At 45.8% G+C, this 71,805-nt stretch overlaps 1 protein-coding gene across 1 annotated transcript; it reads right to left on the bottom strand.

The window, feature by feature from the left end:
* Positions 1-14,331: 14,331 nt before the first annotated feature.
* Positions 14,332-37,159, bottom strand: Ccnd2 (cyclin D2). The gene is made up of 5 exons (XM_076854038.1): positions 36,701-37,159; positions 34,723-34,938; positions 31,980-32,139; positions 24,516-24,664; positions 14,332-15,908 (listed from the first exon to the last, which is right to left on the bottom strand). Exons 1-5 carry the CDS (start codon positions 36,890-36,892, stop codon positions 15,759-15,761), a joined length of 867 nt encoding a protein of 288 aa, XP_076710153.1. The 5' UTR covers positions 36,893-37,159; the 3' UTR covers positions 14,332-15,758.
* Positions 37,160-71,805: the final 34,646 nt, after the last annotated feature.

Genomic DNA, 71,805 nt, shown 5'->3' with positions numbered 1-71,805 from the left:
CTTTCAAAACATGAGCTTTGGGGACAAGGATAGTTCTACATCCAAACCATAGCAACCCCCATTATCTCTAGTCTGGGTGACTGTGACAGCCTGTTAACACAGTCCTGCTGTCTGTGTTCCGATACTCAGCTGCCAAAATAATGTTACTATAATCTCACATGTATCTCAATCCCTCGCTGGAAAATTCTCTTGTAAGTTCTCCCTGGAATGAGAATAATGTCCCAATACCTCCAAGGGCTCTGTGTCTTAGCACCTCCTGGGGTTTGGTCCCATTTGTCTTCATTCCCATCTTCACCAACCTCCAGCCATGTCTTCTGCCTGTTCCTGGAATATCTCATTCACATGCGTATCTCAGGGTCTTTGCATTTTCTCTTCCTTCTGTTCACTAAGCTCTTCCCCCAAGAAATGTGCATGAAGGACCAGGGCTGTAGCTCAGTGGCAAAGTGCTTGCCTAGTATGTATGAGGCACTGGGTTCTATGCTCAGCCCATAAAAGTAAACAAATAAAATAAAGGCATGCTGTCTACCTACAACTACAAAAAAAAATTTTTTTTAATTAGAAAAAGAAAAAGAAATGTGCATGACTGCCTCCTTCTCAGCCTTTAGGTATCAACTCAGTCATGTCATCAAGGGACCTTCGTAGCCTGCCCAGCCTCTATCATTCCCTTTTATAAAACTTAGATCACGTATTTACTTTTTTACAGGTTCACGGCCTGTCTTGCTCCACTAGGACCTATGTTCCTTGAAGGTAGGGACTATCTCATTCCCTGCTAGTCTCCAGTATCTAGAACAGTTACAGATATACTATAGTAGGCCAATCAAAATTCATTATCATTAGAATTTATGGTAACATTTCCTTATATGTGATTAAGTGAAAAACAAAGTGTATAGGAAAGAAAACTATCAATTTACTCTGATCCTGATTTTTAATAAAACATACATATTATTTTTTAAAAGACAAGAAAAATGCATTTTATTTATGTAAAGGATTTCTCTAGGTGGTAATTATAAAGTTAAAAATGCTTGTTCTGTTTCATTACTAAAGGCTTTGTTTCTGGAAATATATACATATAAATAAACAAGATGTCTTTCAGGAGGAAAATCATCAAGAAAATGGATAAGGGAAAATGCTTATATTTGTCTATGTATGTGGCCACTCATACTAAGGCAAACCAACCTACTCATATTGCAATTTAATAGAGTACAACTTTAAATATTAAAGGAACAGTCTTAGTTGATGGACGTAGGTGTTCTTGTGTTTGTTCTATTTGTTTCTATGTCATTTTATGATTCTAAAATAAAGCTCATGAAGACTCACCAGAATGTGCCGAATTTAAAACATTTGATCTCAAAGAAATGGACAGTAGAATAATGGTTACTAGAGACTGGGAAGGATACAGAGGTTGATCAAGGGGTGCAAGGTTTTGGTTAGATGGGAAGGGAAAGTTCTGGTGTTCTATTGCATAGTAGTCAATATAACACAGTAACACATTCCGTGTCTCCAAATAGCTAGAAGAGAGGATTTTGAGTGTACTCACCATAAAGAAATGGTACAAGTTTAAAGTGATGACTGTACTAGTTCCTCTGATTTGACCATTAGACAAAGTTCATATGAACCAGCCCACCGCAGTGGCACATGCCTGTAATCCCAGCGCTCCAGAGGCTGAGGCGGGAGGATGGCAAATTTAAAGCCAGCCTCAGCAATTTAGTGAGGCCCTAAGTAACTTAGCAAGAATCTGTCTCAAAAAAATGTATATATATAAAGGACTGGGGGTGTGGCTCAGTGGTTAAGTGCCCCTGGGTTCAATCCCTGGTAGCAAAAAGAAAAATACATATGAACCAAAACATTGATTTAAACCCCACATATATGTATAGTTTTGTGTGTTGACTCAAAGATAAATAATTTTTAAATTAAAAGACTCACCAAAATAGAAACAGAAGGATTTTAAGACTAAAAAAAGAAGAGAATTGACATCAGAGTAAAAGCTGAGAATTTTGGAGACCAACCGAGAATGGTTTTGCAATTACCCAAATTATTTCTAACACCACTACTTTGGTTTTTTCCTTCCATCACTTTTAAGTTGGAGATTGTACTGGTTTATGCAGACACAATAAAATAGAAGGCCTTGGACTTTCACTGGCAGGGATTTTCTTGCACCACCCACTGTCATAATTGATTACATGCTGGACCCTGATGGAAGAACAGAATCTCTAGGCCAACGGAAAACCACAAATACATGGTAAACCATCTGCTTTGTCCAGCGACTGAGAAATAATAATGTGACCAATGATCCAAGTGAGAAGGGGCTGCCAGTCCAACTGTGCCCAGTGCTCCATCAGCGTGATGTCTGAAGGTGGAGGGAGATTTGTTTTGGCAGCCGCTCTGCCAACATCTGACATCTGTCACCAATAGCTCCCCATTATTGCTGGCTCCCAAAAATCATATCTGCCAGTCAAACAGCTTTTCTGCTGATGGATAGTCGAAGGATGCCTTCTCAGCCTGACATACTTCTGGGAAACTCCCCTTTATTTGAATAAACATATCCACTAATCCCTTTTCATGCTGTGCCTTTTAGCCTGTCACTTTGTGGGGGGAAAGAACTCTCCCCAAGCTCAAGTTCATTGCTGCTTGGAAGGGTGGCAGCAGAGTGAAGGAGAGATTATGAAAGTTGTAGGTGCTTAGTTTTACTGCTGAGGTTATCAAAGTAGTCTCCTCCATCAGGACCCACAGAAATGCCACCTCCACCCCCACCCCAACCCCTACCTCCACTCACACCCCCACCCACACCCACACCCCCGCCTTTCTGGGAAAATAACATTTGTCTCTATTGTGCCATTAAAAAGAATGAACAGTGTTTGATGTGTTTGCATATGTTCAGATTAGCTGATTCTTGTAGAAGCTTTCTATGTGTTAGGCACTTTATGAACTCATTTAATCTTTTTGATAATCCAGCAAGGTTTTGTATTTTATAAAAGAATAAGTAGAGGCTCAGAGCTCATGCAGTTAATATGTGGCAGCCCTGGAATTCAAACCCAACTTTTCTTGATTAAAGTGAAACCTTTTTTCCCTAGAGCACTCTGGTTTCTCCCTGTCACAATGATGGTGCGTAATAGATAAATATATGATACAGTCAGTAACATTCAGGCAGGTAGTAAGTATTGGGGGATGTCTGTTGGAAAGGCTAAGTCTTTTGCTTTGACCAGATCCCTGAAAGAATGCTAAGGGAAAGAAAAGACTTTTAAACTAAAATGCTGGTTTCCCAGACCTAACATCTAAGAAGATTTTATAGGACAAAGCAAGCAAAACAGTTAAGATGCCACATTAAATTAAGTCTTCTATAATTCCTTCATTTAGAGTTTACAGTGGTATATGGAAAATATGTGATTACTTTAAAAATATACATATCCCTTATCGGAAATGCTTGAAACTCAAAAAAAAAAATGCTTCAAATTTCTGAGTTTTCTGGATTTTGGAATATTTGCATAGGGACTTCTCAGTTGAGCATCTCTCAATCTGAAATCTAAAATGCTCTGAAATCTGAAACTTTTTGAGTTTTGTGTAGGTGCCCCCAATTTTTTTTAAGCATTTTAGATTTTTGGATTTTTAGATTAGAAGTACTCAACTTGTAGTGATCAAAATCCCCAGAGGCTCACTGGGCTGGCTGAGCAATGACTGGAAGTCTGCACAGACTTTTATTCTCTTCTACTTTTATTCCTCCACTGCTGGTGTTTCTAAGCATGACATTCACCCTGAGTAGTAACTCCAATTACTACTTGGGCAATCATACAGACTGCTTAGATACTGCTGTTTGTCTGCTAAGGATCTATGTGTGTGTGCTGCAAATTTTAGCCTAAGACTTTCTTCCATTGTGTGTTGATAGTAAAATTTTAAGGGAGCAGCCAGTGCCCACATACTTTAAACTTTTTAGTAGCTACAAATGTTGGCCCAAAGAATTTAAGAATTATCAATACACAAAAGTTATTTATCTGGGGGTGGGGGGTTCTGCAGGCATAACTGGAGGCTTGAGGCTCACATTCTCACCCTTGGCCTTCCCATCCTGAATGTCACTGCTAAGAAAACCTGAACTGGAAAAGAAGAATAAAATTGTGAATAGTCTGAGAGTCAGATTCTACAGGTGAAAAGTTGAATTTTAGGGGAAAAGAGTTATATACTTGCTGTGATGTTCAGCTTTTCATCGATGTGACCAACATACTGATATGAACAACTTAAACGAGGAAAGATTTATTTTGGCCAACAGTTTCAGTTCGTGATGGACTGGCTTCATTGCTTTGGGCCTTAGGTGAGGCATGACATCATGGCAGAAGGGTGCGGCAGAGGAAAGCTGATTAACTCAAGAGGGGGGCTGCGGGAAAGAGGGGTGGGGCAGTGGAGCCAGGCACAAGAAATTCCCTTCGAGGGCATGTCCCCAGTGATCTACTTCCAGCAACTAAATCCCACCTTCTAATTTCCCTCACCTCCCAATGATCCATTCACATGATTAATCCATCAAATGGATTAATCCATTTCCTTAAAGCCTCACCTCTGAACATTGCTTCACTGGGGACCAAGACTTCTGCACACGGGCCTTAGGGAGACATTTCATATCCAAACCATTGCACTTGCGTAAGATTTCACAAGCTGAGGAGCACAGTTACATGTTGATAAAGAACTTGTACTGGGAGATACCCGAACAGAATTACTGCGAAGGACAACCAAGAGATGAGGCAAAAATGCTGGGGAAAACCAGACTACCTCCCAGTATATACAACTACTATAAACTTCTTCAAATAGGAGGCCTTTTTCTTTCTTCTTGGGCTTTGTCCTCATTAAAGGTGATGTTGACTCTGCTGATGAATTAACGAGCCATGTCATTATCCAGTCACTCCACCATACCAGGTCTCACTCGGTCAGCTCAATTCTCATTCAGCAAAATAGAAATAAATAAAGTTGCCCAGTGCAGTGGAAGATGTGTGATATTTTAAGTCAGCCACATCTGAATTCCAGTCCAAGCCAATTCCCTTCTGCAAGCTGAGACTCCTTGTCCAGAGTTGAACAAACAGTGTGACCTTCACTTCACTTAGCTACAAAGTCAGGAATCACTTTCACCAGAAGGTCATGAGGATTACATGGGAGGCTTGTGCAATCTCCTAAAACTACAAGATGCACTTCACTGCTAATTATCTAAGCCTCCCTTATCTCAGTGTCATAAGTTGGCAAGACGGAGTAGCTAACAGATTAGTACCTGTCTGTAAAATTATTTTTTAAAAAGACTGAATTAAGTGCCTGTCTTGTACTCTGCTTTAGCCCATGACAATAGCTAACACTGATCAAGTACTGGCCATGTGCCAGGCAGGCACTGTTCAAGCTCCAAAGTGAATTAGCTCACTTAATTCTGACAACAATCTTAGAGGAAGTGTGTTAGGGTTCTCAGAGGAGCAGAACCACAGGATATGGATAGGTATGATTATAAAAGGTTTTTTTTTTTTTTTAAATGTACTTATTAAAGCAAAAAGACGGAATTGGGAAGGGGTATATATTCCCCAAAGATAAACTTAAAATAACCCTTTTTACTCTAAACTTTTAAAATTTGGATTCATCAGAGCTTGGTGCTGATAACGCCAAGGTCGCGGGTTCGTTCCCCGTACGGGCCACCAAATGCTGCAGTCTGGCTGGGCACAATTCAGGAGCCACTTGTCAAAAGAAACGAACTTTATTTTTGGCTCCGCCCACGCGACCCAGCCAATCGGCCTCAAGAGGAGGAGGATTGTGGGAGGTGGAGAGGCTGGTGGTTGTGAGAGAGGCTTGTGGGAAGCCAGTGGTGGCAGTTGGGCTCTGAAGGTTTTCCTGAGGAGCTGTTTTGTTTGGCGTGTGTGGTTCTAAAAATAAAGTTCGTTTCTTTTGACAAGTGGCTCCTGAATTGTGCCCAGCCAGACTGCAGCATTGGGGCTTCCATAATCAGAGGCTGGGTAGCCCCATAATGAGAGCCAGAGAAACCAATGGTGCTCAGCCCTAAAAGCTACAGCCTCAGAACATGAGGGACCACTGATGCAGCCCTAGTCCCAAGCTGAAGGACTCAAAGCTCCCTGAAGAGTCACTGGTGAGAGTCTACACAGAAGGGCTGGAGAAGCTGGTGTCCAAGGTCTGCAGGAGATGGCAGCAGCCGAAGATGCACCTGCCCAAGAAGAATGGAGCTTGCATGTGCTGTGCGTGGGCTTTCTCCTTCCATGTTTGTTCCATCTGGGGCCCAAGTCTATCGTACAGTGCCACTCACATTCAGGGCGGGGCTTTCCCCGTTTGTTGTTCTACACTATCAATCATCTCTAGAAACACCCCCAGAGACACATCCAGAAATTTCCTAGGTGTCTCTTCGTCCAATCTAGTGGACCATTAAGATTAACCATTGCAGGAAGGTACTACTATTATTTAACCCCATTTCACAGACAAAGAAACTGATTGTGTTGAATTGCTGGGCAGCCAAGTAACTGTGCCCAAGGTTGCCAAGCTGGTAGATGGACTGGGGATTCCAGAGCAGGTGGCCTTCTAGGGTACTTGTTCGTCTTCACTGCCTTAAGCAGCAAACTGTGACTTCTTGTTTGTCTCTGCCATAAGCTACTGAGATCTATGAATGAAGGAGCCCGGTGACTAGCAAAGTTGGTACTAAAGAAATTTTGTCAATTGAGGTGCTCCATACAAACACCTGTAACCAGCCCTCATCTGTAGAATGAATCTGCAGTGCTCAGGAGCCCCATGTGTGAAAAGAGATGGTAAAGAGTAATGACCTTGAAGGGATGAGTTGATTAAGATAGTGATCTGTACTTTTTCAATGGATACGGAAAGCTCTAAGACATATCTTTTCATGGGGTTCTTATGGTGCCAGGAGAACTAAAAAAATGACTTAAAAACCAAGCAAAAACAGAAAAGGCGGACTTTTAACCCACCCTGGCCTATCTGCAGACCTCGGTGTGGGGCTAAGCACTGCTGAGCTCTGTCCTGGGTTATCCAATGACTGACAGAAACACACACACACACACATGAAGAGATAAAGGAAAAGGGAGAGTTCTAGGGCTGTGTCCATTCTCCAAGATTCCAGATTCCTCCACTTGGGGTTTGCAGAGGTCCTACTTCATAGCCACAGGGTTAAGACAACATCAATTAGGCTGTGGAGAAGTATTTCTGCAGGTTGATGGGGAGCAGAGGAGAGAGAAAAAGGAGTCAGTCAGACTGCTAAGCAATAAGCCTTGTCGCTTTGCAGGCCTGTGGTCTCCAGGACTTAGATTTCCCAAGAGTAGTTAAAACCTGACTTCCATGGGAAAGCCCTCATCTTATATTGGCAAGTAAGTCCAAGACAATTTCAGTCACTGTGGGAGTCAAACCAATTATGTCTGCAGGCTGTGTTTGGTCTGCCCGCTGCCAGTTCCCATCTCCAGATTAGCCACTGAAAAGAATCCGACAAGGTGATGAATTGGAGCACCAGCTACCCCAGATGGAGTCAGAGTGTGGTCTTAAGTGGCCAGAGGACACTGGAGGACGTGCTGCCAGGTGTGCATGGGAAAGTCCTGACATTGGTGCAGCAGGCTGCCCTCCCTCAGGAATGCCATCCCGCAGGTGGGCTGCAGGGGGTGTTCTGGGCACAGCCATCCTCTACCTGGTTGCCTCTGGGTCTCTTTGTAAGTTGGCTTCCTTCTGTGGCACCAGTAGTGTCCCCTAGTGGACTTAGCTGGGAAGCACCGCTAGGAACCTAACTAGAGTGATTTTCCACAATGGTGGGGGCTGAGGGCAACCAGTTGTCGCCAGGGCCAAAGCACATCATCACAAACAAAACCGAAGGTGCATTCTGAATGAGCATACCCTCGCAGCTTCAGTGGGATAATTAGAGTTTGGGAAATAAGTTGAGCTTTGTCTTACTGTTTTCTCAGGCGGCCCAGTTCTGGTTGACTGAGCCTGTGGTCAGAGCTGATGAGATCTGCCCATCTCCAAGGGGAAGGCCCCAAAAGAAGGCCCCCAGACAGAGTGCAAGCCACCAGTTATCTTCTAGAAGTTTCCAGCCTTTTCCGTTAAGCCTCCTGGAAGATTAGGTAGGTGGTATACCCAAATCAATGTCTGTGGCTGGTTTTATCCCATCTCATGGGGGCAACATCTGTTTATAGTGTTTAAAAGCCATTAGATTGCGTGTGCTTTTCAAGCTGCCTATTTGAATATTTTCCCTTCATTTTAAAAATCAACTTTCCATGTCTTTATTTTTGGGGAAAGGTCAAACTCTGCTTCTACTGGTTCCAAACCACATTGCCCTACAAGAACATTGTAACAAGAGTGCTTTCCTAAATATATGTTCCAGGAAACCTGCCCGTCTCCTCAGATAGCGACCCCCTCCCTGAAGAATCGATTCACTCCATATTCATTGACATATTTGCGATTTGCTGATCCACCTCTTTGCCTATATGTTCTGTCTCTTCATGGAAAGTGCTTTTTTTTCCCTTTTTCTTTCTTTCTTCTTCTTCTTTTTTTTTTTTTTTTTTGGTGGTACTGAGGATTGAACTCAGGGCCTTGCACATGCAAGGCAAGCACTCAGCCATGAGCTGATTCCCCAGCCCTAATGGGGCCTGGGCTGTATTTTCACTGCTTTTCCTTGAAGGCCAGGGTAGGCCCTGCAAACGTGTTGGTGCCACGGACACTGGTCTTACCCTCCCACCCTGAACCTGCACACCCACAGCCAATGGCATTTTTGCTGTAGTTATTGCTGGGAGAGTGGGAGAGAAGTAATCTGGTGTCACATTCGGCTTTTAAGGATTTGCTTCATGCCAGAATGTTGAGAACACCACCACCAAGCCAACTGGAAACTCTTACATTCCTCTGCGGACTTTCCAGAGCTCTGGAAAGTTGTTAGAAATACAAAAGCACTCAGAGGGTACCCACGAAAACTTGTCTCAAGTTTGAGGTTTTCCAACTGTCTCATGGAAAGAGCACATACAGGGCAGTGAGATGTGTCGCTGGTCAGCTGTGTGGGCTGCAGCGCTTGCCGTATCTGTTCTTGGCCTACAGGAAGCACCCATTGCTCTGAACAGAGAAGTACAATGGTGTGGCTGGATGGCCTCTGGGAGAGGGAGTGCCATTAACAGACAAAGCACGGACGGTGTAGAGTGAACAGATGAGGAAGAGGTGGGAGAGAGGTGCCCTGCTCTACAGAAGGTCACGCCCAAGAGAATTCCAAGGATGAAGAAGAGTGGCAGTCAAAGGCCCTGGAAGTTCCCAAGAGGCCAACTGACTTCCCTTGGTAGAAATCCACCCCCGGTCATCCAAGAATGGTAGATGTCAACAAGAAATAGGACAAAGGGAATGTCTAGCATCCTTATAACCTTAACAACATATTGCTGTGATTTGAATGAGCTCTCCCAAAGTTCATGTTTCGGAAACCGAATTGGTATCTGGAGGTAGGGCCTTTGGGAGGTAATTAGGATCAGATGAAATCATGAGGGTAGAACCCCCACGATGGCATTAGTAGGTTTTTAAGGAGACCAGAGTTAGCCTGCTTGCTATCTTACCAATGATGCATCCCCACATTATGATGCAAAAAGGAAGCCCTCACCAAAGGTTAAGCAGATGCCAGTACCATACTCTCAGATGTCCCAGTCCTCAAAATCATAACTTTTATTTTAAAAAAACCCTCTGTTCTTTATAAATACCCAGACTCAAGGGTTTTGTTACAGTTATAGAGAATGGGCTGAGACACACATTAAATGAAGTTTCTTGAGTTCGACAGGGAATATCTTAATCTTAACTTCCCCAATGAGCAGTTTGAATCTTACTGCTTACAACTCAGGTTAGAATTAAACTGGAAAACAACCTTTAATAGCTAGAAAGAAAATGAAATTCTATAGTAATATCAAAATGGCTATTCAGCCACTCTCTTCTGAAAACCCAGCACTTGTCCTGGGAAAAAAGCTGGGTTGAGAAACTGAAGTCCACGGCCAGCTGGGACCAGGACCTAGCCATCCCTTTGCCAGGGTGTAACTCACCAGCCTCCACCAAGGGCAGTTGTAGCTCAGGTCTCACATGAGGGATGCAAAGATCAGTAATCAGATGAGAGCCACCAGGGAAGGAGCCACACAATGGGCAGGGGCAGGGGCAGGGACTCCCCAGAATCTGAAAATTAGCATTGCAGGTTTCTGGCATCCAAGCCACTCCCAGCCAAGAGTGAGTTGGCTGGTCATCAGGAGCTATCACCTGAGGCCCAGTGACAACATCAGTGACTCACCCACCTTATCAAGTGGACTGAAGCTACTAGTTTGTAATCTGGTTGCATGGGTAGCTGCCCCCTCCAAAACAAAACGAAACAAAACAAAACAAAACATGTCAACAACTCCTTGTTCTGTAAGGACACAGAATCACATGTAGACTATCTTTCAGTTGCAAGACAGGTATATTCTGATACAAGACAGGTATATTCCATTCTTAGGACTGCTAGCCTATAAATAAGTTGACAATGGCCACAGAATTTATGTCAAGGTGAGTTTATTGTCCAAATAGCATAACCTAATTGCATCCAAAACCAATTTCAAATCCATCTTCAAATCCATCTTTAAACTAGTCAAAAGAACAGGTTATTACTTTTTAAAATCACTTAACACTGAACAGATAAGACTGCTTAAAAGGCAGCTGACTTTTATCATGTCACCATCATAGTCAATACATTTTTTTTCAATACTTCCTAAAACACTTTTTTTTGTTCACACTCATCATGCTACGTTAGCACTTTCTAGCATCCCGACCAAATAAACACCCACACCTCTTATAGAGTACATTGTGAGAGAATAACATTGACTTGATATGGCATCACACTCGTTTTAAAGCAAATTAAAAAAAGAAATAATAATCCAAGACAAGAAACTGTATCAGAGAGAGAGAGAGAGAGAGAGAGAGAGAGAGAGAGAGAGGTCTGAGGTACATGGTACAAGGGTAAATGAACATAATGGAAAAAATCCAATGGCCTGGTGGAGTTGCTGGGGATGTAAGAGTTGGCCAGCAATAAGAACTAAACCAATTAAAAATAAGAAAGAAACTTTTTTTTTTTTTTTCCAAGGACAGGCACCTGTCAAAATATATTGGACACTGTAATGGCTACAGTCAGTAAGGCACTTTTTTCCCCAAAGTGAGCTGCAGGCAAAGGATGCACCCTGCAGCTACAGTGTAGCTGTATACATCTGCTGATGGCTTCTTAAAACCTGAGCCAAGAACAGGGTTGACAGCCCAGCCAAGTTCAAAAGCAGAGACGCACAAGTGTAGGAGGATAGCTCTGGCTGAAGTGACTATTCTGGGTTGTTTAGAATCCAGAATCATCAAGAGTCACGGGGTCTGGGGAAGTCATAAACATCCTCTCAGATCTTCCTACCCTATTTTGTACAAATGGATGACTGCACCACAGCTCTTGAAAACTGCTCCAAGTCCGCACCAGTGAAAGCTGTGCTCAATCTATACCTAGAGAGGGTTTGTTGGCTGACGGGGACTTCACTGTCTCAGCATCCATTTCCCTTTTAAAGCTATTCCCAAGGATGGACTGTCTCAAAGATAAACAAAGAGGAATCCTTTTGGCTTAGAAGTTAACCTGCTTACTCAGACTTCCTCCTACCTCCCGTTTCCACACTACCAATATTACCTGCTTGAACTAGAAAATTAATATTTACAGGACATAAGGTGCAAGTCTATCTCTTCTCCCAGCGCTGTCCTCTGTGGCCCATGGAGAGAAAATTCCCCTGCCCTCTTTGAGACACTCATCCAATCCTGCCCTAATTGGAAAGTCATCCAGCTCATCTGTCAGTCCCATAGCTCCCAAGGCTCAGCCTGGAGAGATGTGGGAAAGCCCCAGAGCTCCCCAGAGATATCACCTATCCTGCTAGCACAGGGATGCAGAGTGAGGCAGGCTGCGGAAGCTCCACGGACGACCCTGCCCTGGCTGACAGAGGCAAGATGGACCCTCCAGTAGAAAGCACGCAGACCAAGGGTGCTCATGACTATAAGACACGTTGTGCTCTTCATGGGGTCCTGGGACAGTTCAAAATGAAGCAACCTCTAAGAACAGCCCCTCTGGAAGGAGTTCGTGCCTCTCAGCACGTGGGACATTCAGCCGAGAGAACCTCCCCCTTGCGTCCTGCAGGATTCCTGGCTGCTATGAACCTGCATGGAATTTTCTTATGCTTAGCATATATTTTTGGCATACGAAGATCTCTTCCCCTTACAATTTGGTCAAAACAGGGGAAGGATTAAAATTTGGCAGGCTGGGGGAACAACTTAGTCCCCACTGATGGAGGAGAAACAACAAAAGAGGAATAAAGAAGAATAGATGGCAAGGTAGGAAAAGAATAAATCTGGAATCCCTTTATCAGGTGGTGAGAAAGAGGGAAAGAAAGGTGGGAGGAAAGGAAGTTCAAATCAATCCATGGGGAGAATTGAACCCCTCTGGGACAAAAACTCCTACCAACGAGTTCAAATCCAAGAAGGGGGTTCCAGTTACTTCAATGAATCCAGGATTCCTTCTTTTGTGTCAGAAAAGCCAAACAGCCCCATACCTACTATCACAGTAGGCCCCAAGGATGGGAAAGGGGAAAAGCTGGTAGTGTCCAGTGTCACCTGGGCTCAAGGAAAAGTGGACAGTTACAGACTGTGGGTAGAGTCTCAGGGCCTATTCCTTCCTTATCTGTCAGGTCCTGTCACTGGCTGCTTTGTTTAAGACCACGGTTTGGTCATTGTTAAATGGAGGGGCACCTTGTTTTCTCATTGGGCTTCAAGTCTCCTGGTTCTAGGGGACAGCTCCCCATAGAGGACTGGCTAACTACTGGCTGCTCAACTTTCCTCTCCAAAACTTCTGAATTTACCACCCACTGACCCACCAGAAATTCCCTCTCATTTCAGGATTGCATTAACTCACAGAATCCTGAACCCTCCACAACACACTTCCCGAGAGACTGGATCACCTGGAATTCACCTCGACAGAGAAGCAGCCTCCTCGCCTCCTTTCAACTTCCAGCCCTTACTCGTCATACCTGTTTTTCCCATCATGCCATTTCAATGTGATTCAGAACCTGCCAACCATTTAGTGCCACCAAGGGAGAGGACCTGGCCCCTGCACGGCGCTTGCCTGCCACAGCCAAGAACAGAGGTGAGAGAAGGAAGCACCATAGATACCGCCAGCCCTAGACTCATCCGCCCACAGACTCAGACCTAGGAGAACCATGGAGACGATCTTACTCCTGCGGGGGGTGGGGGGGGGTGGGGGGTGGTCCATGCCAGGGAAGGGGAAAGACAGAGGAGGAAGTGAGAAACTTCCAAGATGAAGGGGCCTTAAGCAGACGAAGGCCCTGCTTCTGAAAGGTCTACAAGAGGATCTCCAAACAGCCTGCTGGAGTTTGTTTTCATTGTTTCCTGATGCCTGGTGCCTTGTGGGAACCGAGTTCCTAGTCCATTGCATGAATGTTCGGGTTGAATGTCTGCCATGAGGGGGAGGGAGGGAGGATCCCTTGGTTCAATGTATTTTTTCCATCATGATGAGGATACCGGAGTCAAAATGGGAGCCTGGTGACTTTCAAAACTGAAAAGGTCCCCAGGTGTGAGACCTGGGGGCCAAATCTTTCCTGCCTTCCTGAAGGGGCCTTCGCCTGCCCCTCCTGCCTGCTCGATTCCTCACGAGAGTGGGCTCCCAAGCAGAAACTGCATGGTTGTGAGGTATTATGAAAACAAAAAAATGTGAACCATTGTCCTTTGTACTTATTGATTTTTGTCCAGTAAACCTGAGGTAAAGAATATTCTGTCTTTGAAGAATGTGATCAGAGGAAACCAAAGCAAACCCCCCAAAAAAACAAAAAAGAAAAAAGAAAAAAAAAAAAAAGAAACCAACCATGAATCTGCTACCCGAAGAAAACAAACTATGGAAGGGCTTTTCCAGTACGAAGAACTCATATCTCAACCACCTACTTCAGGACTTGGAATTTAAGCAGTAAAATAATATATTATAAAAATGTTTATAAAATAGCAGCACACTCTGTGAAACATTACAGCTAGGTACTGTTAATGTGAATAAGGATGAATGATCTCAGCTTTTTAGCAGCGCAAAAAAAAAAAAAAAAAAACAAAAAACAATAAACTGAATGAAATAAAATGAAAGATAAGAGACCCTTAGATGTTTCTCCATCTTCAACCCTCATACTATGAAACAAGGCAGAATCTGCACATAATTCTTCAAAGTAGCCCTGTTCTGATTTTGTTTTTTTACTTAAAAAAAAAGACAAATCTTTTAACAAATAGCTTCATTACCTGTCAATTACAATTGTGCAAAAAAAAAAAAAAAAAAAAAAAAACCTCTGCTAACTGAATGCCTCTAAGAAGTGGAGGGGGGGGGGGAATTCAAGTACACTGAATACAACTTTGCAATAAAATTAACAAAAAAACAGAAAAGGGAACAAAATGCCACACCCTGGTGTTTGGCTGTCTATCTGTCTTTGCACCAGCAATTAACTTTCATGTCCAAAGGAGAAGTATATATAGATGGGAATTCAGATCCTTCTATGCCATCAAATGATAACAGACCTTTGTTTTTAGGCTTTTCTGAGGAATGGTGTCATGGGAATGTTAGCAGAAAGAGTTATCTCTTGAGCCCTGGCAGGGGTACTAGAACTATGTACCAGAAAATGCCAGATTCCAGAAATGAAGAATAACCGGACTTGGGGCAGGAAGGGAAGGGGCAAAAAAGAGAAGAGGGAAGGAGTATTCAGCACGATTTGCATAAACCATCCCATCTATCCCCCGGGAACAATTTTTCAAAGTGCTTTGCGAATGGAATGGTTTATAACAATGCTAAACTGTGGACCAGACATGCCAATCAGCACCAAAAATTATTATTTTTTTTTCTAATAAGGGATGCCAAGGTCACCTCACCCTCTTCCATAACATGGAAGATTCCATTCTAGATCCCGCCCTTGGTCTCCATCTGCCTCCATTTCAGATGAGTTTTGGTTATGGACCATAGCGAAATTTCCTCATTAGATAACAATATAGTGGTGTCTGCAATGAACCATGTTTGGAAGGAGAAGCAGAAAGTCACTCAACACGAAACCCAGGAGCCAATCACCTGTGTCCAACTGGCAAAACACAACATCTCTTTTAGGTAGCAGCTACTGTAGGTAAGAGTAGGTAACATAGAGATCCAACATTGTTCCTGTCTTAGGAACATGTGGTTAGGCGTGAAGGTGCTTCTACCTCCAAAATGGTCCAATTGTGTTGACAGGTTGCTTTGTACCCCCTCCCCATCATGCTTTCTTGTTTCTAATTCCTTCTTGAGTTCATTGCTTCGCAATCTAATCATGCCATAAATGGCATACACAGTTCCTTGCAATTCCACTAAAAGGGGCACATGCACTAGTTCATAACATGTAAAACAGAGTCTTCTCTAATTTGTTCCCATGTTGCAGGCGTACATATTCTCTAGCTACTTTGTAGGTTTTCCTGTAAGCATTTTACTATTGCTTTTACATAATCAAACGATAACTTCGCATATACAAGGGATTCCCTTATGTTGTACTTTGAATAGGCACCAAATGCTTTTTAATTATTCCGTTTTTATAGGACCTTTTTCTCTCACTTCTAAAAGATCTTTAAATATGATCTAGGTGGGGGCAGAATTTTATCCTAAAACACAAAGAACAAAACATAACCAGAGAGAGGGAGAGAGCAGGTGATGAATGCGCCTCTCTCCCTGGGCCCGAATGGCAGCCTCACAGGTCGATGTCCCGCACGTCCGTAGGGGTGGTGGCTTGGTCCAGTTCATCCTCCGTCTTAGATCCATCACGCTGTTCCTGACGGACCTGCTGCAGGCTGTTGAGCAGCACAGCCTCTATCTGCTCCTGGCAGGCCTTGAGACAATCCTGAGAGGAAAGGGGTCCAGACCAGAGCTATTAGGAGGATGAGCAGGGCACGGGGCATTATTTCAGGAAGGCACACACAATTCAACTCACATCACTCCAGGCTCGTTTTCCAGAAGAAGTAAATGAGAGATGCTTGTGAAATTCCATGGAACCTCAGATCTCCAAGCAGGGAACTGGCTGGAAATTCATCATCCCCCTCAACCCAGACCAAGCTAATCACGACCTATAGGAGCCTGCGTGATTCCAATCCTGAGAAGCACTGGCCTAAGATGATGGTCCATTCATAGAAGGGCATCGGTTGGTCATCAAAGGACCAAGTGGGAAATCTAGATGCTTTCTACCTGGGGAAGCTGGGAGGCGGCAGAAGCCCACCAGCAGTGCTGTTATTAGCACTGCGATTAGTTTCTCAGTAACTGAGAAACAGATCAGAAGGGAAGTTGGGAGACTGCGCTGTCCTGACCCTCACATAAACTGTGTAAGTGCTTAAAAGCAAAACGAAACACAAAAATCCTGGATTTTCTGCTTATTTACCACTCCCTTAAGGCTAGCAAAAATACAATACAGAATGTTTACAAAATTCAGGACACTTGAGCTTGTCCAATTTGGGAATAAGCAAGAATCTGCAGAGTTGTTTTTATTAGTCTATATTTGGTAGGGAAAATCTAGAGTGAGTCCGTCCAAGCAGAAGCTTTAATAGCTGGGCAACATGGAATGCAAGGGCCAGTCACGGCTGTCACTAGGAAGGGAGTGTGGTTAGTAATACTAGCTGGGGTGTGAGCTGAAGAAACTGCTCTTGGCAGTTATTTTCCAGCCTCTTTCCCCTGCAAGACTGCCTGTGTTTTCTGAAGCAGCACACGTGTATAGAAAATACCCTAAACTGCACGTCCCCATGTCTTTCCATGGTTTAACACACACATCCCTTTTGTCTGTTTCCCTGTGCCATTTTTGCCACCTAGAGGTTGCTATTTTGCCAAACACAAAAGCATTATCTTTTTTTTTTTCCAGAATATTTAAACTAAAGCTGGAATCCAATACTGAGGAAAAAAGTTTCCATTATGCCTCAACTTTCCTTTCCTATCTCTCATCAATTCCACATTTCAAACTGCAGCTTTTAATAAAACTTAAAGACAAGGAGGGCAGAGGGCAGAGATGCGATATCACCTAGAATGCAACAATTAGGGCCCGATGAAGGGTTATTTGCAGGCAATGGTCACGTTATTTAACTACTCTGATCTCAATCTCTCCATCTGTCAAATCAGAATGACAAAATGCTCAAAGCAAAACAGCAACTGAGGTAATATATATATGAAGTGCTAAGTAGCAGCCCAATAAATGAATACTATTATTATGCATAACAGTAAATCAGTCCTGGAATCTGAAAGAATGCTCCCTCCTCCTTCTTTTTTTTTTTTTTTTTTGTGAGGGGAAGTACTAGGGATTAAGGGGGGGGGGGGGCTGAGTCATATCCCCTCCCTTTTTGAGATAGGACATCACTAAGTTGCAGAGGGCCTTGCTAAATTGCTGAGGCTGGCCCCTAACTCGTGATCCTCCTGCCTCAAGACTCCCAAGTCCCTGGGATTACAGGCATGTGCCACCATGTCCAGCTCCCTTTTTTTTTTTCTCTAAACAAGGCCTCACTGTGTTGCCCAGGTTGGCCTCCAGCTTGTGATCCTCTTGCCTCGGTCTCCTAAGTAGCTAGGATTAAAGGAGCATACCATGTCCAGCCTAGATTTCTTTAAAATGAGGTGTGGATTAGCATTTACTCAAGACTGGCTAAGGATGTGCTCAGAACAGATGGGGCTGAACTAGGCCAATGTGGCCTGACTGTGGGGCTCGCTGTGCATGCTCAAAGCTGAGAAGGCATCAGGAACTGGCACCAAGGATCTAACATCTCTTACCTTCTCTCTAAGGTAATCTTACTTCTCCCAGTCCCATTCCCTACCCTGCCTGACCCTCTTCACTAGTGGTTAGGAATCTGGGTGTCACGGGCCCCCTGTTGAGCTCTTCACTGTGTTCCTTCCCCAAGGCTCATCCAGCAGCCCTGAGTCCAAAGGCCATGACTTGCTCAGTGGAAAAGACTAAAAGCATGTTTCTAGGGGTACTTGATCTCAGCAGAAGGTATCTGAAAATGTTAAAGTCTTATGATCTAAAAATAATCATATCAAATGAAGAATCAAAGCTAATATGAGGGCTAGCATAAGGTCAAAACCACAGTGGGATGTCCTTCAGGAAGGTCATCCTACATTACATTGGTGAGTGCAACACCATTAGTTTTTCTTCTGGAGCTGAAATAGATAGTTCTTGCTCCAGCTGAGCACCACAGGAAGGAGGATTCGTGCTTTGAGATCAGGCTGCACGGCAACACCTCTTCAAACCCTCAGATCATGGTTCGAGGGGATGTTCACCACAGCAGTGTGAGCTGGGGCTGAGACCTCAGACCTGCAGCATCCCATCTCACCAGCCCCCTTCTCCTCTCTTTCTTCCTTGTATAGAATAATCAGTTGAATCTGGGAAGTTAGTGTGTGATGATCCTTCACTGTGCAGGTACTCCAGGAAATGTCAAAGGGGGTGTTTTAAAAATTTTTTTTCTAGCCAGCCGTGGTAGTGCTAGGTGTGGTGGCACATGCTTGTAATCCTGGCAACTTGAGAAGCTGATGCAGGATGAGGATCAGAAGTTGGAGGCCAACCTTAGCAAGACCCAGTCTCAAGAAATAAAAACGACTAGAGATGTAGCTCAGTGGTAAAGCACCCTGACACTTTAAATATTTTCCTTGGGAGGCTAAAGGAATGAAGTAGAACAACTCCACGCCATAGAGGTAGTAACTATATATTGTCTACAACTCTATACTTGCCCATGGGAGTCAAAGCTCACCGGAAACAAAGCCTCAAAGCTTTTGTTATCTAAAGATGGCAGGATTCTCAGAGGATTTAAAGCCTGTGTGTGTGTGTGTGTCTGAGAGAGAGAGAGAGAGAGAGAGAGAGAGAGAGAGAGAGAGAGAGAGAATGTTGCAGTGGTGTCATTACCTGCAACTGGACATCACATCCCAAGAGCCACATTCTTGCCCAAAGCAGGGCAGGAGAATGCATGGGATGGGGTGGGGGAGGTGGTGATCAGGAGGAAGAACCCTGTTCCTAATCCAGCCATACTGCTCCTGCTGGGAGGCCAACCTGAATAGAGTTACAGTGTTTCCAAAGGGGAGGATTCTCAGATGGCTTACTATAAAGCCAGCTCCAGCAAAAGTGAGGCGCTAAGCAACTCAATGAGACCCTGTCTCTAAGTAAAATACAAAACAGGGCTGGGGATGTGGCTCAGTGGTTGAGTGCCCCTGGGTTCAATTCCTGCCCCCCTACCACCAAAAAATCATAGAACTGGAGAATTTGGAGGTTCTAGTGGTTCTTGGAGAGCAAACGAGCAGGGAATTGTCCGGCCAGGGAACCAAAGCCTGGAGAGGTGAAGTGGCTCGCCCTGTGGTGACATCAAGTGAGCCTGGCTTTAATAAGGGCCAGCCTCCAATTCTAGTGTATTCTTCCTAGACTTCTGTTTCTTCTGGGCTCTCAGTAAGGACAAATATGCCAGAGAACCTCCAAGAAAGGGAGACATTGCCCAAGGGAGGATGGCGACAGCGCCTCCAACAAAAAGATGCTCCGTGCTTGTGAGGTGCCGTGGCTTTGGGATCTCAGCTTCGTGGCGGCCTCCAGAAGCACCAGCCATTGTACGAAGATGCCCCAAATTAAGCTGATTAAAAGGAAAGCCATAATGCTCGTCTGTCAGCCTGGACAGGTGGCACTCCACAGCGCTGGAGGTCGGGCACCCCTCCAACTCCTACGATGATAGGCCCCCTCCCCTGGCCCTCTCCCTTGCGCCTGCCCCCAGCCCCCAGCCTCGGAGCCCTGACAGCAGCGTTTGTGATCTCCAGCTCGTTACACGGGCCTCTGACTTCCTCTGCTTGCTGGCTCGAGCTCCGTGCCCTGCACCCTCCTCTGCTTCCATGAATGGGCTGACGGAACTCCTACCACTAGCCCTCAGTGGAACTGCATCACTCCATTGTCACCACACACGCACTGCACTCAACAGGGGGACAAAGGGCTGAATGAGCCCCAGACCCATGGCCAACTCAGGCAGAGACAACTTAGGAAACTATCTCATTCTTCCTTTCTTCACAGGCTGTTTGGCTTATTTCCTTGCATACCAAATGAGGCCCGCAGAGAAATGAGGCGGGGAGGGAGGCAGAGGCCCCCACTTGTATTCCACCTCCCAGCCCCCAGCTTGCCCTCCAGCAACTCCTCACAAGGTTCCTGACCACAGGCTCCATACAGCCCACAAAAGGCACCGTCACTGGGGAGAGGCCTTGGAACAAGGTGCGCTCTGAGCTTCTTGCCGAGGGGAGGAGAAAACCTCGAAGTGGGGACCCCACAAATGACCTGGAGTCGCAGGGGGAGACTTCCTTTCACTGCAGACTAATTGCTTTTTAATTGCTCACTGACAACCAGGGTCTTCAAATGCCAGGATGACCCCAAGGAAGGGATATGCTGGAACCTTCTCTGGGCAGGATTTAAGAATGTGACAAAGAGTTTTGATGTAACTGAGATAGGAGAGGGTAAATGTAAAGGCCAGATGATTAGAGTCTGTAGCTGTTCTGATAAACATCTCCCGGTCATCTCACATCTCCATAGCCGGAGAGCCTCCATACCACTCTTTACTGAATGAGTGAATGTGTGCCATTTGGTGTGAAAATTAAGTGACTTACTCTGAGATAGTCAGGTAATGTTCAGAGGACCCAGACTTGTAACATACCAATTTCTAATCACAGTCTACATGTTATGTCTCTCTGTTTCTTTCTGAAAGACCCAGGGACACCAATGAATGAGAAACATGCTTGAAATGCATCTGCTCCCCTTTTGTCCTTCACTCCTTCCTTCCTTCCTCCTTCCCTCCCTCTCTCTCTAGCATCACTCCCCAATGACTCTGCCAGGGGCTCTGGATAAAGAGCTGAGCACAAGTTGGGTCTTATTCAAGAAGTCCTATAGACAAGGGGACGGTGAGGTAAATGCTGGCACGAAGCGCAAGCACAGTGCCCAGGGGACGGAAGAGGAACCCCGATTCTGCGGGGGCCCAGGATGGTGGATCCCTCTTCTCAAGCTTACCCTTGGCAACAAGAGCCTCAGCAGAAGTTCCCCCCAAAACGTCAGCCTCGCTCGCTCTCTGGGGTCTGTTTTTAGCAACTCTTATAACTGGAAGGAAAAAGTACTTAAAATATACCACCCTCTGAGACTTTCCTTCCCTGTAAAACTGTCAGGCTTCTCACTCAGCTTTCTCGTTGGAATGGAGTGTTCCGGTTTATTTTAGCAACCAGATGGAGCAACAAAGACCCGTTTCCTCAGAGCTGCATGGGTCCCTCCTAACCAAGCTAACTGCCGCTGGCCAGTGGCAGAGAAACTTGTCTGGCCACTTCAGATGAATCAGGGGGACCCACTTTCAAAAGTCTGTTTCCTGGAAAATTTGTGACCTATCTCCCAAAGTGAGAGCACGTCTTAGGTTGTCACACACACACACACACACACACACACACACAATGTGCATGTGCTATGTACATATACAAATTATTGTGGTAAAATCCACATAACATAAAATTGACCGTTTTAGACATTTTTCATCATATATGGGCATGAAGTACAGCTGTGCCATCACCAGAATGCTCCATCTCCAGAACTTGTTCAACATCCCAAACTGAGACTCTCTACCCATTAAATCCTAACTCCCCATTCTCCTCTCCCCGCAGGTCCTCGATTCTACTTCTATGTAGGAATTTGATTCTTCCAGGTCCCTCTTGCAGTGTTTGTTTTCTGAGCCTGGCTTATTTTACTTATCTGAATACTTTCAAGGCCCACACACATCGTAGCATATTATCAGAAGGCCATTTCTTTTTAAAGGCTGAATGATATTCCACTGCCTGTCCACACCACATTTTGCACTTGCATTTCAAAGACGTTTTCTGTCACCAACTTCACACAGCTAAGAGGCCTGAATTTCTGCATTAGGCCTCCTGAATTCCTTCCTTTGAATTGCTGTCCTACTGCATTTATGGTTCTTAACCCACGTTTGGCACACTTTCCTCTCAAATCTTGACTGGGAAGGGTTTTGCATACTGTCCTTTTCTTGATTCTCTGTATAATCACTAGTTCCTTGAAAACCGGAATGTCATCATCTATTTTCCAGGCACCATTCACACACCTGCCCCCATCTTCTAGCACGGTGTCTGGGGACCATGCCATGCTCATCTCTATACAGCCTGCAACAACTGGGCCTTCACTGAACCCTTCCAGAAATGAATGGACAGGAAGTGCTCGAAATACACCACTTCTTCATTCATGGCAAACAGAGCTCAGGAAGCAGAACTCACCTCCCTCCAAATGCTAATGCGTTCTAAATTCTAGTCCTTTCATTCTCCTTCACTCTGAACTTCAGCTCTTCAGAGCACACAAGCTGATGGATGGGAGGAGCACTTAGCACTCAGGAAGCTGCTCATACACAGTGCCCCAGCCCAGTGCCCAAAGCCCTAACCTTCCCACTGAAACAACCCTAGGGAGAGAGTGAGCAAGCCACTGGGAGCCAGAGGGAAGCTTAGAATGTCAGAAGTCTCAAATTTTTATCTGAACTAATGGTGCAAATTTTATATTCTATTAATGATGTTCATGCTTGGTTTTTAATATTAAAAATGTTAATCCCCAGTCCCACCGTGGAAAACAAGGCAGGGGCATGCAGCCCCAGTTAAGAAACCCGGCGCAGGCCCTTTACAGAGATGAACTGCCAACTCAATGCCATGATTTACAGGACAGCTAAGAAGGCCTTGCAGGCATGCAGCCCAGCCTGAGGGCTGACTGGAATGGACCGGTTGCATGGTATCTGGAAATGGCAGAGCTTCTCCAATAGGATGACATGGCAGACTGGTTTGCAGTCACAAAAAGAAGACAACACCCAAGAGCCTCAGTGGCAGCCCCCCAGAGTGACTTCTGTCCATGTGACTAACAAGGAGAGATGTGGGAGAAGACCTGGGACGGGTGGGGTGGTCAGCCTATCAGAGCCAGTCTATAAATATCTGAAGGAGGTGACAATGCCTGGGAGTCAGACTCCCGCCCTGGACAGTTTTGTCTCAGGGCGCTGAGGAAAGGCTGGTCTTCCATGGTTGGAAGGAAACTTTCAGAAAAGAAAAGAAGTGGATCATTTCTAGAAATGTGAAGTTCTAAGTTCTGTCCACGATTTTTCTCTGGGGGATAAAAGAGCACCCTTCACACTGCACTGGAGGGCTCTTTGCAATCCAGATTTTACAGGTTTTGGAGCTAGCATCTTAAAAAGAAAATTTAAAAATTGGTTCAGACAAGGACCTAGGGTTTGATCCTTCGGGCCCTTCCATACCTGCCATTTTCCTGGGAGCTGGCAAAAACAAATGCCAAAGCCAAATACAGGTGGGCGGGTCGGAAAGCCAGCAAGCTGCAGCCTTGGGCTCCAGGAGGTCTAACCTTGTGCTCAGTGTCCCTTGTGGAGGCAACAGTCACAGGCCTGTAGATCACATGACTTAACTCAATGCATTCCCACACAGGGCATTCTGAATTCCCCTAGAACATCCGGAGGGTGTCATCGTGAAGTTCCCCTGCATTCCTGAGCCTCTCCATGGTGATGCACAAGGGCCTCGGAGCCAACACCCCTCTCTCCGGTTGCCTTTCAACCAAAGACCTTTTTCAAACAACAAGATCACAGGAGCTGCCGCAGGGGCGGAGCCTGAGTTTCCAAGCTGGAGCCAGGGCTCGGAGGTTTGGGCCCCCCAGCTCGGTCACTGCCTCCCCTGCCTCTGGGTCCTCTCAGAACCCTCCTGTCTCGACCCTCCAGGACTGTAATTTCCTTGCCGTTGAAATCAGGGCCTTATTGAACCCTGGTCTGTCTCAAACCCTTTCTTCTAAGGAGTTCCCAACTCTGGCAGCTAGAAGCAACAGCCTCTGGGCTGTCCACACAGAAAGGAAAGATGCCTATAGCTAATAATAGTTTGTTTAATGTGTACAGCACTTTGTCTTTTCAGAGTGCCTTTTAAGCCGTTACTATATTGAACAAAAGGGAAGTAAGAGACGGGAGTGGGGGAGGTTTGTCAGGGCTGGACGCCATTCTCGCAGGGACACCTCCCGTGCCCTGGCTCTAGCTGGGCCTTCTCCCTGTGTCTCGCCATCTCAGTGCGTGTGAGCAGCCGGGAAGCTCTCCACTGCTCAGTGAGGCGACCAGACACCGTGGACATAAATGGAAATGAAGTAGTAATTCAGACACTGAGAAGCCCACACCATAAAAAAATTTAGATAACAACCCTCCCCTAGTATCAGCTTGCTGAGTTCTTGTCTGGATTTTATGGCAGTGGTGCTTCCAAACCTCAAGGGACCTCACCTGCTGTATTTCATATGACCTTAAATGTTGATTTCAGAAAACAGATCATCCCTAGCCTGCACACACACACACACACACACACACACACACACACACATACACACCCCACCATAATCAAACCAATGGCCTCTTTACAGGGGCTGAGACACCTGGTCTTAACCAAGCAGGCGGCCACCACCTACCACATCTGTGTTGGTGATCTTGGCCAGCAGCTCAGTCAGGGCATCACAAGTCAGAGAGCTCACTTCCTCATCCTGCTGGAGTCCACAGATGGCTGCTCCCACACTTCCAGTTGCGATCATCGATGGCGGATACATGGCGAACTTAAAGTCTGCAAGAGACAAGGGGCAGGAGGTCAGGGCACAGAAAGACCCCAGGAGCTTGCAAGCCGGAGCTGGAAAGCCAGCTGCACAAGTGGCCCCTGGTCCACGGCACATTCTCCCTCAGCTCCTCCCTTCACAGCAAGCCCTGTCTGTCGCAGAATGGCTCTTCCAGATTTTAGATGGGAGACTGAGGCAGGGAAGGGCGAGAGCCCATCTGAGTACACCCAGCCAATCAAAGAGGGCTCACCGTCCCTGGTCCCGAGTCCCACAATCTCATGTGCAAGGTACTATTCTTGGCCCTGGTGGGGGCCTCAAGGTGAATGAGACATAATTTCCTCTAGAGGGTGATGGTGGAACAGAGCACAAGAGGTCTGGGACTGCGGGAAAATTACCCCATGTGCCCTACAGGTGGGATAAGCCAAGGACTCTCCATGTTGGAAGGAGGACCAAGAAACAGGTGGGAGAATCAGGCAAACTTTTATGAAGAATGACAGTCCTGTTGTGATCTTACCATCTTGCTAATATGGTAATAAAAACCAAAAGACTAGTTTATAAATACAAGTAAACGAAGTGAGAGAAGCAGCTATGCAGAAGATGGGGTTCTCATCTTCTAGCCTCACAACAGGGATCCTTGGGACAACAGGACAGAGGACTTGAATCAAGCAGCCAAGATTAACCACTGCATCCCAGTTAAACCCCTTCTACTTCTGGCTCTCCAAGAGCATAGTCAGAGGATGATTCTATACCCCAGCGGGACCAGCCTGGGACTCCAGGCACTCATTGTCCCCTTGGTACTCCCTCAGGAAGCTAGGTGACTATGATCTAACAGCGGACAAGAGCTGCTGCCTGTTACAGCTGCTAACAGCTACCAATACCACCCACAATACCTTCCACATCTTTCCTGTTTAATTCACGCATCAACCATAAAAGGTGCACAGAGGTATAACCCTAATGCTAAGACTTTACATTGCCCTACTCCTGACTTATGGTGTTAGAGATTATAGTTTGATTACTCAGTCCTGGATTGGCACAATCCTTCCAGTGGGCCGTCTCCAGCTAGCACAAGTCCAGTGAACTTACTGTATGCAGAAGTAAAGGTGCATGTGGGGTGGGGGCGCAGAACAGAGGGGAAGATGAGTCACACTGTATTGCCCATGTCTCCCTCTATTCCCCCTTCTCCCCGTACAATGCTCCATTGTAAAAGCATATTCTATGGAAGTACTTTTAGTGGGGAGCCCACTGCCACAATATCAAGTCTGTACTCTTAGACACACTGGGGATCAATGAACCATGCACATACTTCCCCTCCCATTTCGGCTGAATCCCAGGAACACCATGCTAGCCTGGTGGTAAGTCTGTCTCTCTCCCTGGCTCTTTCCTTTGCCATTACCATTCACACCCCGAGGGCCCTATATTATGGTGTTGCACCCAGCGCCTACTGTCTGCCAACTCTGCCTGTGCCTTCTCTATGTCCATGGATGGTGTAACTAAAGCCAGCCTCCCTGCCTCCTGCTCTGCTGTAGGTCTCTTCCATGTGGGTCACAGGAGAGTGTTTCTCTGCCCAATAACCTCGTTAGCTTCCCCCTGTGACATTCAAAACACAGAGGAGGCAGCCGGCCCGTGGCCCTCTGCCCATCAAGGCCCTGGGTGAGAGCATCTGGCAGGGAAGGGGCAGGGAAATATCCCTGGCCCTCCCTTCCCTCTGCCACAGGCCACAGACCAGGAAGCACACACATCCGTGCCTATTTTGTTGTTCCACTGCTAAGAAAACCCGTTACTGTTAAGCACATGAAGCCACCAAGGATATGTGAATTGTCCTGGGCTTCAACAGGTGCAAGACCTACACAGGGGACTCTACGTTCAGTGCTAAGGGGAGTCCTTCTGGGAACAGTGCCTGATGGAGTCTTTAACAATGTGTTCTCACCATTCCAGGCAGCATGGATGACTCCCCAAAATGTAAAACACTGTTTGTGCTCCAAAGAAAACACCAGTTTCTTAAACTTGGGCACCAGCTCTTTACCCAGCAATACAAAACAACATAGGGCTTCACAAATGGCTAGGTATGTATTCCAGGGAGATGTCTAAAGCCACTTTTCTCATCCGCAAATAAGGATGACAATTATACCTACCTCGCAGTGTTATTCTGAGGATCAATTAAAATAGCCCGTGGAGAGCACAGTGAGCCTCCATCTCATTATCACCTGCACTGTTCCTGCTCTTGGAACTTTCTGTGGGGTTGTGAGGGGTTCTGGCTGCTGCAGTCTATCAAGCATCTCATGGAGTAGGGAGAAAGGCATCCTAGGGTTGCAGGCGGATGCAGAGAGCAGGCCAGGCATGATGAGGGCCAGAAAGAATAAGGGCTCTGTGCTTCCCAGAGAATCTTTCACTATCCAGTTGAGTGTGTGTCCCGGAAATGACCTCATCAAGCTCCCAAAGCCTCTTACTGCTTTGTCGGGGAGTGGCAAAAACTAAGGCCCCACAGGGGAATGGAAAGAGCCTATGATGAATGAAAGACTGAAGTTGGCAACTCTATTTCCAACACATTCCACATTCATTTCAGTGTTGGTCACCAGGAGCCAAGGGGCAATGCCCGCATATGAGGAGCATCGGACTTTTCCTCCTCCCTCTTGATGAGGGGACAGAAGCAAAGGACACAGATTAAAGTTTCCCTGGTTTTGCAGACAAGCACTAAGGGCTGCTTCTCATGCTGATGGTGGTGATGGTGACACATCAATAAAAATGACCTAAAATTCACCAGTTTCAGAAGTCTTCTACAGGTGAGTGGAAACCTTGAGAGGTTAAATGGTTTGTGTAATGTCACTCACTGTAAGGATTGGGCCTTGGATTAAGATAGTCATCTTTGGACTCCAGATCCAAAGCTCTGTATAACTTACCAGAAGTTGAACAGCTCCTTGAGTTTATCTCCCGGATTCAGGGTACTTTTATATCAGAAGTGGAAGAAAAGTCCAGAAGAAAGAGTCCTAGCTCAGGAGTCCAGGGACATGGGTCTTAGTCTAGCCGTGATACCTGCAGGCTATGTGATCTCATATACATTGCTTAACCTCCCAAGAGGAGGTTAGCTATAGGAGATACTGGGTTCTTAGGGGTCCCCATAACCTGAACAAGGGCCGAGAAGTGCTCTATATTCATCAACTTGGCATCTTCACTTCTTGGTAAGATTTCACTGAGCTAAAGAGACCATAGATTCTGTGGTCCTCCTCCCCAGTAAGTTTAGCACCAACTATTTTAGCTATGGTTGCAAAAAACATCTTGACTGCTATGCTCTTCTTCACCACTAGGGGGCGAAAGATATTTGTTCTAAGGCTAAGGAGACACAGGAAACCAGGTCTTTTTCCCCCCTCCTTCCTCCCCACCTCCTCCAACCTGCAGCCAGGTGGAAGTTTAAAGGGCCAGAACCCAGGGTACTCATTGGTCAACCAATAATACCAATGACGTCATTCGGCACAGTCATCTGCCACCCCCAGAGTTCAGCACACCCTGTCCTTGTGGGGCAGGACTGTCAAGACAAAATAACTAATTATGACAATTTCACCCCAAAGCCTTAGGTGGGAGGAGGAGGAGGGAGGAGGAGGAGAGAGGGCGAGAAGCACTCATTCATCTTACAGCCAGATGGGAAGTGAGATAGTGTCACACTTCTGTCCCACTTTTGTCCCCACGGGGGGTGTGCTTACAGAAGAACTGAGACTCCCAGTTCAACATGCCACTTCCTCTCAGCCCTGTGACCTCTCCACTGTGGAGGCAGTTCAGAGGCTCAGGATGGAAAGGTGAGTTTCAATTCTTTCTTCTTGGCAACCACTGAGGCAGATCTCCCATTCTGGATCAAGGGCCAAGTCACTGAACTTGTTTGCTGGGTCACCATAGCCTGGCCACAACTTGGGGAAAGAAACTAATGAAGCATCTTTAGTTAAGACCGGGAAGATTCGGAAAGCACAATGGGTTATCATTATCACCAAGGCTCAGACCTTGGGAAGGCCTTGGAGGGGCTACTTGTGTGTGTGGCATAAACTCCTAGATGCAACTCCTTAAGGTAGGCTCCTAGTGCAAAAAGAGGGGGATACAGGGTCCCTGGGGAGGCAGTGACCTCCTCCCTTGCACCAAGTTCAAACTCAATGCCATTGGCTCTTCCAGACCAACTGGGACTGTCTGTTGAGCATGATATGTGGGAAGAATCTCCCAACACTTAAGTGCTATCCTAGTCATCTCAGATGGTCTTCTTTCCTCGGTTGCTGACCGGGGAGATCTGACATCAGAACTCCCCACGGGAACTAGGGCTCAGTTCTGCTCACTCAGTACCAAAAGCTCCAGGAGAGAGAATGCAATGCCAGGAGCAAGAGTTAGGAAGACCCCCCTCACTTCCTGCCAATACTTCTGCTGACCAGGATCAGCCAGGAGAGCGATACCAGGCAGCTTGAGGCTGTCTCTACCCCAGAAGCCATTTTGGCCATGCAGGAAAGGGAAGGAGGGCACTTCTCCACCTCACCACCATCTTACCCCCAGAGTCTGATAAAGGAAGACTGACAACCTGCCACCCTTCCCCGTGGCCCCTGTCTTCTCCTGCGCCCTCTCGTCCCCTTTCACACACACTCTCCATGCTCTCTGCAGAACCATTGCCAGCTCTTTCACAACCAACGTTTCCTATAAACTAGCCACACAGTCTGAGGGTTGGCCACCTACCATCTTTCCAGGACACCCCTGTCCCCACATGCAGCCATGGGACCCCGAGACCCTGGCCGCAGGTGCTTCATCAACTCCAAGTCAGAACGTTTGGGACTGGGTGAAAGGGGGGCATCCGTGAGAGCCTGATGCAGGCTAGCAGCAGCTCAGCTGAGGGGTGTGGTGTCTCCCACCTTTTGTTAGCCTGCTGCATGCCAGGCACAGTCCTGTGTACTCACCCATTTTTCAGACCCTGACTGCAGGATATGGTAGCTCCTCTCCCTGGGAGGGGTTTCCTCCAAGAAAAGCAGCGCTTGGTGTTCACAGACCGTCAGGCTGACTGCCTGCCATAAACCTCTATGCAGCGGGGATTCTGTGTGACTCAGTCACTTGCACAAACTCAGGGGCAAATCAGGGAACAAGTGCCTAGTGAGATGGGCCCACCCATCCTTTCTCTACCTATACCACCCTTTCTATAGCTTCTGAGGACCTCCCTCCGCTCTGATCTGTCCGTGGCTTAGGACTTGACCCACGGTTCTGATTTGGTTGGAGGCACACTTTCTCCGATCCTTCCCCACTCTCTGGCCAAAGCGAGCTCAGGGCCCCCAAAAGGCAGTGTTCATGACACTTCATTTCCCTTTGGACCTCTTTCCTCTGTCCCTGAATCCCAGGCTCCCTATTATGGCCCCAAAATTGGCAGCCACCCCAAGGATCTGGGCAAGAAGGCCAAGAGTGGGGGATGGGCTCCCCAATTTTAGAGAATGGGCCTATGGCCTATTCAGAATTTGGGGACCTGCCCATGTTTGGCTAATTCTGCCTAGCACCTCTGCCTGGATCAGACAAGAGATCAGAGAGGAGAAAGGGGTGAACAGATCCCCAAAGATCTGTCAGTCAAGACACAAGGTCAAAGCAGAATTCTGGCTATCAACAGCTGGGCAATGGGGAAGTTTGGGGTCAGGGGTCAGCTGTCCTAGGGCCCGAGAGAAAGGACTAGCTGACCCCTCCCCCACGGAGATTCCTGACAAGAGAGGAAAGAGACAGCAGAGCCTGGGAGACAAAATGACAGGTCAACGAGGGACTGACCTTAAGGGTCCACACCAGACAGCAGGAGACAGAGGCAGGCAAAGAAAGGTTGCTGCCCTCTAAAAGGCAGCACTGCTGAAAGGGGCTGGTGGTGGCCTGCAGGATCTGTCCCCGCTGACTCCACAGGAGCTCAGGGGACATGTGCAATGCTATGGGGCCTGATTGGGGGCTGGAAGAACAGGACTGAAAGAAAATCAGCAAATCCCGTGCTCTGGATTCAAAAGTAGAATATTTGGACTCTTACACTCAAGTCAGCAAACACAGAACTCATGGGCCCTGCTGGAACCAGAGGAGGGAGGCTGGAGGAGTCAGAGTGACAGATCCACCTTAGCTGGAACAGTTAAAATCAGAGTTAACAATCAGGGAGGGTGTCATTTTTGGAATTAGTACCTTGGCACATTCTCCTACATGTCTGGTTGCACATACATCCTTCCTGATTTTTAATTTTCCTAACCACTCTGCAAAAGCTATAGGATGATGTATCAACAGGCATGTTTTGCAGATAAAGTTCAGAGAGGTCAAATAGCCTGTGCAAGGTCACTCAGTGATAAGTAACAAAGCCTGACCTTTTGACTGTGGACAAAGAGCATATACACTATAGCACGTTATATAATCATCTGCACAAACTCATGAATAACATGTAACAAGATATTAAGAGGTTCACCCTAAGTTCCACCTATACAATCCAACTACCCCTGGCAAATTGAAGCTGAACCTCTCCAAACATTAGCTCATTACCTAATGTTTCTGATTGTGAAAAATATGAACTCTTGACACCTCTCCCCTGGGTGGTTAAGCTTCCAGGGTCTCCTACCATGGCCACTAGCAAGAAAAAAAAAAAACAGTACAAATGGGCCAAGGGTCAGCTTCATGAGACACCCTCAAACCACTGCCTTTAGTTTCTATTAGGAAAATACAAAAACTATGTATCGATCAGTGGGATCCCCAGTGTGGATGGAAAAGCCAGCTGCAATTGCTGTGTTAAAGGCCGCAGCCAAAATCCAGAGGCAGGGAGGGCACTAGAACCTAGGCCTCAGAAAGGCTCATTCCCCCACCCAGCAGAGGCAACAGCAATAAATGCCCACAGTGGAAAGGGAAAGAATTCTTTTCGTCTCCCTCACCACTATCAGCAAAGGCCGCACATTTACCTTGCTCCTTTAACCTGTACTTGCCCCACCCCCCCCAAATTTCCTCTTGGGCTTATCTCCAAGCCATCCTTTTCCTCAAAAGATTAAAGATTTAAACACAACCAGTAAGCAGTATACATAATCTTCAAAGAGCACTTTAGACATCATAAAGAACATTTTAACAGGCACTAATTTTTTTCCCCTTACCACACCTGTCATAAACCATTTATGAGTTTAGCAGAGAAAAGAGAATATACCAGCTCCAATAAAGTTAAAGAACAAAGAACTCAAGAATGAAACCTGGGACTCTGGATTGCTCAAGATTCCCCCCTCCTGGAAACACCCCAACTGGCATGAAAGTTAGGATCCCCCTGCCCCAGGGCATGCCCTAATGGGCTCTTCTCCCTCCCTGGTTCCAGTCTTTGAGCCTGGTCCTTACCGGTGGCACACAGAGCGATGAAAGTCTGGGCATGTTTGCGGATCAGAGACAACTTCTCCCTCTGCTGGGGCAGCTTGCGTAGGATGTGCTCGATGAAGTCATGAGGGGTGACAGCAGCCAGGTTCCACTTCAATTTGCCCAACACCACCAATTCCCACTCCTGGTGAGGAAGACAGGGAGAGGACAGCGGAATAAAAACTCCGCAGGCTGATCTGGTGTGTGTGGGAGGGTTGGGGTCCAGACCAGTGTTAATGATGCTTGTTAGGATGGGGCTGCTAAGCTGTAAGGGGGTCTGTTTGTCAGGATGCCCCTAGAGCTTTGAAGTTGGGATGGCTCTTCTTTGCTGCAAACGTCAGGCTCTGTTGCCAAGATTCTATTTTCTTGTAATTCTTTTCCTCCCTAGCTCCCCGCACTCCCACCCAATCCTTACTTCCATGAAATGCTGCTGTCTGCCCACCCAGAAAGTTGGGCCTACCATAAGTTATGGCCAAGGGCATTGTAGCCCTTTGGGAATAATTTATTGTACATCTCTAACGCTGGATTGATAGTCTTTTAAATCCTCATGGAAAAATAATGCCAGAAGATAAAACGTAAAATAGGCTTCCTTGGCCCAACTCTTTGGCAACCAATTAGCTGGCTTTTACCTGGTGCTAAAAAGTGCTATTTCTTTCTTTGCTGGTTAAAAAAAAAAAAAAAAAATTCCCCTTTGACACATCACACAGAAAACTTGAGGATATGACATTCGGTCCTTTCACCTAAATGTTGCACAGGTCTTTGCCCCCGTGGCTAATGGTCATTTGAAATCCCATTTTGCAGATGGAAGTAATGTGGGACAAGGCGGAGGTGTCTATCAGGGTCACAGACCCCTAAGCCAAGTTCTGGGACAATGGAAACAAACCTATCCTTTCTGGGCCTCTCACCAGCAGCCCAGCTAATGAAAAATCTTGTGACTCTTCAAGATACATATGGGAAATTGTGCTCAAAAGGAAATAAGCCCAAACCAAAACTTTAAAAAAATATGCAGTCAGAGGGAAAATATGCCTATCAGTCATCTTCAGAAGAATGAAGGGCAGGGACCACCTCCCCAGTGCACGGCTCTTTCTTTCACTCTGAGAATACCAAATTTCTTGCATTCGTTAGGCCCAGGAATAGATGCTGAATCACAGCACCAATTGGCCATGTGGCCTGCAGCGATTCCTTTTCTTTCCCTGGGCCTCAGCTTTCTCATTTGTCAAATAGGTGGACTCTTCCAGATCCCAACTTCTGGGATAAAGAGATGGGAGAGTTAAAAAAAAAAAAAAAAAAAAAAAAAAAAAAGTTTATTTGGAACAATATAAATTAGCTTGGATAATCCTAGAAAAATTGGGCCTCCTGAATATGTCCAGTCTCCCAAATGGAAGTTTCCTTTTTGTACCCCCTGCTCTCTCGTGATAAAAAAAAAAAAAAAAAAAACACTGGTCCCCAAGTCCCCAAGTCTGATCACTGTGTTTCTTCAGAAGCTTTAAAATCTCCCCTGGCTTTATGCAGAAGGTATGGGTAAAAACCCATCCATGACCCAATAGGCAATAAACAGCATCTTCAAAGATGACTTGAAATCCCAGTCTTTCCTCCTCACAGGGAAATGCGAGGACAAAGCACTCGTCTTGCACTATTATTAAAGGAAGCAGATCGCCCAGAAAAAAAGCACCTTTCTGGGCCTCTCCGACCAAACCAGAAGCAGCTGAATTCTGGCAGCGGTTCAAAGGTGAAGTCATTCATGCCCCTCTCTACATTCTCTGCAATTCCTCCCCCAACCATGTGCATGTCTGCCACTAGATGGCAGCATAGCCCCAGAAAGGAAGGCTCCTCACAAAGAGCTCGGTTCAAGAAACCGGACTTAGACTTCATGCAGGCAGGCCCAAGCCCTGCCAGTAAGGAGAGGAGGGGGCAGGAAAAGGGGGGCCCCCTTTCTAATCCGGGCAGAAAAAGGTGTGCAAACCACCCAAGGTGGACCAGTGGACCAGGGAATATGATTCCAGTACTGTTGCAATATGGCCATCTTACACATGAAGCTGTAAGGGGAAAAATATTAGATTTGGTGGGGAAAAGGCTCCCTGGAAGAAAACCAGAGCCAAGACAGGACCCCCTGGGGCTGTAGAGAGGTCACAGTTCCATTGGAGCTAAGAAAACAGGCCTCAGACTCCTACAAAAGGGCAAATTTTGACTTTACTCAGAAATCAGTGTGTTGAGATTTAGTGATCAGCCACTATATGTAGGTATCTTGAGACTTTATCAATATCTTGGACACTACCTTTGACCTCCAGGTTCTTAGGTGACACCCTGCAACACATTCCTATCCTGTGAACATATTCCTATAATGGAAAAATCAGGCTCTTTTCTCAGAGTTCAGTGTTTGAAAATTTGGAACCTAATTAATATATTATCAGTTAATTAAGATATCACACACACACACACACACACATATACACACACACACACTTTCAACAACACAAATTTCAATGAGGATCTTATTGGTAGATCACAGATGTAGGTTAAGTGCTTTGGCTCATTGACTGGCACATAGTAGGAACACAAAGGATAGCTCTCTCTTATTCAAAGAGACTTATCCGTTTGAAAACTCCAGTGGTGGATTTATTCAGGATTCTAGGAATTTGATTTGGGACTGGTGAGTGGAAGGCAGAATGTCAGGCCAGAACAGAGCAAGAAGGAAACAGTAGAAAGGGAGGCAGGGGACAGTCATTACCAGCAGCTCCTGGGGCTTGATGGAGTTGTCGGTGTAAATGCATAACTTTTCCGCGGTCAGCGGGATGGTTTCTTTGAGCTTGGAGGCCAGAAACATGCAAACAGCACCCAGGAGCTGCAGATGGGTCTTCGGAGTCGGAACCCCAGCCAAGAAACGGTCCAGGTAATTCATGGCCAGAGGGAAGACTTCCTCTTCACACTTCTGTTCCTCACAAACCTATACAGGGAGTGGGCAAGGGTCGGGGGAGAATGGAAATAGTATCAGAAAAAGAGAAAAAGAATGAAAAAGTATCGTCTATGGAATCAATAAAAAGATTAGTTTTTTTTTTTTTTTATGTAAGAGGGGGAGGGGAGTAAAGTGTGATAAGAATAAAGAAGAGAAAACTGGGATAAAATCCGATAGGTCATCCGTGCTTGGATATTCTCATGAAGCCAAAAAAAGGGGGCGAATTTAAGAACCAAGACCCGGAGGCAAAGAACAGCTCAGCTGCCGCCCGAGGCTCCACCGCGCTCCCCTTGGCTCCGACTTCTTTGCGCACTCTAACTCACTCACTCTTTTTTGGATTTCGTCATCTTTTCAAAAAATCAATAAAAATATTCTGGAGGCTCTGGGGGTCTCCTTCTTGGTCTCATTCGGATCCCCAGACCCTGCTCTATCATTCCCGACAATTGAAAAAAATGCCCGAGGGGGTCCCTGCGCCCCAGGGGCCGCTATTGGGGGGGTGGGTGGGGAGAGGTGGGGAAGAGCGGGGGAGGGAGGGGAGGAGGAAGAGCGCCGCAGCCGCGGCAGCTGGAGTTGGAGGGGGGGGACGATTTCAAAAAATAATTAAAAATCGAGGAAATATCCTAGAAAAGCCCTTTTGGCGTGAAAACCCCAAAGAGGATCCAGGCTTCCCGAAACGGAGGTTTTGGGTGACTGGAAGGTCTGTATCTCGACCCCTGGGGCTTTGGATCCCGAGGGGAAACTTGAAGGAGTGAAGCCGCGCGGGAGTGTCCGGCTGCGGCCCACAAGGGCAGAGACTAGGAACCTGGTGCCCAGTTGGAAGAAAGACGGGAACAGGGAGCCCCGGAAAGAGGCACTGGGGGGTTCTGACCTCTTATTTAGGGGTGCCCCGAAATCCCCCCCTACACACACCTCCTCCCTCCCCCCATCCTACCCCACCCAAATCTCCGCACTGAAGAAGCTGGAAAACCAAACTGTAAGTAATCTTTGTGAGTTGGGGACTCGGGGGAGAGGGCAGGACTAGAAGTGGGGTGGTCGGGATAATGGGGTGCTTAAGGGAGCGGGCGACGTTTTCCAGTCTTTCCAACTGGAGTTTGCAAAGCAACATGGCGAAACCACGGCAGGTCCAGAGCTGTGCATACGTGGGCACACAGTTCGCTCGGCAAAGATCCCGAGCGAGGGTTAAGAAGTGGTTCTTTTGGGTTCCCCTAAAACACGCGTTTCTTCAATGCGACTTCCGGGGCTCCTGAATTCCCCGTTTCTCTCCTCCTCCCTCCTCCTTTTTCCCTCCCCCTCCCCCCTGAAGTGCCAACGCGGAGTCGCGACCACATGCGGGGAACCGAGGCTAGGACGAATTTGCTCCGACCTTTTGGGGGGCTGCCTTTTATTGTGGGTCGCGATTTTCCCTTCTTCATGCACTGAAAATAGCCGCCGATCCGCAAAAGACAGGTCGGGATGGGGGTGGGAAGACGAGGAAGCCACATGCAGGCACAAGCGCGCGGGATGTTTCCCCCACCCCCGCCCCAGGACAGCCTCGTTTCTCCTAGATTTTCCTCCCCCTCCCCCTCCCTCGGTTAATCTAGCAAGGAAAAGAGTTGCAGCCACGCGTCTCGCCCAGAGGCGCGGGGTAACCTCACGCACTGTAATCTGGAGGCCCGCGAGGGGGTTGTCCTCTCCCAGTTTGGGTCCCTGCGTGGGGGGGGCCAAGAATCCAGGTGGGGCTGTGGCTCCTAAAGAGCGTCGCCTGCACACCTACCTCCAGCATCCAGGTAGCCACCATCCTGCGCATGTATGGCTGGATATCCTTCTGCACGCACTTGAAGTAAGAGCATTGAGGAAGGTAGCGCTCCTCGATGGTGAGCAAATTCTGCAGGACGCGGTCGTCCAGCAGGTTGCGGTCCGGCACGGCCCTGCGGACAGGGTCCACCTCGCAGCACAGCAGCTCCATGGCCAGCCGAGCGACTCGTTCTCCTGATTTCTTCGACTGGAAAAGTTTTATTTTATTTTGTCGGAGGGGGAGGGGCGTGGGTTCCCCTTACCTCCTTCCTTTGGCAAAATCGGGGGTTTCCGGGGGAAAGATGAGGGCAGAGAGAGAAGCTGGGAGAGAAGAGAGGAAGGGATGGACGGTGGGCGAGCAGAGCCTCAGGGGCTGCCTAACTCGCACCGGTCCTCGCCTTCAAACTCGTCTTGCTCTCCCCAGCTCGCTCTTCTCTGCTCTGAGGCAGTGACGCAAGCTGGCTGGGCAGTTAGGTCTCCTCCCTCTGCCTCGCTCCCCTCTCGGGTTCCTCCTCCCCTTTCCTCCCCTTCCCTGCCCTCCCGTTCCTCCCCCTCCTCCCTCCCTCCCTCCTTTCCCCTCTTGTTATTAAGGAGAACAGCAGCTGGCCCGACCTAACTTCAAACGCGGTCCCCCGCTCCCCCCTCACCCCTCTCCCTAGCTCTCCCGGGCCCTCTCCCTCTATCCAGTCCCGCATGCCAGGGGCCCCGGATAGGGGAACCCACAAAAACCCACTAATTCCTATTCATTCCCTCTAATGTCACACATTCTGTAGGTGTACCAATGCCCAAACGCGACCCTCCAATTTTGACTTCAAATTTGATCCTAATATTCCGGCCCACGTATTCAAGATCTAGGAATGGAGGGTCATTTTCTTGAAGATGGGGTGAACCTCAGACAATTTAAAAATAGATCCCATACGTGAAACATAACGGGGGTGGGGCGATTTTAGAAAATAGCAACCTCTCATACCCAAAGATAAAGGTTACGTCCCTAAAGTTTGTGTTTCTGATAACTTCGAAGCTGTTTCACAAGCCCGATTAAAGGGACCAGAACAACGTCTCGTTCCCCCCAAGAATGTGTGTGGAGAAGATGAGGATGAAAGAATGAGTATCAGGAAGGGGCTGCTTCTCTGACTTGATAGAATGGGATCCTTGAGCAGAAACCTTCGTGTTCTTGGGGGCACTAGGGCACCATTGGGAGATGCAGCGAGGCGCCCAGGGCTGCCGCAGGACGGGGGCAGGGCTCTCAGCGGTTCTTCCGCGGCGGGTGGCCACGCAGGAAAAACCCGCTTCCTCGCCCCTGCATCTGCTGACAAGCCGCCCGAGGTGTTTGCGCAGAGCGTGGCCACACTGATACAGCTTTCTAGGAAATAGCCCGGGAGGGGGAGGGGAAGGCAGGGGAGAGGGGCGAGAGAGGGATTAGGTTTGGCTCCCCGTTGCTCCCCCTGCGCAAACAACGCCACCCCTTCCTTTTTCCCGGAGGCTTCAGCCCCCCTCCGGATCCTCGCCCTGCATCCTCGCCGACCCCTCAGGTTCGCGCCTCTCTTGGCCATCCAGGGCTTTAGATTGCGGTGGAAACGCTGTCAGCGCAGTCGGCCGTGACATGTGCTCTAACGCATCCTGGGGTCAAGGCTGTTTTTACAGGGGACTTAGTGGCATTTCCTCATCTCCTTCCTACCGCCACCCCTCACTGTCTTTCAGTGTATTCCTTTGGGGAGGAAGGGGCGAAAGCCCAGTGCCCCCAGCGAGTTGGCCGAGCTGGCACGTGCAGTAAGCATGGCGTGGGACTGGGCTCTCCGGGCATTCCGAAGTTGACCGAGTACCTCGTTCGCCGAGAAAGGGGGCCCAGGCAGGGACAAGGCGAGCGGGGGGGTGGGGGCGCTGGGCCGGGTGAGCCGTTTCACTAGGTTCCTTGAAAGGCGGAGCGGGATTGGAAGGGGGAAGGAGGGGAGTGAATAAACCAGAGGTGCAGGCGATTAACTCTGGCCCGGGAGCCAGCCCCTTTAAACGAGGGTGGGGCGGAAGGGGTGGGTGGGAGGGGGGAGGATATCGCTTTAAAAGGGTGAGTAAGAGTTTGGGGCGCCGTCTCCCCTCCCTCTATTTGCATAGCCAATAGCTCTGGGGCTCCTGCTACTGCGCGCTGATTGTTACCGGGCAGATTACTTTTTTTTTTTTTTTTTTTTTAGTAGGACGCGTTCCCCGCTACATCAAAAGGAAGCCAAGGGAGGGCGGAGGGAGAGCGGGGACTGGGGCGGGCGAGGGCCGGGGAGAGGCTGGGGCGCCAGCGACCTTATCAATGGCAGCGGGAATTAGTATCCAATCTACTATACGTGAAGAAAGGGGAGGGGAGGGGGCGGGCGAGGAAAATGTCTAATTGCTGTGGAAGCCATTAGCTTTCGGAAGAAAAAAAAAGAACTCATTGAAAAACCTTAGTTGCAAACTCAAAAGGAAACAGCTCTGCAAGCGGATGACACTCGGGCCGAGTACAGTGTTCATCACGTATTGATTTTAGTCAAGTTGGACTTCCCGACTTAACATTAAATTACACTCAAACTTCTCCTCGGCCACCTTAGAGCGGATCCAAGACAGCTGCTGGGGGAGAAGGGAGTAGGGAGAAGAGTAGGGGGCGGAAAGAGGTGTTTTAAAAGTATAAATCTAACCCGACAGGCAAGGACAGAAGCCGGCGAGGACTTCAGTCTCTTCACATCACTTGATAACTAACCGAGCAAGGTCTCTTCACCACTAGGGAGACAGCATCCCCTGCTCTGGGTCTCCCGAAGTTGGGGGGGCGGGGCGGGCAAAAGGCGGGTGGTCGACCCGGGGGCTCGCCCACCCGGAGGAGAAAGCCTGGGTGGCGCGTCAACCCGTCTCTAGAGTGAGCCAAGGGCCCCCTTGCCCCTTCCCTCTCCCCCTCCCCCCCACCCTCTCCTTGCTTTACAGAGAAATTCCAGCGGGGAGGGGGATGGTGGGGGTGGGGTAGAGGTGGCCGGCGTAGGGGAGGGGCGGAGAGGGTCGCGGGCGGATGCCCCAGCTTCCCTGTGGCCCTCTTCATTCATGGAGACCTGCAAGTTCGGGTGCTTCCCTCGTGGCAGGCTCTCTTCTCTTAAGTTCCCCCATCCACTTCCCCTTCCTATTACAGACTGTTCCCGAACGTGAACCTCGCTCGCACCGAATCAGTCCCCTGGTCGTTTTTCAGCCTCCAACACGTGGGGTGGGGCGTGAGAGGGTGCGGAGGTTGGCAGGATGTCTCCAAGAGGCTGGGACTGGAAACTGAGTTCTCCCTTTTGGTCGCCACTCCGACCATGTGTTAAAACCTTAATTTCATTTTAAAATCCCTCCACCTAGCACGGGGAAAAAGCACGTTGCCCCCGGGGAAACGTGCGCATTTTCTTTTCATGTGGACTTAGGTAATCAGAAAAAGCGCAAGTGTGCTCTGGTCATTTTGGAGGTAAAAAGGTTCTTCCTTATCACCTTTTCACTCTCATGGCGGGGGGAAATCCTGTCCTTTGTAGGATCGGTGATAAACTTGAGGAACGCAAGTTTTATTGGACTTTTATTCCCTCCCGGGCGGCTCCCCGCCTCCCCCCCCCCCCGCCCGCCACCACTCCTTGGGTTTTGCAGTTTCGGTTGGAGAGTGTACAAAACCCTGTAGGTGTAGGGTGCAGCCGGGTGTTGGGTGTTTATAGGCGCATTTCTGCAGGAACCTGCAACGCTAAGCACACATTCTCTCAAGCTCACCTGGCAGATGCGGGCCAGCCAGGTGATACTGCGGCCGGCTCAAAGCTGGAAAGCCTCAGGGTTCGAGCCCCGCCGCCTGGATGCAGGGGCGCTCAAGCAGGGTGGGGGAAGGGGACGGAGTTCAGGCTCAGGAATGGGGGCCATCAACCTCCCTCCCAGGTCCCCCAAAGAATAGGGCTATATTTACATTTCTTCAAGTTGGGATGGATGGTCAGCCCATCAAAAGTGAAAACCCGACGGTTATTTAAAAGTAGATGAAGTGAGAAAAGGCACAGAAAGGGGGGTTGGCAAAAAAGTAGAAAAATGTGAGAAATGATAAGAAGGAAAAGTCGGAAAGTGTACAGCACGAGGAAAGAGGGTTGGTGGATGGAATTGGGATTCTACAGTCCCTGACGCCTAGGAGAAGATTCCGGGTGTGAAAGTGCCTGCGGATTCCTCTCCTCTAGGCAACCCCCCCCCCCCCCCGCGTCATTGGGGCGCAGGGGACCTGGCGGGGCGGAGCCCGTCCGGCCTGTGTCCCAACTGCCCTTCGGTACATCTCAGCCTGGACCGGGGCTGGATTCCCAAGGCAGCAGATGCGAGAGGCGAGGGTGAAGAAGGAGAGCGCCTGCCGTCTATTCACCTACCTAGCACCCCTCCCTTGGAAAGTTTAAAAAAAAAAAAATTAAAGACCCGAACTTCCCCCTCTTCCTGTCTGATTCAGCTTCAGGACACGCCTCACAGGGCCGAAAATAGCACTGGAAATGCAATTGCTTTATAAAAGCCAATTTTCCAATGAAAATTGGGGTGGGGGCGTCTGGCTCGCGGCGTCGGGGGGCTTTTGCCTCCCGGGAGGAAAAGGAACCAGCCGTCACGGTCCTTCTCCCTCCCCTAAGCGCCCCTGGGAGGGGACCGCTGGGCGGCGGAATCGCGCCTCTGCTTGGGGAGCCACCACGCGGCTTTTTCGCGGAATTTTGACGTCACCCACACGTGGGGGAAGGGGCTGGGAGAGCAAGAGGAAGCGGCGGGGGAGGGGCCAGCACCCTCGCGGTGGGCGCCGCGGCTGCGGGCAACGTTGCCGCCCCCCGGCAGCTCGCGGAGAGCTGGGGATTCGGCTCTCTTGTCGGCCGGGGCCAGCGTTGCGCCTCTCCTGTTCAGCCTCCCTTCCCATGCCCCCGCCATCTTCTACCCCAGGCACTTGATTTTTTTTTTTTTTTTTTTAACTTTGAAATCGGGAGCAGCTCTTTGCTCCGGAAAAAGCTGATTTCTTTGGGTTGTGGTCCAGTTCCGCTTGATGCTGAGACTCAATATCGCGATTGCTCGTCGCGACGCCCGCGGTTTGGCTCTCGGTTCGCTCTCCACCGAGGGAGACATGCATGTGTTTTTCTGTTCCTTAGGGAGTGACTTCTGTATTTATTCTCACACCCAGAGTTTTCACGTGCGACATATTCGCCCCCCCACCCCTTTCACTATTTAAATATCATCTGGGTTTGTTAATACTATGATAATGACATGCAAGAGCTTGCGAGGATGTGTGCGAACAATATTGCACGAATTTTGCTGCATTCAGAGCAAGTCGATTTAGAAACACCTTTGTCAAAAGACTTTTACAAATAGATGGGCAGAAGTGTGGGCGACTCCCCCTCCCGCTCGCTGGATACCCATGTGGCATCCGTAGTGGTGGAGAACCTTCTAGATAGAGTGCAAGAGCTGAGAGCTGCAACTACAGAGTGAGCCCACGCACCTTCATTTACCCTGAATTCGGGCAAAGTCTTTTTAATCTTTCAGTCTAGGGAGGTGATAGCTGAAATGTGTCATTATTTTCAAAACCCATGGTAACAATGCTGAAATCTGTAAGGAGCTTCAGTGGGGATGTTTGGGAGAAAAATACCCAGAACTGGCTTTTTTACCTTATTGAGGCAAAGGGACTGTTGGAGGAACCAGATGCAGAAAACTTGGGACTTCTTTGAAAATGTGGATTTGAGATGGAATTATTTGTTTCAAAAGTAGGGGAGAAGTTTTCTGTTTAAATCAGATATGAAGTGTGGAAATGTTTCTTTTTTTAAGATGAGTAGAGTTTGGTTATGAGCAGCACTTTCTTCCTTCGTTTTAAGACATTCTTTTCTATTTTTTACTTATTATTTATTTCTTTTTCGTTTAATAATTGCTAGTCTGACCCAAGAAACCTTTTGTTTGTTCTGAAAAAGGAATTCTAATTAATAAAAATGTCAGTAATTACTCTTGAGGCTCAGTCTGAATGAAAAGTATTCAAGAATGCCTACTTTTAGGTGATTGATTTGATAGACACTTGCTTTGTGTGTGAAAACATAGAAAAATGGAATGAATTATTAAGATATAAAAAAGGAAGAAGGCAAAGGAAATGTATTAAAAACCCAAAAGATAAATGTCCTTTAATTTTTGCTCCAGCTTCATTTCAGACTTTTAAGTTGAGGAAGTGAAGTTAAGCACTTTTGTAGATGTAAATTCTTTGTAAAATGTCCAGACTACACCAAGCAGAATTTTTTTCTGAGTAATAGTCAATTTTATTTGTTTTCTGGATGCTTCAATTTTGTTCAAATTTAAACATTCAATCACTTTTAGAATATCCACTTTTTCAGTTTGATTGAATATTCTTTTGATTTTGTGGTTTTTACTCAGTTGTGTATCAGCTACAACCAATTATAGCAATATAAAATATTTCTCATAAATATTCTTCATTTCATATTTTATTTTTCAATCATTAAGCATAAGGATTGCTAGCATCTGTTTGTAAAAATTTATAACAGTTCTACAACATGCTGAATTCATATTCTCCAAACTTTAAACAACTAATTAGTAAAAAACAGAGAAATAATTTGCTTCTCAGGCATTTTTCCCCCCTTTTCCTGGTGGCAAATTTCAGAGGCAGATTGAAAAAATTTGTAAAATTATTTTCTTGGTGTTCTTTTGTTGGCATTAAAAAGAATGAGTTTTGAAATATGAAACAGTTTATTTTAAAAGCTTTTTAACTTTCAAAATGTACACCTTTGGAGAGATGTTCTTTATATTTTTGAATTGACCAGAAAGCAAGCAGTTTGTATAAGTATGCTAGACAATCCAAGTTAGGTTAGATTTAGACTCCTATGAGGAATGCATTTCCTCTTCCCTCAGCCTTAAGTGAGGGCATCTGCTTTTACATGACCTTGAAACAAAGTCTGTGCCTAAGCATTATGTAAACAACTTGGAAAAGCACAAATCTACATCAGAGTTTATGTGGGAGGTGAAATTAGAGCAAAAAATCCAAATGTATTTCTCCTCTCAGCTATCTCAAATCATACTTCCAATATGGTCCCATCAGCTACAAACCAAGTAATTCTTGCTTTGTGATATGTAGAAGTGAGTTCTTTGGAGCCATTTCATTAATAATAATGATGATGATGATGATAACAATAATTCTCCATCTTAATCTTGCAGTGAGTTTGTGAGAGCCTTTGATTTATTTGGAAATGTCATCCAATTGTAAAACAATTAGGTATATTAAAATTAAGTTTCATTTGGGGAAGTAGTACTAAAAACATTAAATTTTTTCACATTTGAAAATTAAAAATCACCAAAATTAGTATACCTGTTGTCTAGGGAAAGGAAAACAACACATAGGATTAAAAAGGAGCAAGAAAACACCTTTGCCTAATTTCCAGAGCCTCTTCCTTCATCGTGCCTTTGTATGTTTCCATTTTTGAAAGCAGCCAGTTGGTCCATAGCGCCAATGCAAAACCAGAACCCAAACTCTTTCTTGGTGTGGACAAAGATGTTCTAAAACAAATAGTTTGGGTTAGTTTATAGGAGATTTCAGATGAAATGTTTTACATCTGGCAGCTTATGACCACCAAGTATTTGGAGACCTGAAACTTTATTTTTAAGAAATGTATTGTTGAACGGGGAGATTATGAGTTAGGTCTGTGCAGGCCATTTTTTTCCCCTATGAGGGTCTTACTGAAATCATTTAAATCAGAAAATTTAGTTGTATCAAACAGCATTTCATCTCTGTTGTGTGGTTTCAATAAACTGGTGAATAATGAGCTATTTCTGTCCCCTACTTTTTTTCTGAATATATGTTCTGTTCTTCTTTTTAAATAAAATAGTATATTTAATTTAAAATTTCCTTAACGAAATATTGAATAAGGCTCAAATTTACTTGCATTCATACAAGAAAATTTTGTACAATTACTCTTTATAATGTAATTACCAGATATTTTATGTCATCTAACAAATGATTTAATTAAATTAGTAATGGAACGCCAGTGAAATTTGCTATATTTGGGATTAAAACCATACTTACCTCAAGAAATCAAAGTTTGACCTTCCATTTAGTCACTTAAGACTTTGCCTGGAAGACTGTGTGTTTCATTCAATGGAAATCTTTCTGATTTAGGAAAACATTCCTTTCTACTGCAGATTAGATGCAGTCTTACTTGGAGCCAGGGGAATGGACTATAGGACTTGATGTCATTTTGTCACAGAATATTTGCCTGTCATAAATATGCCTTCTTTGTCTGGGAGTCTGCATTTGAAACTTTATATAGTATTCATCAAGGTTATTCATGCTGAGAGATCACATGTATGTTAAACTGATGCTTGCACAGATGCATCAGCATGCCAGGGGGGTCATTCAGATTTATTAAGACAGAATTTAAGTGATTTTAATGGAAGAGTCAAATATGCTGAAATTTCTATGCATGGAGAATGTGTTTGGCTTTTGCAATTTATTCATTCATTTATATGATTATTTGAATCCTTACCACATGCCAAAATCTGCTAGGTGTAGGGGATATCGTGGGCATATATTAGACATTCAATAAATGCTTTTGAAGGTAGACAGGGAAGGAGAAAAGAATAGAATAATACAGCCCCTGTCCCTGAGATGCACTTTGCTTAGTGATTAAGTACAGGAGGAATTAATATACTCAATAAATGTTTTTTTTTTTTTTTTTTTTTTTTTTTTTTTTTTTTAATAGTAAACCCATAAGTGGAAAAGGTGTAGAGGGAGATGCTGTGCTATCCATCTTACACAACCTACCTTAAGGCAGGGAGATGGACATGTATCTTCTTTAAATTCAGTCTGGTCAAGTAACTGTTACTTGGATTGCACAGTATTTTTTATTATGTTCCTAAATTATTCTTAGATTGTTCTTTTTTTGTTTATCATCCATTGGTTGATTACTTGTTGTTGACTAGTTGGTTGGCTATCTGAGTCATTTGTCACACATTTGGGCTTTGGTAGTCCGTTTAAAGTACTGAAAGACAGAGCTGTGTCCTTTGTCCATCATTCTACAGCATTCTTTTTTTTTTTTTTTTTTTTTTTTTTTTTTTTGAGTAGTTCTATTTCCCAGCGTGTCTACTTCTCATCTCAATGAACTCTCCCTGATTTGACAGGGTATCGATTAGTGTGTCATTCCTTCAGTGAGGGATTTTGAGGTCACAGCAGCTCATTTTCCTGCCCTGGGTCACCCAGTCATTGAGAGCAAAATATAGATCTGTGATTAACAGACTGCATGTCTCCTAGAATCGAGGCAGAAGAGATTGTCTTTGCCATTGGTGTCACTTGGGTGAAACAGCTCTGGCCTACAAGTCAAAAAAACTCTCATTGTGGTTCCAGCTCTGCCACCAACTCGCACTGTGACCTTGGGGATAGCTTATGTGTTTCTGAGACTGAGTTTCCTCATCTACAAAATTAACTGTCTGTAATGAATGATCAAAATTTTCCCTTTCAGTTCTACATCTCTAAAAAATTTCCATGACTTTATTATTATCATCGAAACAGGAATCAAATCTATATGGCATCTCTTACACATTTTGTGTTTTATTTAAGGATTCTTAAATTATATATTTAGGTATTCTGTTGCTCCCTAGCTGTCTGGGAGTTATTAACTCATCAAGCCTTAGAACTCTTAAATTCAGTTCCTCATATAAGCAGGCAATTGGTACCTGTTGTCAATGGATGGAAAATGCTGTTTTCCTTGTCCTAAGTCAATACAATAGAATGGAAAACTTCATAAATAGAAAGAATACAAGAATGCATGGAACGCAACTTGGTTCCAAAGTGCTTAAGGGAATCCCTGCAGGTGGTGTAAACTAACCTGGTGCTTATTCCTGCCTCTCCAACAGAGCCCCCAACAGAATGTATACGGGCAGAGTTTAGGAAGACAGTAGAATGAATCATACATAACTTTCCTATGTTCAAATATAAATGTACCACCAGTGAAACTCCACATCATGTACAACCACAAGAAAGGGATCCTAATTAGAATAAGTTATACTCCATGGATATATAGTATGCCAAAATACACTCCACTGTCAAGTATATCTAAAAAAGAACAAATTAAAAAAAAAAAAAAAAAACAGACTTAATTTGGAATGCATTCTAACCTGTGGCTCCTTCTTTAGGTGACTCAGTGACAATGTGTGGCCCTTTGAGCTGTGAGCCTCTTTAATTAGACTCATTCTGAGCTACAGGGAACTCGGGGAGAATCAATTCCTCCTCTGATGAAAAGAGGTTACACTCTTCGGATGAGACATGACTTCTGGCATGTCCTAATATCTAGGAACAAGCAAATAAAGCTTTGTGCTGTCTTCCATTTTTCTCACTCACTTTCATTACTTTGAACATAAAGAAACTTCAGTTTTCACGAAGATATAAATTATTTGCTTTACCAAGTTATATGTGTGTACATGTTTCCCTTTTAAAATGTGGTTACTGAAAAAGAGGAACTTGTAGTCATTAACAAATAATTGCATTTAAGATAGTTTCTAAACGGGTTTATAAATTTTAATTTTTTAAAATTTGTGGTATCATGGAGAAAGCCCTGTACTTGGGATTAGGGAAAGTGTGTTCTATTTGTCACTCTGCCACCAGCTATATTAGTCAGCTTTTCATCACTATAATAAAATACATGAGGCAAATGTAAAGATATGTAAAGATAATGGCTTATTGAGTTCATAGTTTTGGAGGTTCAAAGTTCAAGATCAGGAAGAATTTACATTGCCAAACAGGAAGTGGGGGAGGGGGAACTGACATCCTACAATCCTTCCAGAGGACACATCCCTGATGACCCAGGAGACTTTGACTAGGCCCCACCTCCCAAAGGATCCACCACCTCCCCATGGTGCTGCCCTAGGGACCAAGACTTTAATCACAGTGGAGCCTTGGAGGACACTCTGATCACACTTAAACCATAGCACTATGTAGCTTGGAGCGAGACTCAGATGAGATCACAGCAGTTTAGGGGTGTCCAGAAACTCCATGAGTCTCCCAGGTCATACTCCCATCCATCATGGAGGAACCCCTTTGGAGCATCCCTTACAGAGATTAGTGATGCCTCCACTGAAACATTTCTGCTGATGAGGTGCTTATATGAGTGAGGTCACCCCACTGTTGAACAGTTCTGTGTTGTACTTTTTCTTTCTTGGGTTGAACAGGATACTTCATCCAAATCCAAACTTAGTAACTGTTAGTGAGCATCTACTTAATGTATGATGAGCCTTGAGCCAGGTTCTTTAAAGAATCTTCCCCCCAAACCATGTCACATTCAGATCCTGGAGAAAGAATAGGTGAAATGACTTACCAAAGGTGACACAGTTAGCCAGAGGTCCAAACTTCCTATTTCCTGGCAGTTGTAACCTGCTATCTTTGGCCAATGATATAAGGAAGAACAAGCCATTTCCCTCATTTATACAGAGAGTTGAGCAGATATCTGTGGATGCCCGTGCCCTTATCTTCTTCTCCCTAAACTGCTCTACTGTTTCTCATCTATTCAGTTGGCCTTAGCCCCAGCAGGCTACCTTCTTCTGGATCCTGACTAATCCACTATATCCATCTGAAAGTGTTACAACCTTCTTAATGTGTGACTAGTGAGAAAGAGCCACCTGGAGCAACTTCAGAAACTTACACACCATTAAGACAGCTACAGCAAAACACAGTAAGACCATGGTCTGCCATCTTTGCCTCAGTTGACCCCAGGGTCCTGGAGTAAGCAAGCTGTAGTCCATTGGGGCACTAGTCTAGAGAAAAATAAAAGGGTTAACTCATCTTCTAGAGGCTGATCTCACTAATGAAGCCCAAAGTAGCACTCTATTTTCTCATCTAAAAATTGAGTGAATTCAACTGTGGATCATACCTCATCTGTGGCTCCAGAGAATAGAACTAGTGTCTCTGATGAAACACTAGAAGGAGACAGATCTGTGCTCATATAATGAGCTTCAGTGCAAGCCATTACAACATGGCAGAGTTGCCTTCAAGATCAGGTAAAGGGTCTGGGATAACTCAGTAGGAGTTGCTGAGGTGATTGGTAAGTCATTTATTTGCTCTGAGCCTTGGTTTCCTCATCTGTGAATGAGATAATAAGTGGCTTTAAGGAGAAAATGTTTATAGTCTGGTGCATTGGCATAGGATAAGCACTGAAATAAATCCAAGTGGAGTTTATTATTATGTTAATCTCTGTTGTGGTATCTCCTTTAAGAAACATTTCAGCTCTGGGAATCTGAGGAACTCTTAATGTATTTCATATACTCAGTGAAGATATGGGCATTCCCATGCCACATCTCAGCCCTGTGGTGTCCCTACTCATTGTTCGCTGTGACCAATATGGTTTAATCTCAAGCCAATCCATTCTAAATTCTAGATTACCTCCCTGCTACAGACATGTACTATGAGATAATCTTCCAACTTCAGCAAAAGGGACAGGAGAAAAGCTACACATCACAATCACAGAAGTGGAAAGAATCTTAGATAGCAAACCCAATGTTTTCCATAATGAGGTAGATGGCATACAGAGGAGGATTTTATATTTTAGTGATTTGAGATTTATTTTGATGAACATCAGGGGAAAAGATGTAACATATTAAACTTATAATTTCACAAATGTTACTGTAGAATTTAAGTTTAAAAAAGGAACCTTTTTAAAAAATTAAATAAGAATATACTTATAATTGAAGAAACTATTTGCAGATACAGTTTTTAAACATCTCATAAGTTGTATGCCAACAAGTGAAATTTAGGAAACGCTGACACCAGGTTGTCCTTCCTTAGGACTGAGGTGGGTGTTTAGCTCAGGTGCTAGAGCACTTATCCTAGGTTTGATCCCCAGCATTACCCACCCCACTGCCCTTCCTACACAATGACAATAACTCAGGGTCAGAGAGGGACAGTGGCTCGCTTACACCCACAATCACATACCTATCAATAGCATGATTGTGACTAAAGGAGTGCCCCTGACTCCTGAAACTAAAGAAGTTAGGATTTTGCATGAATTATTTTCATTTAAACAATATTGTTGAATTTTGCCATATCTCCTGAGTTTTTCTTCTGTAAATATTTTACTTTGCTGGATTTATTTTGTTTCATCAATGAAGAATGCACTCCAAATGGCCTAGATATTTCTTAATGCTGACATCTGTTTTTTGATGTTCTCTACTTGGAACTTTTGAATTAGGTGTCCTGCTTTTTACCAGACCACAAGTGCCTGTGACTTTTGCCTCTCTGGGTAGGTTTGCCCTTGTCCTATCACTTTTCCAAACCTCTTTGCTTTTTAAAAGTCACTGCTTGATTTATCTGACAGTTCTCTGGAAAAGCTCTATTCTCAGGGCTTATTATTTGATTCAGAACTTGCTGCCTGCAGTCAGCTCTATCTCTATTTGTCCAAAACAATCATCAGCAATTGTTTAACATTTCAGCTACCTGTGGTGACAACACCAGCTGGGGATAACAAGAGATTGACAAAAACGGAAATTAAAGGGAAAAACTGGGAGCTGTGCAGCTATAATTGGATCTTCAATGTCCCCCAAAGGTGGTTGGCCCCCAGCCTGTGGCAGGCAGACTGTGATCTAAAGGTAGAATCTTTAGAAGATGGGGTATAGTGGAGAAAGTTAGGTCATTAAGGTGTGCCTTGGAGGGGATATTGGGACACTAATCCCTCATGTTTCTATCTTTGCTTTCTGGCCACCATGAGGTGAACATCTTCCTCTACCATGCATTCTCTCCATGATATACTGCTTCACCACAAGCCCAAAGGCAGTGGGGCCAAGAGACTACAGATAGAAACCTCCAAAATTGTGAGACAGAATAAACTTTTCATCCTTTTAAATTGATTATCTCAAGTATTTTGTTACAGCAATGGAAATCTAACACATGTGCTGTCCATGGGGAGCTCTGAAAAACTCTGACATGTTCTTGAGAATGTAAAGAATACACATACACATAACTCTGTGTATGCCTGGGAGAAACCTGAGAAGGTGTTCATCTCTCACTACCTAGAGTGCCTTGGCAAAGGCTGGAAGACATAGTGGCTTAAAGTGTTTAAAGAAATCTCTGTCTAGCCATTAGCAACCCACTGAGCAAACCAAAGAGAGACTTTGGAAGTTGAACATGATCTAGAATACAGATTTTATAGAATTAGTCTATCAAAGTCACCAAGTAAGCAAAATCACAATAATAATAAACTTGGTGAAGGGGAGGAGGGATTCTGGTTTCCAGAGTTCACATCTATTATTTAAAATGTCCATTTCCAATTAAAAAATATGAGGCATGGAAAGAAACAGGAAAGTATGGTTTATACAAAGGGGCAAAAGTAATCCATAGAAATTACATGAGGCATCCCAGATATTGCACTTATTAGACAAAGACTTTAAATCAGCTATTATAATTACAAATATGTTTAAAGCACTAACTGAAACCATCTCCAAAGAATTAAGGCATATGAAATAGGAAATATGAATAAAAATAAAGAAATTATTAGGTCGAGTCAAATAGAAATTCTAAAATTAAAAAGCGTGAAAATGAAAATGAAAAATTCACGATGGGGGCCTCAGTAGCAGATGTGAAGTAGCAATTGATGGGCTTGAAGATAGTTTAATGGAGATCATCCAGTCCAAAGAGTAGAAGAAAAAAAATGAAGGAAAGTGAAGCATTTCAGAGATCTGTGGGACACCATCAAGCCTACCAACATACACATAATTGGAGAAACTAGAGGAGAGGAATGGAGAAAGGGGTCAAGAATATTTAAAGAAAGAATAGCTCAAAATTCCCCAAATTTCTTTCAAAACCTTAATCTACACACCCAAGTAATTCATCACACTCTTCGTAGAATACACTCAAGGAGAGTTGCTGCTCTATATATCATAGTCAAAGTTTCAAAATATAAAGAGAGAAACTTGGAAACAGAAAGAAAAAAAGTAACTCTCCTTATACAAGCAATCCTTAGTAAGTTTCATGGTTGATTTCTCATCAGAAACCATGGAGGCCAGAAGGTAGTGCGATATCAAGTTCAAAGTGCTGAAAGAAGAAGAGAGTCAACCAAGAATTGGATATCTAGCAAAATTATGCTTCAAAAATGAAGGAGAAAGAAAGATATCTCCATATAAACAAAAACTGAGAGATTTTATTGCTGGCAGATTTCCCCACAAGAAAATACTGAGGGGAGTCAGGGGTGTGACTCAGTAGTAGAGAACATGCTTAGTGTGTGGGATGCCTTGGGTTCAATTCCTGGGACAGAAAGAAAAATAAGGAGAGAGAAAGGAAAGAAGGAAGGGAGGATGAGAGAGAAGGAAAGAATAAAGAGAAGGAGAAAAGAAGGAAGGGTGGTTGGAAGGAAGGAAAGAAAATACTAATGGGAATTCTTGTAGTCACTTGACAGTAGCTCAGATTCACACAAATAAATAAAAGGCACTGATAAAGGTAACTACCTAAGTAAATATAAAAAATAAAATATAGATTTTTCTTTTTTGTAAAAGCTTTTACATCTGATTTAAAAGATGCTTATATGCATAAAGCAATGCTTATAAAACTGTGTTGATGGGTTTATAGCACATAATGATGTAACTATAATAACAACAGCACAGAAGATGGAGAGGAAATAGTACTGTAAGTGGTATAAAGTTTCATATTGTACTGAAGTTAATTTGGCATTACTTCAAACTAGATTGTCTTAAATTAAGATATTATTTATAATCCTCAGTCACCCACAAATGTATCTATGCAATGAAAGAATAAGAAAATTAAAATGACACACTAGATTGCATTTTTTAAACAGGTGATATCATTTTTTATATAACTTTATTTTATTTAATTATTTTTATGTGGTGTAGAGGATTGAACCCAGTGCTTCATACATGCTAGGCAAGTGTTCCACCACTGATCTACAAACTGCAGCCCTAGATGGTATTTAATACAAAAGATACTAATAGAGGAATAGAACAAAAAAGTCAAAATATATGTAAGAAACCAAATAGCAAAATTAAAACATAAATCTTACCTTATCAATAATCACATTAAATGTAAATGGACTAAACTTTTTAATCAAAAGAGAAAGAATAGATGCAGAAAACATGATCCAACTATATGCTGTCTTATCACAGACACACTTAAGATTCCAAGATAAATAAGTTTAAAAAAAAAAAAAAAAGATGGATAAATATATACCAGGCAAACAGTAGGCAAGAAAAAGAACTGAAGTAGTCATTCCAATATCAAACAAAGCAGACAAATTGTTACTATTAGACACAAAAAGAACATTTTATAAAAGAGTCAATCCAGCTGGGTGTGGTGCGCATGCCTGTATTCTCAGCAGCTGGGGAGACTAAGGCAGGAGGATCACAAATTCAACGTCAAACTCAGCAACATAGTGAGACCCTAAGCAAATCAGTGAGACTCTATCTCTAAAGAGACAAAAAGGAGCTTGGGATGTGGCTCAGTGGTTAAGTGTCCCTGAGTTCAACCCCCAGTACAAAAAAAAAAAGAGTTAATCCATCTAATAATTATAAATGTATATGCACTCAATAACAAAGCTCCACATTACATGGGGAAAAAACCTGTTTTGTATTGAACAGAAGAAACTTGTCTTCTCTATTGATTTTGCTCTTTGATCTTATTTCTATTCTCTGGACTCTCACACAATATAAATCTAATCCCTATATGACTAAAGAGTTTTTCAAACACGTGAGGTCAACTCTCATGCCTTCCCTTGCTTTCCATTTTTATGTGACTTTGCCCCTAGACAATCTTTCCTGGAATGTGATTATAGTCTTTTGTAAAGAAGGCAAATGCAGTGTTAGGAGAGGAAACAAATTTCACAGAATTTCAGAGTTGGAAGTTAACTGAGATGCTCTTATTCACACCTTTACTTTTGCATCTGAGTAAATGGCTGCCCAACATGGTCAGACCACTGAGCTGGTTAATGCAAGAACAAGATCCATGACCTCAGTTTCCAGATTCCTCATTCAGTGTTTATTCTGACATTTTCCTCTGTGATAGTCTCCCCTTCTTTGTTTTGCTGGGTTTTTTTTTTTTTTTTTTTTTTTTGTTGTTGTTGTTTTGTTTTGTTTTGTTTGGGTTTTGGTGTTTTTCTTAGTGAGGGAGAACATGACTAAGTAACTTTTCTTTCTTCAGTGACACCTGGTATTCTTCATCTCAAATTTGCTATAGAAGGGGGAAGAAAAAAGAAAAACAAAACAAAAAACAAGAGTATCAGAAGAACCTACATGGATTCTTATCTTTGGAAGCAAGTAATCAACTTCTGAATCCTTGAATAAAAAGTTTCAAGAAAAAACAACTTATTTTCTACAATAAATCTTGTACTTTCTATTGAGCATCTCTGTTTATAAAGCACTATGCCAGACATCTTGTTATCTTTATTAGTATGTTTTTTTTTTTTTTTGTAGGGGGGTGTACTGGGGATTGAACTCAGTCTCACTGAGTTGCTTAGCACCTCGCCATTGCTGAGGTTGGCTTTGAACTCTTGATCCTCCTGCCTCAGTCTCCCAAGCCGCTGGGATTACAGGTGTGTGCCACCGCGCCTGGCTAGTATGTTCTTAAGATGTCTGAAGTTTCATCTTCATCACCCCCTCCTTTTCCTGAGCTGGCAGTGGTGAAGGAGCCATAGAATAATCTCTGTAGACTTGTCATACTGTGAACTCCTGGACTTCTGTAGTCTTCTTTGACCTTTCCATTTGCCATAAGATTTGGCTTGACTTTCACTGGTCCAGAATCATATTTGCAGCCCAGTTCTCTCTTTAGAGTCTCCCATTGGTCTTTGATTCACTCGGATGACTTCTTATTTCACCTATGGACCTAGAGAAGTCAAATTACTGGGAAAAACTCACTCAGCTCAACGTGGAACCCTTGACATCTGTCTGATCCCGCTCTCTGTTATCTTATTGTGTCATAGTTTCCACTTTTGAAATTTCACTTGATATGATTTTCCTCTTGCTTCAGACCTACCTCAAGACCTACCTTCTCATCATCATTGCAGCCTAGACAAGTGCTCCTCCGTTCCAATTTACCCAGCAAATATTGTTGGCATTATATGTCAGGAACCATCTCAGAACTTAAGTGTTGGCATAAGTTTGGTGGTATAAATCCTGGCTCTACCATGCATTAGCTGTGCAACCTTTGAATTCAAATTACTGGGAAAAACTCATCTATATGTGGAACCCTTGACATCTGTCTGATCCTGCTCTCTGTTATCCTACTGTGTCATAGTTTCCACCTCTGAAATTTCACTTGATATGATTTTAACCTCTCTGGGACTTACTTTCTTCAACCATCAACAAGAGATGCTAGTAGCACCTACCCTACAGTGTAGGGTAATTGTTAAGTTAAACAGAATAATCTGTATAAAGGCAAATTGCACAGTGCTTGACACGTGAAAGAAGTGCTTAATAAATTGACTCTACCACCAAATGGAGGGCTGAGCCCTAACGACCAGGCTGATCAACATAATCCTGTCTGTCAAGTTAGAGTGACTAAGAGTTGGGTTCATGAACTTGACTCCCTCAGAGTGACTTGCAGGACTGCAGTTTGTCTGTCCTGAGAGGCAAAACTGAGAAAATCAAAGGAACTGGACCCAGAGGCTTAAGCAACCCCTGAAGTCCCCGACCTCTGGAATTTTCCATTGCTTGAGTCAATTAAAAATTTTAGTAAATAAACTACTTAATTAGTTTTTTATATCACTTATAACTGAAAATATCCTAACTGATATTCTATTTATTACTATTAGTACCTTCCCAGGTATTTCCAACCTTCTGCCATTTTATTATCACGTCCTTGACAACCAGAACTCTTACTAAGCTTTGCGCTGCTGTGGCATCTCCCACGGGGCTGGCACGTGGCAGGCTTGTTCATTTCTGCTTCATGGTAGGATATTCATTTCCTCCTGGTACCTATGGACATGGAGCATGTTTGAGGAGAAGGAAGAGATGGCCAGGGTCCCAGATAGAGTGACCCCGCCCTGCTTCTTCATCGTCTCACTGGACTACAATGATGGGAAAGTAAAATAGATGTAGATATCTATATCTCCATCTAGAGATGTTGGGACGGGACCCAGGGCATCCCGCGTGCCAAGCTCATGTTCTATGCTGAGCTGTGTCCCCAGCTCCTCTGGGTGCTGTTATGACGCCCCATGTTACCTATTAGAAACTGGTGCCTGGAGAGATCTCACAGCTTCTATCATGATTGAAGAGCCTACACTCAAATTACTATCTTCACATCTTCAACTTCACATTCTACTTTAAAGAAAATGAAACTAGAAATCTTACATAATGCATGATGAGTGTGGCTTACACATGAAAGGTAATGGAGAGCTCTAATCAGCAGACCCATACTTAAAAATAGGCTGGCCTGACATCAAGAAGTTGATGAATATGTGTGCATTAGCCAGATAAAATGTTTAAGGTGTGTTTAATTTTTTTGTAATGGTTTCTCATTTCTCATTCTCATTCTTATTTTCAGATAACCCACCACCTTCTCAATCACCTTAGGGAGATCTTTACTCTTGGCCAATTTTTTTTTTTTCCACATGAAAGTTGAAAGACCTAAGCAGGAACATGCCAGACATCTTGTTCTGTGAGTTGATATTTTTCAGTTCACAACAATCCTCTTTCTGTGCAGGTACTTGTGGATTTACTTGACTCATTGCAAGCACAGATTGCTTTTCAACAGTCAGGATGTATCATGATTTAATGACTTCCCAGGATGAGTGGGCACTTGGGTGCCATCCCTCCCCAGTTGTGTGCTTTTTAAAGTAACATTCCATGGAGCATCATGGTACTCGCTTCTTGGTGTATTTGGGTGTCAGTGGGGGAAGAAAAATCTCAAAGTCCTGATTCTTTTTTTTTCTTTTTGTATCCAGGATTGAACCCAGGGGTGCTTCACCACTGAGCCACATCCCTCACCCTTTTTTTGTATTTTATTTAGAGACAGGGTCTCACTGAGTTGCTTAGGGCCTTGCTAAGTTGTTAAGGCTGGCTTTGAACTTGCAATCCTCCTGCCTCAGCCTCCACCATGCCCAAGGTCCTGATTCTATTAATCAAGCAGTCCAAGAAAGAAAATGAGCATCTCAAGAGCTCCTTCTTCAACACGCACACACACCTTTGACTTTAATATGATGGAGAGGTTAGTAGGGACCAACTAAATGTTAAGGGAGTTGAGGTGACTCTGGAAGTCACCTCTCTTGAGTGGATGACCAAGAAGACTGCATGGAGGAGGTGGCCCAGGAGTCCTGGCTTCAGGGACCAGCGCTGTGACTCCTGGTCTGCTTATCTGCATAGTATTGGCTGTCGGTGTGCCTGTCTGTAGGACCTGTGGTTGGATGTACAGCAGGGAGAAACAGAAGGAAAGACTATTCTGGAAAACAGGAAGAAGAGTGGGAGGGGTACACAGTGTGCTCGGGGGACTAAGAATCGGCTGGTGCCACTAACTCCTTGACCCCTTGGGGTCACGTGGAGAGAGAGGTACCGGGGGCATGAGCTAAGAGGCACTCAGGCAGGATTTAGGTTTGCCTAGAAAAATAGCTTTTTCAGGATTCATGATACAGATTAGGGAGAGAATTTAGAGATGGACCCGAGAGCTCTCTGATCCAGATGATAGAAGCCCGATGAATAGAGCCACGTGCTTTGTAGGGGACCCTGCAGGCCCAGATTTTACTGAATCTGTTCCTCTGGCAGTCTCTGTGCTTTGCTTTTGGAAATTGTTTCTGCTCTACATTCGAGTAAAATAGCCATGCGGAAGGAAAAACTAGAGTTTGGTGGGGGAACCCACCTAGCTGAAGCTGCCACCGTGTCTGTGTCCAAAACAATCTGCTCTGTGCCCCAGTGGATGTCAACATGCAGTTTATCTCCTCTGTTCCCTAAAACATCAGATGCAACTTTAATGGCCCGACCCCAAAAAGATAACTTGACAGCCATCAAACGTTCAGCAGTGTTCCAAATAACCTTTTGCTGGAGCCGGCCTTCTACGGGGCCATGTGGATGTCAGACACACACAATTTGAGTCACGCTGACATAGCTGGGATGCCTGGATTGCAGTGGAATCTCGGGGGGTACCAATCACAGGCCAGGGAGAAGCCATTGGCCGGAAGAAACAATGCCAGAGTGTTCACCATCTCTGCAGAAGGAGGGGGTGTCGATGGTGAGGGGAAGGAGGACTGCAGCCAGAGGGGGACGAGGACTCGGAGCAGGATGGGCACATCCTGTGATGTGGGACACTGGGCAGAAGTATTCCAGGGACTCAGCCTTGCTTCACCCTTTTTTTTTTTCTGACCCTCAACTGGAAAAATGAAGAAAGTACAAGATTTTCCCTAACACTATTGCGTGAGCAGTCTTCTCTGCTGGGTTCAGGCTCGGGGGAGCCCAGGGGGTGACAATAATGGCCAAAATGTATTCAGCTCTTCTATCTACTATGCAGCTTGTGGCTGATCATTTAATTCACAGCTCCACTATGAGGTGTTTTTTATAGTTCCCGTATTATGAAGAAAGAAACTGAGACTAGGGAGGATCCAGCAATGTACCCAAATTCTATAGCCAGTAACTGGTGGAATCTAGATTTGAAACACAACTTTTCAAAAGCTGAATTGGGAAGGGGATCCAGTGACACCGTGTCCCTGCAACTCTGGAGGGTGCAGGGCAGTGGAAGGGTGACTAGACAGCAGCCACAAGCCTGGGGGCCTGCCAGGGAAGGCCTCAAGCCCCACCCTAAGGTTGGCAACCCTGCCCTGGGCGGTGCACACATACAAGTCCTGGCTTCCAGGAAACCAACCGAACGTGGCCCCAGGAGAGGAGAACACCCCGTGGAAGGGCTGGCAAACCTCAGCAGTCGGACCTGAGAAGAGCTGTTCTGTGGAAGAGGGGGATGTGGGTAGAAGCTCTTCCAAGAGCCAGGGAAGCAAGAAATTAGGTTTCTATTCAGGCAGCAGCTTGGGAATTCCAAAGGGAGAGAGGAACACATTCCCAGCAGCACCTGATGTCTCAGCCTGGAAGACGTGGCCACCAAGGGGTCCTCTAGAAAGAGGACATGTCCTACTCTGAAGCTGACCTGTTCATCATTTCTGTCCACTAACTTCTAAAGCCCTACCCATCTTTGAAGTCTTGGCTCCAATACGCCTCCTCCATGATGCTCCCTCTAGCCAGCTACCTGTAGAACTCACAATTCTATTTAGTGGACAGAAGCCTAGGTGCCCTAAGGTCCAGGCCTTCCACATTCATTTAGGGAGGGGGTCCTGGATGGGCTGAAGCTCAGACCAGCCGCTTGGGTGTTGAAAGTCTCAGACACCCTGTGCTATTATTAGTCAGCTTCTTGATACTACAACGAAATACCTGAGACAATTAACTCGTAAAGAGAAAGGTTTTACTTATTTCATGGTTCTAGAGGTTTAGGTCCAAGATCAGGCAGCCCGATTGCTTTGGGCCTCTGGTGAAGCACCACATTGCCCCACTGGTACAGTGTCTCCTGGTGTTAGTGGGCTCCCGCGTGCTTTTCCAAGATGCTCAAGCCTCACTTGGCATAGTGGCCTATGCCAAGCACTATTTTAACTGCTTTCCATGGATTATCTCATTCAGTCCTCCCAGCAATCCCAAGAAGGGATGTAATGTCAATCACCATGTAACAGAGAAGGAAATGGAGGCCCAAGTGCTCAGGGAATGAGAAGCAAGCTGGGACAAACACAGTGCAGAAACCCTGGTATCAGAGTCTAGAACTTGTCTCTGACTTCTCCCTCAGCAAAAGGAAGTCGGGGGCATTCCCTTGCTTTCTTTCTTTTGGTACTACAGGTGGAACCCAGGGTCTTGCACATGCTCAGCAGGTGCTCTACCACTGAGCTACATCCCTGGTTTTTTTTTTTTTTTTTTTTTTTAGAGAGAGAGGTCCCCACTAAGTTGCTGAGGCTGGCCTAGAATTTGCAATCCTCCTGCCTCAGCCTCCAGGTAGCAGGGATTGCAGGTGTGTGCCCTGCTCTCAGGGACCTTCTTATTCCTTTCTATCTCCTGTAGCTCCCAGTGAGTGTGTCTGCATGCAGCAGCCATTCAATACACGATGGCTTATTAGCCTTTCTTGCCTGCTTTTTCAATGGTCAGTGAAACAGGGTACTTTGAAGAGAGCAAAAGTATTGAATGGATGCTAGAGAAAATAGGCACTTAGAAGAAGTGAGAGATGCCCTAGAAAAGTTTATTCCAAGTCTTTTTTAATCCCCTTCATTTTCTGTTTTTCAGATGGGAATCCTACTCTGTTGCCCAGGCTGGTTTCAAACTATTGGACTCAAGCAACCTTCCTACCTCAGCCTCCAGAATAGCTGGGATGACAGTCATGCACCACAGTGCCCAACCCCAAATCTTTTGAGAAGTGTTTGGGACTGAGACTTCAGGGAGAAAACACATTTCCTAAAAGTAATGCAACCAAAACACTTTATTAACTACTCTTCTTTCTTTTGTCTTCTATTTATAAGAGAAGTTACAATAAAACAGGCTCCTACAAAGACCCATATTGAACATGCACCTTTTAGAAGGCTCTGAGGCATCAGTGTAGACTCAATTCCACCTCTACCCTTCTGTCCACATCTCCAGTCCCAGATGGTGAGAGTCCATGCCTGTGGTAACTTCTGGTCAGAACCCAGAAGGTTGAATCCCTTGCTCTGTGCTTGCTAAGATGGGAAAATAGACTCTTCTTTTGAGAGAAATAACCTGATTTTGAAAGAAGCATAAAGGATTCTTTTTTTTTCCTCAAGTTGATATTCAGTTCATAAAAATGGAATTTAGAATAAATTCTCCAAGCTTTGAATGTTTGAATCAATTTAACTTTTACTATAAAAGCAACTCTGAAACTACAAATTAATTGGGGAAGAAGGGATACACTTCATTAAGGATTTTTTACTTAGCTGGAAACTCTGTTGTGGTACTTCTTAAATCAGAGAATATGTCTGGTATCTTAAAATCGTTTCATTATGTGAAAGAGAACATTCTGGCTGGGCATGGTGGGGCACACCTCTAATCCTAGTTGCTTGGGAGGCCGAGGCAGGAGGATCACAAGTTAAAAGCCAGCTCAACAACTTAGTGAGACCCCGTCTCAAAAGAAAAGAATTAAAAGGGGTGGGGGTGTTGCTCAATGGTTAGGCACCCCTGGATTAACTCCTCAGTACAAAAAAGAAGGAAAAAAAGAAAGAAAGAGAGAACATTCAATTCGTGAAGTCTGGCACAATATACCTGGCCACTTGAGATCCCTGGAACTGACATCATGTTAGTTCTGGGAGGGATTTTGAGTCTCCACTCTTCACTTTAGAAAGGAAGAAACTGTGACCTGGAGAAATTTCCTGACTTTTCACATTGCAAATCCAGCGTCCAGTTTTCTCCCATTACTGTGCCTCATCTGGTGTCCAGGATCTGGGACTCCTAGTTGGAACTCCACCTGGTCCTCAGCTGCCGTCAAGGATGCTTAGTCGGTGATCTGGTTTTTTGGATTTCATTTGTGATGTTTCTTTGTTTTATTGTGGAAAACTTTCAAGCATTGAAGTAGAGAATATAATCTAGCTCACTCCCATGCACCCCTCACCTGGCTTCTACAGTGATTGATTACAGCCAATACCCAACCCTGTTCCCCCTCCAGCCAGATAATTTTAAAGCAGATCCAAACCTCCTATCATTGCATCTGTGACTACTCCATGTGTAACTGTGAGCAAAACCTCTGATACATACACAAATATCTGCAACATCACAATTTAAAAATCAACAATGATTCCTTAATCTCATTGAACTTCCCATGTTCTTTGTCTCTTCCTCTCTGTCTCTGTGTCTGTCCCCCACTCTGTAGCTAGTTTGTTAGAATCAAAATCCTAACTCAGAGATCAGGTCAGGTTATCAGGCGGGACCATTGTCTGGTAATTCAAAGTCCTTACATGAGAATGTTTGCTGTGCTAAAATATAGAATAAGGACACTTTGCCTGAACTGTAGATTATGCTCATAAATGCCTTCATGTTCCATAAGCTTCTTTGAACATAATGTGCATGTCAGATAGGGTAGATAGGTCATGTGCCTCTGACAGAGGAAAATGAAGTCCAGAGATATTATGAGATCCAATTTATGGTCAAATTAATAACCAGGTTTCCTGACTTGGTTCTTCTCACTGCAACAAAATCTCATGACGGCCTCATCTTATTAAAATTATAACTTCTAATTTTGTGGGGCTCCTTAGGTTCCCGTCCTCTTCTAAACATTTCGTAAGTAGCCCCTCATGTCGTTTGCCTAACAATCCCATAAAGTAGGTGCCTTTACTCTCATTGTGCTGGTGAGGAATCCAGGCCCAGAGAGGTTGAAACATTTTCTCAAGGTCACCCAGCACCAGAATCCAAACCCACACATGATTCAGGAGCTCATGGTGATGATTTCTATAGTACACTGGTATGACAGACTAGTACACACATACAAATATGCACATGCAAGGCAACTGTAATTCTCAGTGTTAAAAAATGAACCTGGGCTGGGGATGTAACTCAGTGGTAGAAGGCTGCGGTAACACCCATGAGGCCCTGGTTTTGAGCTCTGTTTCTGAAAAAAATAAAAAAGTCCTTCCAGTTTATTTCCCTCTTTTTAGAAAGTGACTTTAAATGTGAGATAAATTTACATTTAAAAAATGTCCTACTCTCCAGACATCTCATAAACACGGAGGTGATTTTCCCTTATCCTAATCTGTGAAGTTCCACAGGACGAAATAATCAAGAGCTGAAAATAAATTCTAGACTCAGGACCGGCTGCCCCCACCTCACACAGCCGATGGCAGGGCCTCGGGTCCCCACCTAGGCCTGGCCCTGCTCACTCTGTCTTGTGCTTTCAGCAGCATTCAAAGCCCTTTTTAGAAAATGTTGCCTGGTCTTCTGTGGCCTTGGATGGACAAAGTTTTCCACTAGACTTTTTTTCTTTCCCCAGCCACACTGGCCCTTAAGAAGATGTCACTCAGGCCTCCACACCTACTTCAAACATTTTTAGGGGCCCCGTCTGGGGGCCTCGCGCGCCATTGCCAGGAACCCTACCGAGAGGAGGAGCCCAGCCTTGGGGCCTGCCCTGTCGCCTGCCCGCCCTGTCTGCTGAGACCTGGTGGAGCTGTGCTGTCAGCGAGCTGGTTCTTTTTCTCGCACCACCCAAACAGCAGATTCCTGCCAGGCAGCTGTTGCTTGTGGGGCCGTTTTCCTGCCCCAGCTACTTTTCCCATGTCTCTGTCCCTCGTGTGTCCCCCCTTCCTTTCTTAAGGGCTTCCCCCCGAGTCTTTCGGTCACTGAACAGCTGTGCTCTGATATTAGATAGAATGTTTTCTGTCCCCACCACGAGCTTATGAACAAAAGGGTTTTAAGAACCCTGATAAATGAACAAGGTCTCTGGGAAGATGAAATGTTACCAACATTTCAAACAATCAAAATCGTTGTGCATCTGGAGAGTTTGCCCTTTCAAAGCTGTGCGGGGCGGGTGTTTTGTCTTGGAGCCTTGGAGACAGGGTTTTTCTTTTTTTTCAGTCTTCCTATCGACCTGACATGGGAAAGCTGGGCAGAAGATGGTCCCTTGGCTGGTATCAAAGCCCTGGGCTGGCTTTCCCATCGGCTGTTTGTGCTGGTTCGAGGCCCCTCTGGGGAGGTGCAGGGGGTCCTGTTGGCAAAGAGAGACGAAGGCTGGGCTTTTTGATGTTGAGGTCCTATCTTTTCTCCAAGGACATGTAGCTACCCCTGATGAAGTGCTACCTGTTTGCAGGTGCTATGCCAAGGATTGTATGTGTGTGTGTGTCGGGGGGGGGGGGGGGGGGCGGTAATTGGGAATTGAACACAGGTGCACTTAACCACTGAGCCACATCCCCAGCCCTTTTTATTTTTCTTATTTTGAGACAGTGTCTCACTAAGTTGCTTAAGTCTTGCTAAGGTGCTGAGGCTGGCCTTGAACTTCAAATCCTCCTGCCTCAGCCTCCTGAGCTGCCACGCCCAGCTGCCAAGTGCTTTTATCTGCAAAGCAAACCTGCAAGGTCTTCTATGACTGCGTCACTATCCCTCACTTTCAAAAGAGGACAATGAGAGTTGAGGAAGCTTAGCAGCTTGCTCAAGTTTGCTCCAAGTGGAGGAACTGGTTTCAAATCCCATTTTTTTTTTTTTTTTTGAATTTTTATTTTTTCCTCTGAACCCTCTGTTTTCTTTGGTAATCATGAATTCCCCGAGTGTCTGGCTAGATCAGGGGACTCGTAGCTTGTTCAGCCTTCCTACCTCCTTATAGGAACTCCTAAACCAAGGGGGCTGTCCTTTCTTTAAACTCTTCTCTACTCCCCCCGCCTGTCTCCCGTCTCCACTTCTCGAGTGTGTATATCTTGCTTAATTTCTCGTTTCCACGCCACCGGAGTCTTAGGTCACTTGCCCTGGTTCACTGGCCACCCAGTCCAGGGTCCCAACCCAGACGTTCACTCCCCAGTCCAAGCCTCTTCTTGGTCCTGCCTTACATGGGAACACAAAGGTCAAGGCTTAAAGTAAAATGACAGATGGAAAGAAAAGCCTCCCCCCCGTGTGTGGAGCTCCGTGAAATCCTTCATTATGGGATTTCCCTTGTCGGGGCTGCAGGAGAAGCCTCAAGGCTCATGGCAAAAATCGACAACACATCAGGGCACCATGCACGCAGCCCTTTCTCGTCACAGTCACAGGACATCTGATGAGTGGTCCCAGGAGTGGGGGCAACAGGGAGATGGGGCAGGATGAGGGAAGACAGGGAAGAAAAGAGGGAAATGATCAGCATCATGATTTCATTTCCTGTTCCTTGGCACCATGCCTGCTCTGCCCCACAGAGACCCCAAAAAGAGGCCTTTTAAAAAATGCAGCAGGAAGGACTTAGGCAAGACCCGAGGAAGTTCATAGAAACCATCCAAGTGTATAGACCCAGGAAGAGATCAGCAAGGCATCTCCTTCTCTGAAGATCTTGCAGATGAGGATTCAGACTGACTCATCATCTGGGGGAATTCAGGGTTGGGGCTGAGCAGAGGTAGGGGCTTGGACTCCGTGACTGACTCTCTGGATTCAGGGGTAAATAGTCCTGGGCTGTCCTCAGAGCCTTCTCATCTCACAGTCACATCAGAAAGTCCACATGAGGGACCACCAAGTGGTGTACAGAGCAAGATTCGGAAACTCCCTCTCCAGCCCCACTTGCCTGTGACCTGGCCTCTCCTCCGCCGCCTGCCTTCTTCCTGATCCTTGGTCATTTCCTTTAGCTTCCCATTACCTTGGAAAGGGTTTCATTCTTTACAAGAGACAGGAAGGCAGGTTCTGGTGCCTGGACAAGGTGAGGCTGCCCGAGAGCCAACTGCTGTCCCTCAGCTGCCCTCTCTGCTCCCTAAATGAGGGGGCCTCTGGGTTCTTCTTTGCTAGGAGGGGCGATGGAAAGCAAAAAGACATTTTCACAGTGGCTTCTGGGAACACACTGGGGAGTCTCTTGTCAGGTACATGATACGTGGTGGCAGTGACTATGTGACAACAGGAAGGTTCCACGGGGACCTATGCCCTCTAACAGCCCCGGTCCTCTCACCCCTGTAGTCTCTGCTTCTCCTGGGGCCAAGAGGGGTTCCTCTGTGTCATCCCACTACTTCTTAGAGAAACCAGGAGGATTGAGTGAGATAAAGTTCGGACAGCCATTTGAAAGGTTCCAAAGGACACTTACATGCGACTGCTGCTCTTTTGGATTTCAGGGAGTGGAGGAATAGGAACCAACAATAGGCCACCCCATCCCCCTCTGCCAGAATTGGCCAAGCCTCTGTAGTTGCGGTGACCGTGCCCTGCCAGAAGCTGTGGGAGGAGAGGGGCTTCAGAAGCCAGCAGCAGTTGGAACTCAGAGAGGAGTGTGGCCGCCTGAGCCTGTGGCCAGCAGAAACCACCCACCTCCCTGCTCGCCTGGCCTGCTCCAAACCCCAGGAAAGCCAGAGTTTCTGTGGAAACTGAAGCTGTGCCTGCTGGACCAGGCTGGGGTGGGGGCAGGGGGCTGTATTCTGCCAAATGGTGCCAGTGGGCATGGAGGGGGAGCGACAGCTGGAGGGTAGGGACCTAGAGGCAGGCAGGGGCCTGCTCCTGCCAGCCTGGGCTAGGCCTGGGGACTGCCGCCTGCTCCCAGCTTAGGCCGTTCACCGGGTTTCTGAGCGAGCAGGATGAGGCTTGGAGAGCCTGTGGGTAGGATGCCGGAGAGGTCTGGGAGCATCAGGCAAGGCAGAAGGTGCTCACCACCCATGAAAACCAGCAGGGGGGTGGAGCTGCTCCAGGCAGCCCTGGCCAGCTCTGCTTCCAGTGGAGAGGCCCTTGCTGGGCCAGAGTCAGACCTGCTGCTCCTGGTGTGCGAAGACCCCCATAGCCCTTCTCTGCTGACCCCAGACACACAGCTCCACCCCCAGGAGGGCACCCAGATGGGGGAGGCTGTCCGATCTGCTCCTGTGGGCACATGTGCTCCTGGAGCCTCTTGGGTCTTCCTTCTGCTGGGCGGTCTAGCTGAGAAGGGTGGTTCCCAGGGTAGGGGGCCCGGAGACTGAGCCCACGTGAAAGATCTACCTGAGGGGTGACTGCTACCATGTCAGCGCTCTGGGCTCTTAAGATCAGTCCCTCTGACAGTTTCATCCTCCTGGACACTGGGTGGCAGTTTTTATGGCCTGGCCCATGACATCAACTGGCCTCTTCTAAAAGGACCAATATGTCTTTCTGCAGTACACAATAGTTTAAGAACAATCTGAACCACATAACATGACGTTAAAAACAAAAATGTACAGCTTTTTCTGCAGATGGCCATCGAACCAATGACCGTGGCTTCATTGGCTCAAGGAATCCCCAGTGCTTGTTTCAACCCCACTACTGGTCATTCTGTCCCCCACCCTCCGCCCTGGGCTTCTCCCCACCTTGGCTTTGGGAGAGTAACTCTGCCTCTCTGATCCCCTCTTAGGCTGTTTTCTGTTGCTAGAACTAAAAAGTAACTGGATAATATGGCATTACGTAAAAATGTGAATGTTGCAATTTGTATTTGGGGTAAAAATGGGAGTTCATAACCCACTTGAATCAAATGTATGAAAGATGATATGTCATGAGCTTTGTAATGTTTTGAACAACCAATTAAAAAAAAAAAAAAAGAAAAGAAAGAGTAGAGGTTTATTTAGATCATGGTCCAGGAGGCTGGCGAGTTCAGGAGTGCTGGGTGGCATCCTAGCACGGCAGAGGGCAACACGTGGCAGGGCAGAGCAAGCATGCTAGCTCAGGTCTCTCTCTTCTTGAAAAGCTTCTGATGCTATCATGGGGGCCCCATCCTCATGACCTCTAGTTGCCTACCAAGGGCCCCAGACTGTCCATTTTGCCTCCAGGCTTCCAAAATCTCCCACCCCTCCCCCCCCTTTTTTTTTTAGAGAGACAGAGACAGAGAGAGAGAGAGAGAGAGAGAGAGAGAGAGAGAGAGAGAGAGAGAGAGATGTTTTTTTAATATTTATTTTTCAGTTTTTTTCCGCGGACACAACATCTTTGTTTGTATGTGGTGCTGAGGATCAAACCCAGGCCGCACACATGCGGGGGGATCGCGCTACCGCTTGAGCCACATCCCCAGCCCCCCCCCCCCCCCCCCGCCCCTCTCCTTTGATTGACATTTTCACTGTTCCCAGGAGTGGGTCAATCCTTCGCCATGGTCTTTCCAGAATGTTGCACCGGCCTGGAGGATGCCCTCTCCATGGCTGCATTCTCCCTCCAAATGGCCCTCGGAGAGTGAAGGGACTTGCTCAGGCAGCTGGTCAGTGAGGGAGCCATTATTGGAACCCAGGTCTCCTTGATCCAAAGCCACTTTTGTCTCATTGCCTATCACTTCTCACTCCCCTCACTCAATTATTCACACACCTTGAAGATGCCCGTCAGTTTATGGCCTGTCTTCCTTTCCCTGCAGGGTGTCCTTCCAGCTGGGCAGTCGCCAACATGCTTAGGAGAGCCTCGGTCACGCGGCACCTGCTCAGGTGTCTTAACCTTTCTGAAATCTTCCCAGACCTCCCTAAACAGTGCATGGCGCCAGGTGCAGTGTGATCCCAGCAGCTCCGGAGGCTGAGGCAGGAGGATCACGAGTTCAAAATCAGCCTCTGCAACTTAGCAAGACCCTAAGCAACTCAGTGAGACCCTGTCTCTAAATAAAATGCAAAAAAGGGCTGGGGATGGGGCTCAGTAGTCGAGTGCCCCTAGGATCAATCCCTGGTACAAAAAAAAAAAAAGAAAGAAAGAAAAAAAGAAAAATCAGTGCATAGTAACCTGGACCAGCATCTTCTCCATTCTTACATTAGTCTGTCAGTCACATCAGTCACTTAGCGTCCTTTGCCGTCTTTGGGGAGCTGTAAGAGCCGGAGGACAGCAAATGTTTTATTTGTCATCCATCCCTGTACGGCAACTGGTGCTTACATGTATTGAATGATTTATCAAAGTGCCAAGTATGGATTATCTTATTTACCTTTCCTAATAACCATAGTCAATATTATTTACCACCTTTACAGATGAGGAAATTCAAAGTAAGGGAGCGGTGGTGGCTCTAGAATTTTAATCAATAGGAGGAATTTATGGAATTTAATCTGGTTGCTGGGGTTCCAGAGGATTTTGCCCTGAAGTTGAGATTCAATGGGCCTTCTGTTTACTTTGCACATTATGTATTTTGGAGACTGTAGACCTCCCTTCTTTTCTCCCTTCTGGAGAAAAATTTAGGTCCTGGCTCAAGATCACATAGCTGGGAAGTAGGACACCACCCTGGAGAGCTGCTGGAGGTCACCTGAGATAGTAGCCAGTAGGAGATTAGTTATAGGTTAGTTAATGTCAAGTCACTAATGTGTCATTAACATGGAGTTTACAAGCAGAAACCCAAAGGTCCCATTTTTTTTTCTAGTTTATTGGTTAATAGGGGAAATAAGTCATTAAAATGTACATAATGACACATACAGAAAAAAAAAAAAAGAGCACACCCAGCAGGTGCAACAAAATAGCAGCTGGGCAGAAATTTTTATGTGGCATGGCAGAGCTGCAGGGTAAGAGGCCTTGGGTAAATATATTGGTTTCTAGCTGGGCATGGTGGTGCACACACCTGTAATCCCAACCACTGGGGAGGCTAAGGCAGGAAGATAGCAAGTTCAAGGCCAGCCTGGGCAACTTAGCAAAATCCTATCTCAAAATAAAAAGTAAAAAGGACTGAGGATGTGACTCAGAGGAAAAGTGACCCTGAATATATGACTCAAGGTGTTTGTTGTTGTTGTTTTTGGTACCAGGGATTGAACCCAGAAGCTCTTAACCACTGAGCCACATCCCCAGCACTTCTTATTTTTCATTTTGAGACAGGGTCTTGCAAAGTTGCTTAGGCTTTGCTAAGTTACTGAGGCTGACCCTGAACCTGCAAACTTACTGTCTGAGTTGCTGGGATTACAGACATTGCCACCATGCAGGACATGACTCCAAGTTTTGAGGGGAGGCTATGCTTCCTATCTCAGGGTCAGTCTACCTGCCCTACTGACCACGTGGGTTCTGACTTCCTCCTTTACGTAAAGAGGATGTCAGCTTCAATGGTCTCAAAGTCCCCTTCTAGCATTGAAACTTTATGGCTAGTTTTGTTTTCAAAGCAGAAAATACTTAGAACCCTTAGACTCTTATCTATTCCCATGACTTTTTAAAAACTCAGAGAACAGCCTCTCAGACATTATCAGGTGGAATCTCTGTTTTGAGACTTGTCTGTAGCCAGGTTTCATCAGAAATCAGCTTCCCTCCCTCCCTATCCCTGGAAAACTTAGATAATCGTTAAAGTTAAGAATTTTTTTTTTTTTTTAAGTCATAGAATTCTTTAAGCTACATGGAATTGGTTTAGGTCTCTTCCTGATTTTACATTCTTGGGGCCAATTCCTCCTTAGGATAGCGTGGGTGACTTGACGGCGGCTGGAGGAAAGGCCGGTTGTGTTGTTCCCCTCTCGGGGAAGCCGGGACAGCTTTATCCCAGCCGGGGTCACCATTCCTGCCCAGTCAGATTCTGAGTGTTGCACATGGTGGGGAGAATCCAGCTGCTTCCCAGAAGCCAATCCACCCTACCCCCCTTTGGAGACTGAGAGAGAAATATTTAATGACTCTGGTTCCAAGCCCAAGGGTCAGGGTTGCATAGGGGCGAAGGTTACCAATATTCAGAGTCTAGGGGGCCAGGGGCTGCCTGGGAAACCCTTGAAGCTGCCAAGTGCCTTACATCCAAGGATCCCAGTGGTATTCTGAGGAAATGGGAGGGGGGTGGCAGGCAGCAGCATTGGGAGAAGGCCCGCTGATGGGAACTAGCACTGTCAAGGCTCTGGGCTCTGTGACTGTCCGGGGCCACTGAGTGCTCTCTCTAGGGGCATGCAGGGGAGCCTATCCTGAGAGCTTTCCAGGAGGGAACAGGTATGTAAGTGGAAGAGAGTGAACCTGGACTGTGCCCCCAAGTGGAACAAGAATCCTTATGGCCTGCTGTGGAGAGACCCTTCCACAGGGGAGATATTTTAGACATCATTTGACAAGACATTCATTTGTGCTAGAGATGGATTACCAAGAATACTAACTTTGTGTTGTTTTATTTCCACCTGGAGTAAAGTTGAAGTTTATTGTGGTAAATTTGGAACCAATCTTTACAAGGACACTGAAGAGGATTCCAGCAAGGGAAGATCAGCATGCCCATCATGTCTTCTAGGCTGTCACTACTGCCTGTCCCTTTTCCCCAGCAGCAGGAGAAAGCAGAGCCATGGGATTTGGGGAACAGGGAAAGGAGAGAAAGTCGCTTCACAGGGTTGGCTTAACTGGCTTCCTCTCCTCTTCTGGAACCATGGAGCTGCCTGTGAATCTGTAACTCAGTCCTCCTGCCTGGTTGGGCACCTGGGTGACCTTAGCCAGTTTCTCCCAGCCTGGCTTCTAAGCAGTCCTTTTCTCATGGGTTTAGATGCCTCTATGGGCAGATGAGCTTATGCCTAGGATTTCCTGCTCAATCTCATGGTTCCCGAGTTCGAATTTAACCTCTTAGCACATTATGGTCTCATCTACCTTAAGGGAAAGATGGTCTCATTGGGAGCAGCACCAGTTGCTCTTCCAACACAGGCAAAATGCCACCAACCACACTCTTCCATTCCTCCATGTAGGATACACCAGGAGTGTCTTGGGGAAAACAAAGAAGACAGAGAAAACAAAGAGATGAAGAAAGATGTTTCTTGGGGGACACAGGTAAAACTATGATACTGAGAGGAAACGTACCCCAGGTGAGAAACCAGCCCTGCAGCTGCAAGTGCCCTCACTAGCTCCATGTTCTAATGAGCTTAGTTGAACCACCAGAGGAGAAGGTGAGCATAGTTATTCTCGGGGCAGAGGTACAAGCTGACCGGCAGAACCAAAAAGTAGCTGGAACTTCTGCTAGGCCACCTGAGGTCCAGAAGCATTTCCATATAGCAAAGAACATGCTCAGACCCAAGACTCAGGATACCCAGACTCCAGTTGGGTCTGCTGTGAATAAGGTAAGTAATGGCTGGATGGGCAGTTCATTCAACAGATTCATTGAGCACCTGTTAATAGACGTGGACATCCAAAAGAAATAAGACCCAGACTCCGTCCTCAGGGATGCTCACAAATAAACAGGTTTATTTCCATAATAAGGATCCATATGTTCCTTCCTCCCAGGTCTGTGACTTCCTTATTTTATGCCTATGTTTCTACAAATCAGACTTCAGTGATAATCAGGATGCAAAGCCCTAGGTACAACTCCCTGGGCTAATTTCTCCTCAGATGAGAAAAACTGCAGATGGCCCCAGAACCCCTGCTTCTTCCTGAACACCTTCAACACCCAGGTATCTTGCCTGCATAGCTACATAAAACCTCATCCTCACTCTGGGTTGGAAATCAGGGTTTGAACAGAAGCTGGCAGCAAGGGATGTGTCCTGTAGGCATGGGTGAACTCAGGAGTACAGATGCCAGATTCTCCTGAGAACGCTTATCTCCTGGCCTGTCCTGGAAAGCAGAGCCTTGCTCTAAGTGATCTCTGAAACGCGGCTGCCCTCCAGATACCCAGGCTCCCAAGGGTTGAGGAAAACCCCA

This window comes from Callospermophilus lateralis, chromosome 4 (assembly GCF_048772815.1).
Source record: "Callospermophilus lateralis isolate mCalLat2 chromosome 4, mCalLat2.hap1, whole genome shotgun sequence".
Classification (NCBI taxonomy): Eukaryota; Metazoa; Chordata; class Mammalia; order Rodentia; family Sciuridae; genus Callospermophilus; species Callospermophilus lateralis.
This window is presented reverse-complemented; position numbering and strand designations above follow the sequence as displayed.

Excerpts from the sequence above, each read along its gene's own strand:
- Ccnd2 (XM_076854038.1), bottom strand. The coding sequence starts at position 36,892 with ATGGAGCTGCTGTGCTGCGAGGTGGACCCTGTCCGCAGGGCCGTGCCG. Across the intron at positions 24,665-31,979 it reads CATCGCTCTGTGTGCCACCG|ACTTTAAGTTCGCCATGTAT; the intron begins GTAAGGACCAGG and ends TGTCTCTTGCAG. Across the intron at positions 15,909-24,515 it reads AGATCACCAACACAGATGTG|GATTGTCTCAAGGCCTGCCA; the intron begins GTAGGTGGTGGC and ends CTTTCCTCTCAG.